At 39.1% G+C, this 72089-nt stretch overlaps 1 protein-coding gene across 2 annotated transcripts; it reads right to left on the minus strand.

The window, feature by feature from the left end:
- Nucleotides 1-3418: 3418 nt before the first annotated feature.
- MRPS9 (mitochondrial ribosomal protein S9) lies at nucleotides 3419-37615 on the minus strand. 2 transcript variants are annotated; one of them, XM_034074611.1, is made up of 12 exons: nucleotides 37466-37577; nucleotides 31826-31935; nucleotides 30524-30703; nucleotides 22239-22301; nucleotides 22118-22148; nucleotides 19699-19778; nucleotides 13429-13511; nucleotides 10696-10771; nucleotides 7836-8004; nucleotides 5936-6044; nucleotides 4948-5117; nucleotides 3419-3621 (listed from the first exon to the last, which is right to left on the minus strand). In XM_034074611.1, exons 3-12 carry the CDS (start codon nucleotides 30566-30568, stop codon nucleotides 3530-3532), a joined length of 918 nt encoding a protein of 305 aa, XP_033930502.1. In that variant the 5' UTR covers nucleotides 30569-30703; nucleotides 31826-31935; nucleotides 37466-37577; the 3' UTR covers nucleotides 3419-3529. The 2 variants fall into 2 exon arrangements, with proteins under 2 accessions (XP_033930502.1, XP_033930501.1); XM_034074610.1 differs by lacking the exon at nucleotides 31826-31935 and having other exon boundaries at nucleotides 37466-37615.
- Between the last annotated feature and the right edge of the window lie 34474 nt (nucleotides 37616-72089).

The following is a 72089-nucleotide window of genomic DNA, read 5'->3' on the forward strand; positions in this document are numbered from 1 at the left end:
CTTCCAACCCAAGCCATCCTATGATTTTAACTTTATGATGACTGGCACAATGTTACTGTACCATTTCTAAGCTTCACACATCTGCAGCTAGCATTTTCAGTGTATACACTGAAATAAGATTGCTGAAAACTAGAATTAACTGATATTTATTATTTCTCACTGAAATCTCTTTCCAAAAGGAAAAAAAAAATACAGGAAAGATAATCTGAATCTACCCTTTGGAAACCTAAAACATTTACTTTCATATTAATCTGCTGCTATAAAATCATTATAAGGAAGATTCATCATAATTTCTTTCTCAAGTTACATATCACTTCTGAAAATAGCTCGTTTCATTAGATTGCAAACTGCTCCATCTTGTGGTAACATAGCAGCATTAATGCAAAACAGCAACATCCCTACAGCTTTACCTTCTTTCTGGTTATATTCCATTTGTCTTCGAAACAATTTGGTATCTTAACTCAAAGCCAAACATCTGTGTGCTGAAGGTAAAAAAGAGGAGCCTGGATGAATCACAACACACATCAACTAAAACCACAGACAGCCTTTTCCTTTTCGAACCATGTTCAGAATATACTGATATGATTAAAGTACACCAGTCACGTTCAGGACACCTTTCCGAAATGTTGTTGGCAAGATGAATTGGACCACACAAAGTGGTTCAAAACAGAGGCCTGAGAAGCCTGTCTTAGGCACAGTTAGTAGGCTGATGTTCAGGACTGCTTCTTTCAGGAACTTTGGGAATGCAGGGGAATGAGAGGAACAGCAAGTTAAAACAGATTACTCAAACTGGTAAACAAATTCTACTACTGTGCTGCTGTCACAACCCAAAACTAACAACCCCAATGAAATTTCCATATTTGGTTCTCCCGTAAGATACTTCTGGTCTGATAAATCTGTAACAATGACTGAAAAAATGGTAGTTTCACCTATTGATCAGCTTTAACACTACAGGATCAGTCCTTCTTAACCCAATCATTTCAGCTCCTAACTCCTAAGCTGACATGTATTGCAAATAACTGAGACAGATTTCATACAAGTGAAAAATTCAGAATTAGTTGGAAGCCTGAGCAAGCAGCTATAAGAGCAAGCAAGCTGGTACATTAATAGTGTTCCTAAGGACTTCCCTAGAAATTTGTAGTAAGTTCTACAGCTTTACCCTATCTGAAAATTTTAATGGATTGAAGCAGCAAAGGACCTACAAGTACATTTCTGGACAGTAAAACATCAAGAAATCCTTTAAAGCATGATAAAAAAATCCTGTATGTTGTAAGTACTGTTACGCTGTTGCACTCTTCCACCTTTATTACCCAATACTGAGGCAGGAAGAAAAAATATGGTCAAACGGATCCATTTTCATTTGTCTTAAGATAAAAACTCTACTATTAGATTTTATTAATCTTCTTCAGCTAGCACCTTCATTTAAGTCTGTATGTTGTTACGTAAGCATGTCAAAAGAATCCTAAGGTACCTGTCCCAACATGGATATCTACTGAATGATTTTATCACAAGCCACAGCTTTTACTGAAACCTGATCTAGTATTATTTTGCTACACACAAACAATTAAGAGTAGAATTAGCAGAAATGCTAATTAAGCCACCTTGTATTTGCCTTGGTGTAAAACATGTCTCATGTAACCTGTTTGTTTTTCAAAGTGAGATGAATTGCATCAGCTGTTGAACTCGACTTAAGTCATAGCATCATAGAATTATTCAGATTGGAAAAGACCTTCAAGATCACGGAGTCCAACCATTAACCTAACACTGCCAAGTCCACGACTAAACCATGTCCCTAAGCACCACATCTACATGTCTTTTAAATACCATTTAGATACCTCATGGGATGGTGACCACCGCTTCCCTGGGCCACCTGCTCCAGTGCTTGACAACTCTTCTGGTGAAGGAAATTTTTCCTAATATGCAGTCTAAACTTTCCATGGCACAACTTGAAGCCATTTTCTCTCAACTTACTGCTTGTTTCTTGGGAAAAGAAAAAAAGAGACCAACACTCACCTTGCTACAAGCTCCTTTCAGATAGCTGCAGACACATTTTGAGTAAGACAAACTACCTTGGTTTACTGAGTATTCTCATGAAACAAGAGTTAAAAAGCTGAGTGGTTCTGGGGAGTAAGGAATCAGAAATACATCAGTCAAGGATGCATACCCAGTTTATGAACTTCCCTGTTTTACTCAGTTCAAGAGGGCTATTTACTCACTGACCTCTTCTTGAATATTGCTCGGGAAAATAATGACCCATACTGATCACTCATGCCTGTTTATGACCTGCAATTGCCCTGCCCGCACTTTTTGTTACCTCTGAGGTGTAATAGCTTTGGTATAATCTACAGCAAATAAGAAGTGGGGCAGACATTTTAGTGATTAGAAAATCTGCCTGGGAAGGAAGAAGTCCAAGTACTGTAGGCTTCTAAATTAAAAAAGTTGGAAGGTGCTCTGTTGTTAAAAACTACTGAGTTGAAAAGTTTTTCTCTGCTTTCTTTTGGTGTGATGAACCTTATACTCTTTTTTGCTGTAGTTTAGTTCCTATGGGCTATGCTCTTCCTTGGAAGCTCTATGTATCTGACCTCTGTTCCAGGGCTGGCAGTAAACCAAAACCTTGCACTTCTGGGTGAATGCTGTTAACCACTGTTCTATTTTGGAAGGATACAATTATAGACACTAGGTGGGCAGCACTGTCATCACCTCCTGCTTCTGATTTAAAAAAAGAAAAGTTAGACTGCTTTTGGCAACGAGTCCGATGCTATCTTTGTGCATTAGCCATATTCGGAACATGCCTCCTTGTTCAAGCCCCTTGAGATTTAAGGGGTGGGGGAGAGTATTCTAAAAGATTAACTTTAGTCTAATCCCTTCAAGCTCTTTCTGCATTTGGGGAAAGAAGAGAAAAACTGACTCCTCCAGAAGGTGATTCAGAGCACCTAAATTTAGGTATTGCTCTGAATCACTCTCTACTTAACCTGGGAAGGCATCCTGAAGACAACTGATTCCACAGGCAAAGGTTATGCTCCGTGACTGTTCCTCTCTCAACATCCCCTCAATTGTCAGTACCATTCTCACTGGTTTCTTGACTCCAGCACATCTTAGGTGGGAAGTTGTCACTTATCCTCAGATACGTAAGAGGCAGAAAGGGAGGCAAGTCAAAGTTGTCCGAATACCTGGTTGCGAGCTGCCTAATTCTAGAAATTAAATAGCCAAGTCATTAAACAAATAGATTGATTTTTAGAAGTTACAATCTACCAACAGTTTCATTACTGACCTCAGTGGAGCTAAGATGCAAAGCTGGCACTCACACTACTATTTTAGATGTAGCATTTTGGTAAATCACACCACTGTTTTCTGTAATTCTAAGTAAATTTAAAGAAAGTTGCTTGTTTTTTTGGAAACAAAGAGAAGGTGGTCGTTATAATGGAAAAAAAATCTTTATTACTAAATATATTTATACAACAGTTTTAAATCATAAATCAGTATGTTCTAGAATTCTGGTAGCACTCTGATGTTCTTTAAATACTCAGACTTATCGCTTTTTCCAGGTGAATTTCCGTCTGGCTCCCTCCTGACCAGGCTTTTTTCGTTCCCTCACACGTGGGTCATATGTTAGTAGTCCAGCTACAAAACACAGAGAAGCACCCATTTGTTTACTGTTACTAGTTAATATTAGATATACTACATGTGGGGGATCCAAGGAAGCCAATAGCTTCACATATGAATTGGAACATCTAGAAGGATAAGGATTCAATATAAAACACAGGGAAATTAATTTCACCAGATCCTCTAACATTTTCACTTTTCTTCAGTAACTGAAATTTCTTCACATTTTACTTTACAAACCAGTACAATCCCACACTCTCTTATATCTATACTGCTTAAGGCTTTACAGCACTGGTGTCCAAACTTTCTCGGCATGCACCCCCAATGTATGTGTATTTATTACTTTATAAATTATACAGACTACCAAAATCCTAATATTTTCTTCCTGTACTCCCATGGTGCATCTTGTACACCACCAGGATGCACAAAACCCACTTCGGAGACCACTGCTTTAAAGTGCACTTAGTGTTTCCAAAGTATATTTGGCAGTGTCCAAAACATGTTCAGAATTATGCTGATGTCGTTACAGATACCCAATTCAATTCAATGTCAGTTTACAGGAATATTCCTAGCAAGTCATACTTGTCAGGATGTCTTGTTTCAAAGATACTAGCGTGAAGATAGCTTTACTTCCATGGATGGCAACAGAGTGAAAAAAAAATCACAGCTGTTCTGCCAGTAATGCACACTGGTATGTCTCCCTGCCAGCCCAGAAAGAGCATAGTTAAAAGCTAAATGATGAGAATTCTTTATTTGCTGAAACAGTATGGCATCTAATCACTGAGAAGCACCAAATACTGCAACTACTCAAATGATCTCTGTCTTATCCCAGGTAGCTTGTAACCTCTAAATAAAGCAACAGAGGAAAGAAGCTCTTTCAGTCTGGTTAGTTGCGTGTAGTAAGTTTATGCTCATTACTATCCCTTCAAAGCTAACCCTCTAGAATAAAACTTTTTAAACATCAGTAAGATGCAACTAATCAAGTAAAACAAAATACAATCTTGATACCTTATAGCTCAATAATGCCTGATCAAGATTTGTTATAGCAAGTACACATTCATCAGTTGTAATTCTATGTTTTGGCAATATAAGATGGTTAACAGACAACAGAGGTCATGGACAGATGGAAGGAATGCTCAAGAAGTCATCCAAAATGTACACAAAGGCTGCTATGAAACAAGCAAAAACAATTTAGAAGTAAATGAAGATCCCTTCATAAAATATACAAGGTTTCACTGGGATTATTTACTCAAATCTGCACTATCTGATCCATAATGATCCTCATATTAATTCCATTAATTACCAGAGCATATTAAGAAATAACTGAGGTAATTTCAGTCCTACCTTGCCTCATGAATTCCACCTCCTTTTCTGTCACAAAGCTCCTTAAGGCTTTTGCAGAGGCTAAACGTATTGCTCCAGCCTGTGCTGATCTTCCTCCACCAGAGACTGTGCAAACCATATCATGTTTTCCAACTCTGTCAAGAAACTGGAAAGGGAACAACAACTGTTCTCTAAAAACAAAAATAAAAAGTAATAATAAAATATATACATGTATATAAAGTTTCACGCTATGTACATTTCTTATCATAATATATACAAAAACATAGTTAAATTTCAGGCAGAGAGCCAGAAAGACATTTGTATCTCTAATTTCCTACTGATATCAACTAAATCAATGGGAAATAAGCAGCTAGAAATTGACAACAGTAAGTATTTTAAGCTCAATTTTACAACTAATTAGTGAAACAAAAGTATCTGGAAATGCCAAGATCCTTCAGCTCTGGATATTAAAACTGAGCAATCTCTCGCTCTATTCTTGAGCTCAGAAACCACAATATAAAATAAAAATCACAAGAGGGATAGAAACCTCATGTGAGCCTTATGAGAAGTCTTCTCTATATTTAACTGTGCTCATCCTCCAAAATCTGAAGCTTTACATGAAGTGTCTCACCTTGTTTGCTTCCACTATGTTACTGTATGCCACGTACAATCTGCAAATCTCTCAGGAAACACTTAAAAGACATCGTGTATTATTTACTTATTTTTAAATTAAACTGCAAGTGGGGAACAAAATTTGAGGTACCCAAATACCTGTGCTCTTGGTTTTTGCATCCCTTCAGAAAGGGAGAGACAAGAAACACAGAGCAAGGCTTACCTATCAGTTCTTATGCTACTGTCTCCTGAAAACTAGGAGGAAAAGCAAGACAAAACCAAGAACAAAGCATCAACTCTGTGGTGGAACAGAGCATCAAAAATATAACTGCATGGCATGACTTTTGCTGGAATAACTTAAGTGCAGTAAGAATACAGCATTCCATAGTGCTCTCACCTGTCCTGCAGGACTGGGAAGTAATGTAAAATGTCTATTCCATTCACTGTAACTTTTCCACTCCCATTGTCATACACTATTGCAGTAGCTCTTGCAGTTTTTCTTGCACCTTAAAGGAATTAAACCAAATCTGTTATGAGGCTTCAATATTCCACAGAACTTCAAGTGCCCAGGAAGTTAAGCAAATCTCAACACTTTCATACTGTACCAGCTGTTTCTTTTTCAATGCTGAGGTAACAAAAACAACAACAATTAAGTAGAGGAAATAAATACAAGCAATACACAACTAGCTTGCAATATCTGTTCTCAATGTCTACCAAAGAGGTGGGGAGTGTGTGTTGGGAGGAGGTAAAAATAAAACTCTGCCTCCCATAACTTCAGTAGGTCAGGACATTTTCTTGACCTGGTGATGTCATGTATATGAAAATAAACAGCTAGTTGAACTCCCATGTTTACTGTAAGTACATTTTCTAGTAATATTAAAATACTTTATAAAATCATAGGAAGGTACAGAAGTTTGAGCATATTCACATGGGAGTGGTTAACATTTTAATTATACTCGTATAAGCAATGCCTATGCTTCAGTTGGCATAGCTTCCTCAGAAATTACTACTTACAGGTAGCTCTCTAAGTGCATTAGCTTTAAGTTAAAGCACAATAAACTCTCTGTTCTACAGCCTAAGACCAGTTTTCTTAAGCACAAAAGAAGGGATCGTTCTGATATAGGAATTATAAAAAAAAAAATTAGACGTTTTTCTCAATTTAGGAGGGTGATGGGACACAAGACTGTTCCTGAACTGAAATTCTTACGGCTTTTCTTAAATAAGATGGGTTGTATACTTATCAAACTTCAACAACTACTGTTCTGAAGGGACTATTGAAAACCAGTGTGGATTGAACCCCAGATTTGTGCTCTAGTCTCTCCTTGTCACATCAACTTGAAGCCAACCCAGCTCGAACAGAGCTCTCTAGCAATTTTGCCCTCAAATTCTCTGCAACCTTTTTTTCCTCTTATTCTCATCTGCTGTGTGCTGCTTAAGAATACGCATCACCTCTAAGGCTCCTCACGAACATACAGCATAAAATGTGTGTGTACACACATGCTTTGTCCATCAAGTCAGACTTTCCTACACATGTTGTCGCTACATTACTTTTTCTAAACAATCACTCATATAATATACCATTCTTCCCTCCACTAAAAACATAAGGAACCTGTGTTGAGAAGATAAAAACCTTCATGGCCTTTCTCTAACATCACCTCTGCCTTGGTGATGACAATGACTAATTCCTGTCTCCATCCCCTAGCTAGCTAGCTCTGGTCATCCAACTTGTTAAAAAAATTCAGGAATTCCTTTTTTGCATCTTCATAGGCTGTTTGTAAATATCCAGATGCCTCCTTGGCACCTTCAAAGTTTTCCTTGCGGGACTGCATACAAAAGTCATGATACAGGTTACTTACAGGCCTACGCATGCTACTTCTATACCACTGTTACATCGAGGTAATATATAGCAACAGTATAAAAACACTGTTACTTCCATTGAATTCTCCCTATGTGTTTGGACTCTCCCAGTCCCTTGCCCTTTATATTCAAGTCAACTCTTGCCAGAAATTAAAGTCCTTTTGTATCCTACAACATGTAGCACAACAGGGTCCTCTCTAGAGATGCACTGCTGCACAGAAATACAGATAAAACTAACAGTTGATAGACCCTGCTAAAAATGTCCCAGACCATGTCATAACTTAGTATGTTTAGTATAATAAACAATTATACATACAATACACACATAAGCATATAAAATGAAGTAGAGACACCTTCAGCAGCATTATACATATTATAAAGAAAGCAGTGTGAAGGGGATAAAAGTTCTTCATCATTACCAACCAACTTGAAATTATTACCTTCGCCAGTGCTGAAGGCCACTCCTCGCTCATCATACTTCAAGGGCTCAGTAACTACTTTTTGTAACTGCACAGGAACTTCTTTGGTAAACTTCTGTATATACTTCTCTTCGATGTCACCACATGGCAACGTCATCAATTTTTGCAAGAGCTGAATAAACCTTGAATACTGAGGACAACAAGGCTTCATTAAAGGATGCGAGTGTAATTGCATTTGCTAAAACTTTCTATTTTTATATAATTGATCTTTCCTACTTCACTTTTATTGATGATTTCTGACAAGATGACACTTTTGCACCTACATGCTGATTTAAGAACAGCATGCATCATTTTCTGTGTGACTAAAGATACCTACTTCTTTCTTCAGGCAACAATGAAACTTTAATTCAAAGCATAACCAACCCCTTTGTGATACAGGATTATTGTATTAGAATGAAGCTCGTGTCACTTTTGAAAAGAAAACATTGAGGGGGTCTTCATTCTTTTATTATTGTTTCATTAAAATGGCAAAAGGAAAAGATTTTCACCTCCTTTTCAGCAAGTTAGCACGTTCATTGATTTGGAAATAATTTTATTGCACTAAACTGAACCTCTTAAATGATTATATTTCATAATATATACAGGAAATACCTATCTATCTATCTTTGGCTGTTCAAGCTGAGTTACTTTAATGTTTATGATTTCCTTTAAAACCGAACAATCAAGCTATTTAAAAATTCAAGAGATACTTGACTTAAAGGGCAACCTCTTGAAATAAATTATCCTTTGCTACTGTGTGGTTCTCCTTCCCCCTTACACCCCCGCCAAAGTTCTTCAACATGTGATTAAAAGAGTAAACACCACTGTGTTAACCCATTTGTGCTAAAAGCTGGGATGTCCTGTTACGAAGTGTTACTGCAGGAGCACCGGACAGCTGCTCACTGGATATAAAGGTATGCTATAATCTAAAATGGACTTCTCATATAGATATCATAACCTTATTCTTGAAGTTGCCTTTACTTACAAGCTGCTATTAAAAGTGTTTTTTCTTCTCTCCATTACCAGAGCCTTCTGCACAAAATTAATACTTTTCTTGTAACTGAGCAATAGTCCCTAAACTCTGACATCACTTAGAAAGTTGCTTCTAATGATATGACACAGACGTGGTAAAGCCTTTGAAGAACAGAAATACAAAAATATAAACATTTAAAAATTGTAGAGGCTACAGATGCAGAAAGCTTCCAACAGTTCACTTGCAGAGCACAAAGGGGAAAAAATATAAACAGCTCTGATTTTGTTTAATCATGCAAACACCACAGAAATTTTTTTGCAATGGCAAAATATGAGAACTTGAGCAGGTAAGATCGGTAGCTCATATGGAGACATTTCAAATACATGTTTTTTTCTACAGGCTGAGGCTTTGTGGTTTTACATGTGAGAGACCAGTTTAAAAGCTCTGGGTTTGTTTTGGGAGGTTTCTGTTTGGTTTTTGTTGGTTTGATTTTGGGGGGGAGGGGGTGTTGGGGTTTGGGGTTTTTTGTTTGTTGGGGGTTTTCTGGTTTTTTGTTTTTGTTTTTTCAGTTTAGTGCAGTCTGCTTTTACAGCTGTAGAATGTACAAAAACCAAGCAGTGAAGAACTCTAAACTGGTTGTAAAACTAGATCAGTTCCTGGCACTCTAAGGGGAGAAACAGCTATTCCGAATGGAGGAGCTACTGAAAACACTGAAGTGGCTCACAGAAGAAGCAGTTACAAGACAGAGGAAGTCTCCTGGCTATCCCAGGATGGAGAATTTACAATGATGTCTAACTAATGCTTATGGAACACAATCTACTTGAGACTTTTTCACATTGCCCATAGACAAGGAAGCTATCACATGTTACTGCTCTGGATGACAAGTGAGCAAAGGGCATGTTTGCTGCTATTATGCTATTTTTGCAATGATGCTGTCCACAGGACAGAAGATACTGAATAACACTGTTTCTAGGTGAGAAAATACTTGAGATGTTCAGCCAAATAGTGTTATATTCTCTGGTACCATCATATTCAAGCTTAAAATTCCAAAAGCAAACTGAAGCTTGCCCCATAGACCGAACTTGCTGTTAAAAAATTTAATGCTATTTAGGGGACTGTAGGAAAAAGCTCTGAGTGAGAAAAAGTGTACAACTATCAGGATGTATACAGTCTTATTCCCAGAGATATATGTAAAGAAGGACTACAAATCTAGACAATGACAGAGGCTGCAGACCCTGGGAAGCTGCACAACCCTCCTCCCTCCCACCATATATTCATGTAAAGGAGAATATAATCAGATTACTGTATCATACCACAGATCTGTTTAGCTCTGTTTTTTTTTTTTTTGTATTTGATTCTGTAGCCAATCAGTAAGAAAAAGGACCCCTCATTTCTGTGCAGGTTTACCATTAGAGAAAACCACCATGTTTCCCATCTTGAACATTTACCCCTCCTCTACAATAAGCAACAGGGGTTTTAGCTCTGTCTTTCATCTGTAACTAGAATAAATGATTATTTATGTCTATTATAAAGTGTTACCATACTCCTGACTACATAATTAGATGACAAGGAAAAGTGCCCTAGGCCTCACAATGCTACCAGGAGAAAATGTGAACTATGTTAGTTAGCAATGGAAAATCCTTAATAGTTATGTGCTGTGCTAGATAAAAAAGCAACACAGCTCACTTTTCTTGAAAACACAAATGTGACAGTGCTGTGAGCATATACAGATTTTATGAGAAAAAAGAATTCTTTTGAAGAGCACCTGCTTCTGTTCTGCACAGTACCTTTTCAGCATCCAAAAACATACCCAGAGTTTATATTTTTAAGACACAAACCTCCTTAAGATTAGAAAGATTAATTACTTACATCATTATCTGACAGTTTTTCTAACAACATTTCTTCCAATTCAATCTTAGTCAGCCATCTGCTGCCAGCCAGGTTTCTGTTTAAAATATCACATATATTCTCCCTTTAATTAACCATGCAATTAGAGTTACATCACAAAGGACCACATATAAGTCAGTCTTCCTTCAGAAATACATTTTCCAGTATAAATGAATACTGATCACATTCCTATAGTAAACATCAGAAAGCCTACAGTGATTTTAAAAGATCTGTCTTTTGACAAGGAAATAACTTCATGTATTGAATTAACCACATGAAAATTAAGAGTATCAGTTATGCATTATTCATATTATTGAAGTCCAAGATTGAGCTAGAGTAATACTGTAATAGTGAACAATCTTCCCCACAACTTAAGAGTTCGTTTTAAAGGGCTGCTGCTAGGAAAACTTTGGCTTACAAGCAGCAAAGAACAAAATCAAAGGCAGAATGTTAAAAATCAGATTCTAAATTAACAGAATTTTGCCTCTGGTCTTTACTCTTCCGATCAATACAGAAAACTCCACTAGCACTAAGCATAGTCAAAGGACTACCGCAGCAGTGACACACTGTATGCTGTCTCCTGTGTAACCTTGACCTGCTCAGAAACTGCACTGATGATAGCAAAAGCAGAAATTTCTAAGAATATAGCCTCATATGGAGGTGCTAACACAAAGAAAAAACACTGCTTGACATACATCTTTATGAAATACCTGTGATACAAAGTGACCAACTGAACAGAACGCCACCATAAATATATATGCCAAGATTATCAGCTAAATCTAAGGCAAAGTTGCAAATAGTTTCTTTCCTCTCCATGTTTTTTAGAAACAATCTTAATGAATGTTTTCAGCAGCATTAAGGAAGCTGTGATTCAGAAGGCACTCCTTCTGAAGGTTGATTTTAAGTAGTACTTCTTCTTAAGTATATATTTTAATGCTTTTCTGAGTCAGGGTACAATAAACGTTTATTTAGAAATGATGCTGGGTTTAACAATAATTTTAAAAAGCTTCCAATCCTGAGAGACTCAAGTATATACTTACATTTACATATCACTACTTCCAGTGAAGTCAGTGAAATTTTTTACATGTGAAAAGCTGTAAATTTAAAGTACTTCAAGATCAGGTCCTAACCCTACAGTTAGTCTTGTAGAATGGACCCACAATAGGTCATTTTCTGGGGAAAAACAAAATAGCCCTTCCCACCAAGCCTTTACCTATACTTCAGAGATGAATTATCCAAACTAATCTCAGAGGAAGTACCATATCCAGTGTGGAAAATAAGGCTCAAAAAACCTTTAAATTCTCTGAGCTTTTACAAACCTAACAGGAAAAAACCCTTTCATCTCTGACTGGCTTTAGGTCATTTTTCACATCAGTAAATCCACTGGCTGGGCTCTGTAAGGAGTCAGGTTATTTTTCAGCAGCATACACCAAGAAACTAAATTCATTTCTTTGTCTGCTCAGAAGCTAACACAAATCTATGATAAAACGTTATGTGGGTCATAGGACACTATTTATATCATGAAGAAACATGAACTTCTGTTACTTAAGAAATTGAAATAATCTCAGCAAATTAATCCTTTCTAACATAAATAACAAATGGCTGAAATTAACAAAAGATAAGCCAACATGATGTGCAACTGGAACTGCACATAAATCCGGCTAGAAATCACACAGCAAGAACAAAGATAAGACCAACTTGAACAGTGAAAAACTAACTACACAGAAAAGCAATAAATGCCAAAATCAAAACTTTCTAGCTGTATCCATTTCTTTTAAAGACTTCCTTATTATAATACTCTAATGTCTTGCAAAATCCTTGCAAAACCCCTCAAAATAGAAAATGAAGAATATAGCCTAAGAGAAGCAAACAGTTCTTAAAGCATATGCCCAGCTCAAAGACAATGCTGACTGTATGGACTAAGAAACAATCAACTGCAGCATCTCCCATAGCTTCTTCTGGTTGACATGTATTTTTTCTGTCCATTGGCTAACTATCTAAAAAGAGTTCCTTGTGCATACCACGGAAGTTAAAGAGGAAAAAGAAGATAAACTAAATTCAATTACTAATAATGGGGGTATTTAAACAACCCCAACCAAATAAACTTTCCTAAAATTACTATAGTTTTTGATGTTTTACCTGTTCAAAGCCATTAGAAGAAAAATAGTGAGATTAAGTATTTTGATACTCTTCAAGTTAAATATTGGTAAGTAAAAACATTCAAGAGCTGTTATTAATGAAAGAGCCATAGGCCTTAGGATTTTTCCAACAGATAAACAACTTCTTAGGCATTTTTAAAGGCCTTATTTTATTACAAAGAAATTACCCCCTTTTTCAAAAAATCTTTAATAAAGAAATAATTAGAAAACATCTACTAAAAAAACCCCAGAATTCTGGATACACTAATTTTCAAATCAAACTTTTACACAGGAAAGAATATAGAAAAGAGCAGGAAGCTATTAAAGAGCAAGAGAAATGGAGGGGGGGGTGAGGGATGTGCCTATTCAAACAGTGAGAAGAAAGCACTGCACACATACATACTACAGGTAAGGCTTTTCAACCTGAAATTACCATGCAAATGTTAGGCAAGGAATAGAGAAGAAGTCTGAAAACATTCTTATGGAATAAAAGGCAGGTAGCGTGATTACCCACAAGAAGTGCCAAAACAACATATTGAAGCATTTTAACCAATATTCAGTCTAACTGAAAACTTACTTTTTTTCCTTCTGAGGAGGAAGGTCTTCAGCTGTCAGTTCATCTTCGTACTTCTGAACGTTCAGCAATTTTTCATATGTGTCCTAAAATGCATGGAAAAAGAACTTAAATGCATTTTTCCATTTACTATTTAATTTTTGTTATTTAAAACACACACTTATGTGGTTTTACTCTCCAAAGACTTAAAAATGCAGGGGTCAGAAAACAAGCAGAGCTCTTGACAAAAAAAGAATACAGCAAGTTAAAACTCAACTAATAAAAATTTACACAGTGTATATATAATATTTTCATAGGCAGGTCAAAATAATTTTTAATTCAGCTATTTTTCAACAAATGATCATATGCTTCATTAAAAAATTCTCAAGTGTATACAGACTAGATTCATATAATGGATAAACTGCACAATAATTTCATCAGTGCATCTACAGTTCAGTTTGACTTCCTTAAAATACTGACAAGGTTTAATTTAGTTAGAGTTCTGTACATTTATATACTGTGAGCTTTATTGGTGGTCTGTATCAGTCAAAACTCCCCTCTTCCCCAGGCGCGTCTACAGGGACATACAAAGTCATATATTTACCATAATCAGAATTTCTGTTCTTTCAAATATTACAGATATATTTATTTTTTTTTATATTTTGATATACTGAATTTTTACTACTTGTTTCCCCTCAAAATTCTTATCTATGCTATTTTCAAACAATGCTGTGACAGCCATTTACCACTTCAGAAAAACAAATGGAAAAAAATACTCCAGAAATTCACACTGAAAATACCACAGAAGAAACACGGTTTTAATAAGTATTTCAGAGGCTTTTCCCAGTTAAGAAACTTTCAGAGACTACCTGCTTCTGAAATACATCTAATACTCTGAACTACAACACTGATTCAAATCACAAGTTTAAAAGGAGTATTTGGAGAAATAATTTTAAGTGATATTGAAACAAAACAGGATTGCTGTACTACGAAGCACTTTTTTGACAAATAGAGGAGTTTATTATCACTACCATATACCTTATTAATATAATGATTAATAAGCAAATACTAGATAAGAACTATGGTGCAAGAATTACAAAGCACAAGAAACAACTGTTAGGGTGGGGTTTTTTTTCTTTGTATTACTTACAAAAAGCAGTTAAAGAAGAAACATTAGCTCAGAAGTTAATCAATGAAATATTAGTACTTAATATAATACTGGGATGTGCAACAGGATGTAATGAAATTCCTGCATCAGTTCGCATTTAAAAAGAAAAAGCCAAGACAAAACCCCCTTGGTAGTTATAAACACCTACTGTTCAAGCTGATTTATCCACTAATATAATAATACACCCGCACATAGACTAAAAATATTTGTACTGTAAGTGTATGAACTGAGAACAGATTGGTATCTGAGCGGCACACAAGGCATTTAAATAAGGACAACTTACTGAAGTATTTGATGCTGGTCATTGGTGACATTTTTAACAGCACAGTGGAACAAAAGCACTTTTAGAATAACTACAGTATAAAATCCTGAAGCACAAAACTGTCTACTTTTGAGACAGCCTCTCATCATAGCAGCATGCCTTTCAGAAATCTTTTATTTTTTACACAGATACCTGTATCAGATAGAAACTCCATAAATTTTTCAACTTAAAAAAAGTCCCTCTTCAAACACAGGAAACATATAAAAGAGTACAAGAAATCGTATTTTCAAATACTTCCAAAACTCATAAATAATCTGTAGATCTCTAAGATAACAAGATACTGCAGCATTACTGTGGGCAAGACGCACATCACATAACTAATAATCTTAACGTTTCCATTTGGAGCTGCAAAAATTACTGCCTATACATTAAAAGCACAAACATGATTTGGGTTAGAGGACATGAGATGTGCCTTACATCAGGCAATTTTTAGACATCTGTAGTTAGATATGAGAAAGAATCAGTATGGAAGGTTCTGCTTGGGACTGTAGAGGGAGGGAAGGGGAAAGAGTGCTGCGGCTGTCCTTCAGCTACTTGGAACAGGCTTAGATTCCTCCAAGCTCCATGAGTTTCTGCATTTGGGAGCAGTCAAACCATGCATGAAGACAACATTCTGCTGTTAAATGATCAGAAGAGGTACTGGGTTGCTAGGTCTTATGGATAAAGAAGTTTTTCACTTTGGTGCTAGTCTCCCAGCTTACCTCTTACCTTTGTAAGGCACTGAGTGTCACCTTCCTAACTGGCAAAAGCAGTCTGCCCCCTCAAATAGCCACCACAGTCACTGCACTCCAGCATATACATTTATGTACTGGAATGGTCAGCAGAAAAATACATGAACCAGGAGCTCAATAAAAACACAGCTGTTCTTTAAAAAAGAGCAGGCAGAAGGAATCAAAACTGTTAGATTGGATCAGACTGACTACAGTCAGAATTGCTTCTGAACAGCAAGTGAAGGATTTTCAGGTAAGGATTTTGTCATCATACTCAGAAACTAACAATAAACACAGGCAAATAAAATGAGATATGGGGTGCCATCCACTAGTTTTTAGTCTGAGAAATTTGTTGTTAAAATGAAAAAGCTTTACAACAGCTGGAACAAGATTTTCCTGAAGATCCTCCCTGGGTATTCCCAAAGAACACCAACACTCCACAGTCCATTTAAGTTCCAAGAATGTGCACTTCTAAGAATTACAATGATCTCTTTCAACGGTCCTTGTTAAATTACAGTAATTATGTCCATTCCTACAAAAAAACCTTTTACACAGGAAATTAAGTCAAATGACACTAAAAAGTAATATTTTAAAATACTTCCAAGTGTAAGAAAACCACTAAATATAATTTCCTGCATATTCCTGGCACTTCTGATAGTGGACTTGCATCACTTATGAAACAGAATTTTGGCCTGAAGTATTAAAACAAAATTAATGCATGTATTTAATCTCTGTATAAAGATGAAGTCAACAGACTAAAAAGGACCACTCACGTGTGAAGTAAAGTATGTTGGATGAGCCTTTGCAAAATCAGGAATCACATGTAATGCCTAATAATTTATCTGACAAATCTTCATTCCCCAATGGCTAAAGAAAGCTTCTGAAGACACACTTGCTTTTTCAAAGCTGACAGGTGAAGATTTTACTAATCACTTCAGAATTCAATAGTCCAATTCATGAATGTACACATCTGTGTGCCTTGTAAACTCAGCCATTACACAATCAAAATAGCTGATTTTACAAGATTGTCTATATACTGAAATGCTTCCATTTATAATAGAGATCAAATTTCACATACCTAGAAGGATGCTTTCTCAAAATAAAATCTTATTTTACTGTGCATAAAAAAGATTGTGAAGAAATTAGCAAATGAAACCTTAGAAGGATAGATTTTTATTATAAAAAGATAACATTTTGGTTAAAATATGCTGCAGATGATATTTTACATCAATTTGCCTTTTTCTTTTCTTACATCATTTTAACTTCAGCATATACTTTGGGGGGGTTCAGTTTTGGTGGGGTTTTTTTTGTGGGGTTGCTTGCTGGGGTTTTTTTTTAAGACTTTAAATGCTCTGCTGTTAGAGCATTTGCCTCTGATGAACCTTTGATATTTCCAAAAAAGTACAAGAAACACTGTTACATAAAATTACTACTTTGTTAGACAAAAATGGTATTAAGAAACCATTTTGCCTTGTTCTGCACATTAGAAATATATTACTCTGGAAAACTCTTAAGTGATAATCAAATACAGTATCAAACATTTGTGAAATGGTGTTTCATGCAATAAATATTATTTTGTGTATCAAAAAAAAAAAATTGTTCTTTTCCCTGCAGCTAAACTTTATTCAACAGGCAGAACAAAGACAACAATGGAGTATAAAGTAAATATTCTTTATGAAAATTCACTTAATAGTCAAGGCATAACAACACGTATCGGTGGATATAATACATGCAAATATACACAGTGTATTTTTAGTAAGTGTATAATATTATTTATTAGCATTAATTAAACAAATAATGCCGTGATCAGTTATATTACTAGCAATTCATAAAATTCAAGTTCCACATGAGTCTGTGCAGTAATTAATGGCATAAAAGTTTAAGCTAAATATTATATTTATCCGACTTATTAGGCTTAATATAGCAATTTAAAAGACATCCTCAAATGGGATTGATTACTTACACTAGACTGTATTAACATACATCCCCTTTTTTTCCTTAGCCAAATTAATTAGCTTTGAGACTTAAAAATACATTTTGTTAAATACACATTAGTCTAATAAGAGGTTAAAACAATGTTGGGCATTTCATGCAGATTTCAGCTTTCATTTGGCTGACTAAAAAAAAAACCCTGTTAGACCTCACTTAACGGGTTTAGATTTATAAAAGCCTATTTAATGAAAAGATTCAAGAAGAGTAGAACACACAAGTATCCTATACTAATGAAAAATGCATTTGTCAAACCCATTTGTTTGAAGGTGGTTGCCATACTGCTATGAACAAGATGCACACTATTTCCAAGGCAAGCTTGCATACCCTTTCTAACTGCTAGGAAGAGCTAAAAATAAACTCGTGCTCCTTGTAAAATTTGTAATTTCTTCATTATGATGGAATGCAACAAAACATCTTGCCCTTGGGTTGCTCTGTTTCAGCCAAAACAAATGCAAATGGCTTGTCAGATGACAGCTGTTTGATAAGGCTCCTCTACAAGACCTGCATGCTTTACTTTTTTTCCGTGAAACTTGGGATGAAAGGCAGAAGGCAGGAAGAGAATTAATGTAGCATACAGTCTAAAGGCAATGCTACAACCGTGATTAAGTAGAAAAGTTAAAAGGCACAGATTTTCCACAGCCTTGCTGCGTGCAACCCATCCGTGTAACAAGTTGACAGGCCTAGCGCGTCAGCTCCATCATCCTCTCCGACAGCTAAAACGCAGCATTGCATCCCTTTTCAGAGAAAATTTGCGTCTGCACCATGAAGCGTTGTACATTATTTCTTAGCACTGCAGGGGGCTCAAGTCCATATGGAACCTTCACAAATATTACCACAGATCAAACCAGCGGCGTTTCGAGGCAGATTTGACATACCTATTTAAATGAACAGCAGGGGTCCTCGGGCTGCCTCAGGCTGTGCAGGAGAAAACCTCTGTGGAAAGCCTATGCTGCAGCTCCATTACTCAGCAAAGACACACTCTACATTTATCATTCATTTCATTTCTGCCAGGGCAAGAAGCTCATTTGCCCAAGGTCAACAACAAAAAAAAAAAGGGGGGGGGGGGCAGTTGAGGGACTTGGGGGTGGGTTTTATTCTCCCAAAGAAATAAATGTACCTGACAAGTGGGGATTTTGTCCTTTGGGTAGGCAGAATGCAAATAAATATCAGATAATTCCAGTAAAAACACTACACTCAGTAAAGCTGTGTACTGAATTTGAGAACATGAAGCTTGTATTTTTGATAACAGACTCACCACAGAACTAACTTTCTAAGACTATCTAACGAGGAAACAAAATCTGACATGACTGTCCAATTAAATCTTTCTGCATACATTATAAATTCTTTTGTCTTCTCTACATACATGAAAGAAACATGCACATCTTTTTATAAACTCTTCAAAGAGAAAGAAAATGCTGGCATCATTGATGGCCACAGATATGAAATCTCTGTTCATCATCCACATTAAGACTCGGGGTCTAGTAATGTTCTATTAGTTACAGCTTTTTTCATATAGGTAAACAGATGCAGATCCTTTACTCCTGGAACCATACTAATCAGAAAAAGCCTTAAGTTTGCATGAATGGAAGAGTCTTAGAAAAATCAATTAAGCAGTTTAAATGCAAATTTTCTTCACATTGAATGTCAGCACAAATAGCATTTCCTACAGCTTTGCCCTTCAAGGGGAAAAAAAAAAAACACAAAAACAAACCCACAAACTAAACCAAACTATTTTCTATTCTATGCTGAATTTTCCTAAAACTAGGCATTTTTGTTGTCTATGCGTTCACCCATGTTAACCAGATACCGCCTACAAGAAAGCATGTGGACTATTCAAAACTAGTCCAAGCTAGAACTGTAAAATAAACCAAAACTTAATAGTGAGAAGTATTATGTAGTCTGCTCTCTTAAATGTGATATAAAAACACCACTAATAATGGATATTATGACATAAAAATATACATTTCATTTAGCTTAAGTGATGATATTAAGGCCTACTGTGAAAACACAAGTAAACTCAGGAGCACCTGATATGCATCTCTAGAATAACACATATTTGACTGGGATCTAACATTACTTATTACAGATTACAACATACTTACATGCATTAATGAATAATATGACTGCTTGCCAGTATAAAAGAGAAAGTGAAATGGTCGTCCATCTTCTCCCCACTGGATTTCTAATGAAAAGCAAGATTAGACAAGAAAGCAATACACACTCACTAAATAAAATCTTCTGTATTTAATTGCAGTTATAAACCTCTTTCATAATACGTATTACCTTTTTAAATACCAGAGAACAAAGACATTTTATGGGTGTTCAACCTGTCTGGAAATCTAATAATTTAGACTAGCTTGCTAAAAACCAATCTCCACCTGTAATTATAACCAAATATTTAATATAATGTTTCTAAATATGGTTTAACACAAGAGAATCCCTCATGTACATCCTAAATAAACTTGCAAAAACTGCATAGCTGGTATTATAGATAGAATTATCCATTTTAGGATAGGAAGAAATACAAATTAAGAGATGACTGAAATCTACATAATGACGGAAAAATTATCAGTTCTAGAAAATGGTGTTTTAAACCCAGAGCAAATTTCTTTTTAGTATAAAACTTCTAAACTAAACCAAGTATTCATACAATTGTCTTTTGCGGGTAACACAACTGTATCAGAACTGGGTGATTTTAGGACTTGTTCATGTTGATACACTTGGAATATGTAAATATGAAGACCAATCCTATAGTTTGTATAATTCATTCAGCATGAAAAAGTACATTGCATATAATTCAGCACATCCAGTTTATTTTGTTAATTTAAAAAAAAATGTTATTTAAGGAAAAAAATCAACTTGCAAGAAAAAAAAAACAAACATTAAAAGACATTTTCCTGGTAAAGTGACAAAAATAATCTGAGAGCTCTTTACAAATTGAAATGTAGAGAAAATCCAAGCCACTTGATCCACTGAAGTTCAAATGAAGCTATCTATAAGGTATAGACAAAGATAAGACCCCAAGAACCATGATATGCATTGCATTAAAATGTTAAAACATAATATGGTAGAAGCTGAATGCAAAGATGCAAACTTACTAGAATAGGAAGACTACAAGAGGCTTTTATCCACACATATTAGTAGTGGAATATGTGAATTTCCATGTATGCAGCAAAACAGACTTCCCATGAAAGTCTATTTCATTGAAATTACTGTTCAGGTAACATTCTGAAGTATAAATTTACATTTTTGTATTTTAAAGTTATCAAAGATGTAATGCATAAACAAGACAAAGCTGCCTTAAAATAAATACTTCATTGCAAGTGTTACTTTGAGATATAAATATAAATACACACATTAATACTAATTAGTCCTTACACCACTCAGGACACAGCTAGTATTTCAAAGAATTCTTTAGTCCTAAAAACATAGAGAATAGTAGTTTAGTTCTGCTGTAAAACAGCCCTCGGATTTTTGAAACTGCATAATGACTAACTCCCTCCTACCTTTTTGCTTCCTACTTTTCACTTCATAATACTATGAAATTATAAAATAATGCATGACACCATTTGAAATCTGAAATTCAAAAATTTCAGATAATTTCGCTTTCTAAAAGACAAACAAAGCCTCAAAAATGTCAAGTATCAATTAACTCCACAAACAGGAAAAGGATAGAGAATGCTAAGATATCCACTATAGATTATCCACTGATAATCAGATGTGTCCATTTTGGACTTGTAGTGAATGCAGGATTCAGTGAATGTAGAGTTTCATTTGATGAAATGAACTACGTTTCATGTAGTTCAGTGAATGTAGAATTTCACACCCATGCTACTAGTTCATACTAAAAATGAGTAGAAAGTGGCCAACAGGTTTTGACACCGCTCTACGTCAAATTAATTTGGCAGTTTCGGTGAAATTCTCACTGACCAACACACTGGCATATCACTGACAACTGGGACTTCACATGGCATGTAAGGAGCAAGATCAAAGACAGCACAGACTTCAGTTCAGAGTTAAAACTTCCAGGTCAAAACTGAGGCAAACTCTCCCTATTCTCTCAATTGGCAATTTCAAAGCTGTAATTTCTAAGCTTTTAGAGCAATGAAGTTATCAGGAAAACTTTGGTTTAAAATAGTATTAATGAATATTTTATGCCTGTGATAGACAGCTCTGACAAAAAGCTACTGAATTCAACAAAAGGTTTTCCCATGACTTCAACAAATTCTGCACTTCATCCTACCTATTGTTTATTTTTAAACAACAAAAAACATTTATCCATAGTCAAGTTAACAAGATGCCTGAAAAGAACACTACTATTCCAGAATCTAGCAGTACTTTTTATCCTGAAAACTGGAATATCAGATCAGGCTTTTGCTGCTTGTGTCCCAACAGTTATTAGGAACATTGGAAAAAAAAGTAAATCTGTGAAAATAAAAAATCATACACATGCAAAAATTCTAAATAACAATAATATCAATAACAATAAAAATAATAAAACAACAAACTATGAACACTTACTCCTCTGCTCTGGAAAAATTTCAGTAGGATGCTGTGAACAAACAAACAAACATCAGCAAAAGGGAAAAGCTACTTAAAATCATGCTACAGGTATTTAGAAATGTAACTGGAAAAATCCTACCTTCATCATGGGCCTGGCATGTTTGTCAAATAAGCCAGAAGGAAAGAGATAGGCAATAGCTCTCTAAAACAAAAAAGAGAGATCATGTATGTAATTTTTTTCCACAAAAAGCATCATGGAAATACTTCTTAGGTACCTTGCCATAGGGAAAAACCAGCATAACTTTTTTAGAGTAGGCAACAAAACCAGTAAGAAAGAACGGCATACATGTGCTGTGCTGAAAAGCACATCATTTCCATAAGAATCCTCAGGAAAAGTCAAACCTCATACTGAAGTCTGCACTCTGCCGTATGAGAATAAGTAAATTTTCTCTTTCAGTTTAGTTTTTATGGTATGCATTTATCATAACTTACCAGAACTACTCTAGTGCAAAGACCACCTTTATATACACAGTGATTTTCCCCAAAATTTCACGTGCTGCGACTTCTAGAGGAAATCACAACATTTATCTTTCTGAAAATATGTTAACAGACCAAGCATGGAAATTTTACTGTAAGCAGCCGGACAAAGCAAAGTTTTATACACTCAGAATCTCAGTTTCTACATAGTTTTCTCTAGAAGTCTAAAAGCAGTGGTTGTAGTGGCAGTCAAAGACATTTTACATATCCTAAATAACCATTTTATTAACTACTGAATTTGGAAACTGCTGTGCATCACTACAATCTTTGTTGAACTTCCACTTCTCAGACGACAGACTTACAGGACACCTTTCTTCTTAAACACCTAAGGGTTTGCCAAAACAATTCAGAAAAACATATGACATTCATTACACACTTGTTGTTTACCACTGTTTTCACAAATTATATCATTTGCTTTTACTTAACCAGTACCTACCACTATTCATGTGATGTATAAAGTTAATAGTATTTGCCTCCAACAAATAAAATAGGTATACCAATATTCCACATCCATTTCTTTTCAACATCAACTTACTCACCCTCTGCAGCATAACTAAAACATGATTTTAAAAAAGCAAAAGTATGCATTTATGAGAGATGTTTATTTCCATTTGTTTTTAAAAACAGAACAGAAAAAGCTAGCCATCAAAAAACCCCACAGGCAAGGGTCTGGCAAGAGTAGCCAGCTTCAGACAGTGAGCAGTAGTGCTTAAGATAGAAATCTTGTGCTTGTACAGTAACAGCAACTAAGTGAATAAAACCCTCTGGCAGTGCTCTTGTTTATATTTCCATTAGACAGTACAGAAAAGTAGAATTACAATAAAATCAGAGTTTAAAATCTTAAAAAGAATGGCTCTTTGTTGGTTAGGTTACCTTAGGGCTGTTGCTTGCTGATATTTTTTTCCATGGGCATGGAGTGGTTTGTCAGTGCTTCAACTGATTTAATATGCATGAAGTGTAAAAAGACCTAACCTATTACTTTCATTAATCCCCTACTGGCAATCCAAACAGAAATTTTGAGAATTCCGAAGCAAACAAAAGGCTTAACTTGATTTTATGAAATGGTAATTTTGTTTCTCTTAGTGACTGCTGTATTCCCATTTGTTAGTCAATGGGCATTTTATGCATACACACAGTAGGTGAACACCTATTTATGAACAAATGGGGATTAATTATGATGACAATAGAGAAATCAGCTGTGAGCCAAATGATGTTAAACAAACACCTTATATAATACATTAACAGAATTTATTACAGGATACTGAGACTGACTGTGTGTGTACTTAAGACATAGTCTTTATATAAGCATTTCCAGAATCTCAGTCAACCCAGCTACTGTAACTGTGACACCTTAATAAATGCCAAATATAACAATTTAAGATTTATAATGAATAGAGTGGCTGCCACTGGAGACCTTCTACTTCTAGAAAGTGTATTTTATATTGCCTGAGTGCATACTGGCGTCTTTCACACCAAAGCATAAACAAACCCTGCATCAAGAAATCTTACCATCTACTTTCCGCTCTCCAAACAACTAGCCAAAGAATAGTTCACTTTGTAAGTTCACTTTTTTGTTGTTCTGAAATAAAAAGAAAGAAAAGTCCTCCTGCCTTCTCCCTTTTTATGGGACTGTAATCAAGGATGGGGTATTTGCCTTTACCTCCCATTAGGAACTATGCTGGAACGCAACAGAACAGCTTTCTACAGAAGTTTCTCCTTAATTTTAAATAACTGTGTCCTCAGGCTGTACTTTTAGGAAATACATAGCATACCAGTCAGCCTCTCGGAAATTTCATGTATAGAAGCTGATTTTTGTCCATGCAAATGTTTGTTTTGTAGAAAAGAAGCATTTTGGAAAAACCTGTAATTCTCAACACTCATGTGTACTAGCAATAAAATAAGATGGTGAAACAATCTTAGGAATGGCATCAGAATTAGTCTCTCCAAACTGCAGCTGGAGCACATAAATAACCATGAACTATTTTCCTGAAATCTTTTGACAATGTCTTCAGATTTGGAACACAGGCTTCCTTTCAGGAATCTCCACGTCTGAAGTCAAAATTCTGCATAGAATTAACCGCACATTCTGCATTTTCTGAACACACAAGAAGCAGGTGAATGACCCCCTATATAATCAAGGTTTTAAATGGTAGCAGTAAAGTTCCCAAGAAGTCTTTAGGTTTAGCTGCATTCTTCCATTCCAGGAGTGGTTTTCAGCTTAAGGGTCATGGCCCATATCCTCCTTTTACTGCTTAATTTGACTTGAACTCTCGATAAGAACGGAAATGTCATGCTGAATATGACCAAGAACTATGTTCTTCATTTCAGCCATGCAAGGTTCATTCACCCTACTCTAGCCTCCACAGGTTCAGGACTGCTATTTCACAATTCCATTTGTTAAATCACACTGTTACCATTGTCTTTGGAAATAAAACATAACCTTTAAAAAAAGAAACATCCATAATTATTTTCAGTAGAAACCCAATTAAAAATACTAATACCTAGTGCTAAAATAGCATTGCCAAAAATCATTACACAAACTACTGGAAGAAGGTGCAAAAGGTACAGCCTGCTTCTGCAATGAGTTACTAAGAAAAAAAAATAGCCGTTTCCTTTCGGGATTTAAAAGTGTGTGTTTTTAAAACTCTAATAGTAATCTACATGAGGGGAAGGGGGACCGGAAATTCAGTCACACCTTTAAAAATAGCAGATAGTAATGAATACATGTTAGTAACAATATGGTTTACTTCAGACATTTCTTAAACTGTGCTGGTGAACTTAACGTTCCTGTAACAAACTGAAAGGAATCCTATCACATCCTCACTTGTTGAGGGATGGACTGAGTCTATATACTGCCCAGAGGACCACAATGTCTTTCACCTGCAGCTTTAGAGTTTGAATTCAAGCCAGTCTGAATAATGAGAACATGCTTCCATCCCTATTAAATAAATACATATCTGGCAGCCCTTCAAACATGCAAAGCAATTCATTAAATAATCTTTCCAGCACTGCATGTTGCACATTCTGACTTCTGATCCTCCTTCCATTCCTACCTATCTGCAAGCCAAGAAGTTTTGTTCATTCACTTCTTCAAACTGAATCAAATAAGCTCAGCTGGGTCAATAAGGGTTACTTTTATTTTTTCCTTAAGTCTTGAGAAATGAAGAATACTTTAATTCAAATAGAGTTGACTGAGTCATACTGGGATAGGGGAAGGAGACTGAAACAGTTCAGTCCTTAAATAACCTGTCATAAAGAGGAGAGGTTTGGCAAGGCAAATCAATCTTGCCCAAGTGTCTTCCCATACCTTTGTTGAATCTACAGCTCAAAACATTCCACTGATTTTCACTGCCTGAATCCTGTGCGAAGACACTTATCTAAGTAACATCCAGTGAGAACAGGTATTTTGTAGAGAACAAGGAAAGAAAGAAAAAGAAAAAAACAAAATCAAACCTCTACCCTGGGGTTCCCTTGCAAAAGCATCCTTTTTGGAAGGGGACTTAAGAATCCAGCTCATTCTTTTTTAAATATACACGAAACTTTAATCATCAAAACACTGAAGCGAGAAGTGACACTTTACACCATCAGGCTTAATGAAACACCTGAGCAATAGCTGTTTCAGCTTCTTCTACTCCTCAACTTGATCACACAAGAGCCACTTTTCTTCCTAAACCTTGCCTCTTGAATCACGTTATTTAGCCTCTGTACTTCAGCATTTCTCAGACTGAGATGTTTGCTGGAACAGCTGTTTTCCTTTCTAACCACACTAGCAGTATACTTTAAAACTTTTCAGCATCCAAAATCCAGAATATTTGAGGCAGAAACAGGAGTGAATGAAAGAATGAGACATGAAATGTTAACTCTGAAATGGTTTTATTTATTTAACAAAGGTTAAAAAAAAACACAACTCTTCTCTAACAGTTAACTACTAACAGTTACTGAAACCACCCAATTATTCATCACTTTATCTGAGTTCTGGTTTGGACAGAAAGAATTTCTGACTTCACAGTGATATATCATTTTAAACCCATCACTTGAGGAAATAAGAAATGCCAGCATTACGTGAAAAAAAACCCCACCTTTTTATTACACTATTTTTATACTATTAATTCCAAAACAAAAATTAACACCTTGTTCTGAGCTTGCAGAACACAAAAATACCAAAAACCTGTTGAAAGAAAGTCATTATTCCCATCATCATTTCAACTTTTCAAAACCCTGGTCAATATAGAAAAGGAGCTAAAAGAAAAGAATACAGCAGTCATCAATTCAGGTGGACTTTGAAACAGAAGCAAGAAAATACTAATGCAGAGTTTGGCTCCACTGGGAATCAAAAATGTTGAAAAGAGCATTCTAGCTTCAACGATTTGAAATAACCCAGCATTCCATGTAAGGACAATGCTGGACAAAATACTTCTTGCAGGCATGCATTTGCATTTTGTCCTGAATAATGTTTCTGACATTTCACATACTCCAATATTCATTCATTTCTAACACTGTGTTGCTAAAATTTGAATGTTATTTAGAAATCAGATGTGTTGAACCACTTTTAAAAGCAACTGAATACAACTTATTTTTTATTAAAATCTTCATTCATTAAACAAAACTATACCCTATGAGGAATGAAGTTTTTCCACATTTAAATTTCATAGTTACTACCCTTACTGATAGTTTTGCAACAATATATATGCTAGTGAAGATAAACACGTATTTTAGATTCAAATTGTTGTTAAGCAGATGGAATAATCTATTAGGTCACAGGGCAGGCAACAAGAGAAAATGAACACAAATCTCTCGCTTTTGAGTTTTACTAACTCTTATGTGGAAAGAGTATTGCTTTATGATGAGCTCACGTCTGGGAAAGCATTTAGTGACTGCATAAACATGAATAATAAAAATACTGGGATATAAATAGGTCATGAAGATTAAGATGCTTTTTGTGTATTAATCTTACTTCGATTTCTGGGCTTTAAAGTAGAACAGAACTGACAGTGGAAAATGAAGGTGGGCTATTTACTATAACCATAAGTTAAAGTTAAATCACAAAATAAAAGGATTACAGACTCAACCGGGGAAAAGCACCAGGTCAGGACTGTAATCTCTATTAATTAGTTATCCCAGCTGGGCAGTGGGTATGCAGCTGTTAACTTGATCAATGACTTACCTAAATGTCATCTCTACTGATTCGCTTATAAATTACCAGCAAGTGAGACTAATGTACAGGTGCTAATTTATTTAAACTGTTCTCTGCAGTTCTACATAGCTTTATAAACTGCATCTGGCACCTAATGTTAGCTGTCAGTTGTACTTAGACATGCCTGTCCTAACGACTCTGTTCATTAGAAATGAGCACAAATTATGAAATATTGTGAAAAATTATACATCAAATGGAATGGGCAAAGCAAATCAATTAGAAAAACTTCATAGCACATATTCACACATAGGAGAATAAAACATTCTAGCTTCGGAGTGAGGTCTATAATACCAATTAAAAAGCAATTGGTAGACTTCTGCAGAGTTATATATCAATTTGCTGGATTTTTTTTTCTCCTCCAGAAATATAGTTGTAATGCACAGCTTAACTTTTCATTCCTAAATAAAAGCATCTGTATGAGGTGATTCTGCTTCCACAACATCCAGAAGGATTAGCAAGTAAGTCAACTTATTTTCCTGCTTAAAACTTCACAAGGCTTAGCTTTTACTAAGCTATACCTAAAACTCCAGTGAAGAACAGAATCCTGTGATGTCTACTTTAGAAATACACTGCACAGGCTGATTAACAGTAGAAGACATGGAGGTATGTAAGCACTCATCAGAAAGAATTATTACTATAAAATGTAAAGCTTGATAATTCTCCTGCCAGTGCTTAAGCAGCTTTTATATTTTTGTAACAGAAATTTAATTATGCATAGCAGACACTATTACACACACTAATTATTTTCCAACACCTGATAGAACACGAAGAAATTAAATACCTACTACAGATACTTGGTAACACCAAACAAAACATTACTCTTTTTACTCCAATTCTCTATCTTTTCAGAAATAGAGTGCAAAGCAGTCCCATATGTGTCACCTGCACTGCATTTGTAAAAACTTGTTTCTAGAATGTATCTGCTTTTACTAATGATGAAGCTCAAGTTAATTTTTTGCAAACTAACAGTGTTGTGGATTCATAAAGAAGAAAACACTACTTAGATCAGGTCATTTTCAATTTCTTGCAGTCTTGTAAGCCATCTGTAAGCCTTCCCCCTAGACCCTATCAAGGAAGGAAGCCAGACTGCAGACTGATGCATTCTCCAGTAGGAGCTTTCAGGCAAGCAAACAGAACAACTAGCAGCAGCATTGTACTGTACTAACATGGGAGGTATTCTGGTGGCAGCTCTGTGCATGAATATGAGAAAGTAACTAAAAAAGATAAATATCATTAAAGGTAAGAGAAGAACATCTGAAAAATACAGGAAAAGAAACTTCTATTGGCTGCACAGAAATAAAAAAGCCAATGTAAATAAACAGGCTGCTATTACTGCTGACCCAGATGCCTCGATGAATACTTTCACTGCTGACAGGACCTTATCAACTCTACACCAAGATTGTAATAGTCTCTGCATTGGCACTTCTCTGTAGAAGAGCAAAGTAACATCCACAATTCTGAATGAAAGTAGTCACAGTATTACAGCAAAGCTTTGTACTCATAAACATGATTTCCTATGGATTTGTGACTTGAAGTCAAGCTTCCCTTACGGATTTTCTGGTATCTTATAAAACTCAAGTGTCATTTCAGCCTTTCTCAGCAGGCCAGTAACTGTGTGTCTCTACTGTGTATTTTTGGAGAAGTTTTCAAAACTTAGTTTTGACACCTGTCAAATGTATTTGAAATCAGCCTGTATCACCACCTACAGACTTAGTTCTTTCTTGGCACAAACATGCCGTCAAGACCTTTTGTGTGGACACAGCTATGCTGACAGAATCTTGTGACTGAGAGAGGCAAGAAACTCCTCACCCTGAAAAAGCTAAACCACACACACCTCTCATTTTGCACATACCACATTACTATGTCTACCCCCACGGTCCCTGCTGATATACTGTGCTGCCATGGCTATAGTAACAGTGCTGCTGCTGTACAGAGAAAGCTTCAGCCATGAGACTTCACACTGCTTCACCTAAGAGCGAATGTCACCAAATGGCATTTCTCCTCCGCATCTCTGATGTGTGATAAAACAAGACAGAAGTGAAGACCAGGTGGGACATAAAAAATTTAAAATGATCTGTGCAACAAAACATTTTTCTAAGTGAAAGGGAGCATATCTATACATGAGCCTAAATGACACAGAGAAAGAGGAGGCCACCCATCCATCAGTTGTCAGAGGGAATGGCAGTAAAATAGTATGTTTGGAACTACTGATACGAGTTTAAATTCATGTCTGTATTAAAACCTCTAAGCTAAACCAGAGTGTTAGCTGTAAAACATCCTATAAAATTTAATTTGCATTACCACAACTACAGTATCATACAAGAAAACCCAACCTAAATATACACAGCAGGTCAAACTGTGAGTAAATGTTTCAAAGTGCTACGTAAACCTTTACAGGGCCTCTTATAACCTCAGATCAAGGGTATTATCCATTAGTACTTTCAAAAAGAACCTACTGTGCTTTAGCAAGATATGGTATACAGCTCTATACTATGATGCCTGACGTTACATGGTAGCAGGGGTAGAATCTCTATTCACAGTCACAGTGTTTGCAATGTATAGTAGCATTCTTTCTTATTCTGACAGTTTGATTAAAATTCACAGAGAGCTGAGGGGCTCATGCTGAAGTAAAGTGCTTTCAATATCTGAAACTCTACAGTAAATTACTTCTCCAACAGAGCAACTGTACTTACATCAATATCCTCTTGGGTAAAAGTTTCTGGATCTTCTCCCATCATGTTGGCTAAATGTCTCTTTCCTAGGTTGAACTCTTCAATCTGTTTTTTAATAAATTCCTCTGTGTACTTTTCAGGTCCTGAGGCTCCTACATTTTTTCTTTGCACTGCTTTAGTGGTATAGATTAACCTTAACACCTAACACACAAAAAAAAAGAGATTTATTTTATATTTTTGGCACAGTGAGCTCTAAGTAACATGAACAGTATAACAAGCCATTCATACCTATAACAAGATTCAACACACTGTTGTAATAAGTTAGATAAAGCAGTGTTACTCATGAAACTATTTTCTTCCAATTGTTTAATACCCGTAAACAGATAAACACATTCTAAAAGTTCACATTTAGACACATTACAATTAATTCTGAAGATTTTTCTGATGGAAAGAAATGTATCATATGTCAGGAACATCCAGCAGAAGCAAAACACAGCACTGATCAAGAGATGCAGTCTTCAGATAAAAATCCATCAGTAAATACACAGGTTTTGCCTTCACCTATAGGCATCCCATAACAAAGTATGAAAATAATCTGTGGGGCAGCTCTCTAGTGGCTTTCAGAAGTGCATGGCTGTACAAATGGTGCTAAAGGCTCTGGAAAGGTTACGGAGTGCTCCTTCCTTGTTCACAGTGCCAGCATAGTTCTTAAGCTATTTTACCGTCTCGAGCAGAACAATCAAAAAACTAGTAGGTCTCACCACAGATACTACTGAGCATCACTCCAGCTCAGAAGTCATTTGATCTTTGTGGGATACAGGTTTGGCTTTTCTTCTTTCAAGACAATCAGTAGTTAAGATGACTGATTTCTATCAAGCACTCTGCCAGACAAACAGGAGCTTCACTGACACAGCTATCTATAATGTCCCAGTTCTGGCCTATTGCCAATATTATGCGCTATTTTGTCTCTCCAACATTAGTATTAAAGTCCTCTGCAGCTTAATTATTCCACAAACTGAATGAGAACTGATTATTTGTGTGGTCTTCTGTGGGCGGGAGGAGGGAAGGAATTGCAAGTGAAAAAGCTGTGTGGGACAGAAAAGCAATGACAGGAAAAGAATCACTTCTGAATCGGAAAAATGCCCAGTTGTGTTAACATAGTACTCTGAAACACCTCTCCAGCTCCCTCAACATGACACAGCCTGGCTTTGTGAGCAGGCACTGCCATTTCACAAGGCAGAGCGAGCCCACCCTATAGTCTGCCCTTACCAGCATTCTTTCCTCCATTCCCTTCACTTGCCCTGCACCATTTCTGGCACTCACTCTTTTGTAAGGCAGCTCAGGTCCCTACATGTGGCAGAATTTCTGCTCCCTCCCAGTGAGTGGCCAGTCCTCAGCTGAGCTGGTTAAGTCCAAGCAATTCAAAGAAGGCTCTGAGAAGAGACAAAGTTGACATGAGGTGACTGAATCACACACAACTCGGAGCAAGGAAGTAGAGGAGAAGTCCTCCCTTTACCTTCATTTCCATTCAGCAAATTACTAAACTGCTTCTGTGTTCCTGAAGCTGCACCCCCAGTCTGCATTTAACCAAACATGAAAACCCAAACACACACAACAAAGCAAACTAGTTAGGGTCCTCATGAGGCACAGAATAAAGCTAGTATTGGAAACAACTCAATGTTCTCCAGGTCCCAAGAATCATCTTCTCCAGGTCACAATTTAGACATGCTGACCATTTTGATGGATTTTTTCCCATTCCAAGTTGAGCTAATATGAGCAGCATAAAATACTTGCTATCTTCCTATAACTAATACAACGTAATCTTCAAACCCAGCTATAACCAAAATTATACATGTCTCATTAAAACAGGATTAGATGGATATTCTTGCAAGACAAACAAAAGTGGATCAAACTTCCACCTTCTATTAGTAATATAAGTTACCTTGCATGAACTTCTCCTGTGACTAGAAGCTTTGGGTGCCCTCTATTACCGAGTCAAGACCTACATGAGCAGGAAACGAAACAAAGCTATTCTTGTACTTTCACAGAGCCTGACTGGTATTCTGGACATCTTGCAGCCCAAGACGGACTGATCAAACACACATCTGTAAAGCTATTACAGACAAAATTACCTGTCCAGGAGTGTCTCCAGCTTTGATACACAAAAATCTAACAACCCTACTTAAAACTTCAGTTTGGAATAAAGACTACAATATCTTGCCCTAAATCTAGGTATAGTACATGCCTGTGCTGCAGGATCAGTCCTATGAATTCAATAAGGTTTGACACAGCTGGCAAAGTAATCTTGGAATAACAAGGTCATATGATATGAAAAGAACTGACCTTCTATGCTTTTACAACCTGACATAGATAAAGATATTCCCCCCAGGGTATGTTCCTCACAAAAGTAACCAATACCTCTGCCATAAAACATGTAAAAACAGCTCCAAGGCAGAATTTGGTGCTGAAGAGCCTGCTGTTGATTTGTTTCTCCACAGCTTATATGTATCATATGCAATGCCAGTCCTGGTTTGCCCCCCCCCCCCCCTTTTTTTAAGTCATGTTTTTTGTGAAGTTACGTTAACATACACAGAACTAAAATAAAAACAATCAAAATTTAAAATGTACACTTTTTTCACAGGCAAGGCTCTGGTGATTTCTTTGGAAAACAGAGGTATGCCTGCACATTCCCTATTCTTCTCTCCTAGTCACTCCTCAGGAAAGAATTCAATTCATCTTCTGTCTTACTTGTCTTAATAGTAACTAATTATTTGTAATTCTTTTTAATGAACTTATGATTCCTTATTATGTGGCCCAAAATTGCTTTCTCTCTGCTATGCTTTAAATGGAATACTTAAAAAAAGGCTGCTTTCATCTTATTCCTGTCAATTTCTATTGTAATTTTCTCATTTTTGTCCTCCTTCCCTCAAGCTATTCATACTCTTCCCTAGTTTCAATTCATCACTAATCAAAAGTCCCTGGACACACAAACTGTTCATAATTAGAAAACAGCCTCTTATGCAAATTAATATCTACTGCATTGGGTACCTCTTCTGGGATATGAGTACTATTTCATGGGTGGTACAGGCAAGAACTGCAAAGCGCAGCTAAATGCTTCTGGCATTTCAGTCAAACAAGAAAGTGTCTCCTCTGCTTTCTAGAAGCTTGTATTCAATTCTTACATGTTTCATAAAGCATTAGTGGAAATAGCAGCCTCGCAATTTTTTAAATAATAATAGTATTAACAGTAGCCCTGAAATAATAGACTCTGCCAGCAAAGGGGAGAAGGGAAAGCCTTTACTTCTGGATGCAACTCCATGGTACTAACCCTCCCAACTCCTTCCCAAGCAACCTAGCATTAAAACAGCTTGGCAAATCCTGATTTTCAAGGGAGACTATAAATATATGAAAAATCAGCTTATATAAAATTTGCCTTAGGAAAAAGAAAAGGCATTTTCTGACAACTTCAACTTCTTGAACCTATTTTTTTCCAAGAAGATAAGTAACTAGAACCTTTTACTTGTCCTGTTGATTTTGCTTCACTAGAGTTATATAGATACAACATCAACACATATCACTAACAGAGGAATCAAGCTTCCTATATTTTTGGAATGAAAGGAAAGGGGAATCAGAGACAGGAGACTTTAAGTCAAGAGAAACATAATCCATTTGACAACAACAGATAGTTAGACAAAAGATGACACTAAATGACATGGCACACATGCAGTTGCACCATTTTCATGCTGCTTCTATGCTCTAAGCTGGCACATATCAACCATAGCCTTTTCCAAAATCACAGAGTACATAAATTTGTACCAAAAAGTTATCCTTGGGAGAGAACTTCTGTAAGAGATGTGGAACTAGAGCAACAGAACCACATCAGCATGTAGGACAAAAGCTGCCCTGTGTCTACTGCTCCAATTACTGGCACAGGTAGTACTGCTGAACCCAGCAGACAAGATACTAACAGTGGTCTTCTAGTCACTTGTTGCACAAGAAAAAACATGTATTAAGTAGCAATCATACAGAATGTAAATACTCAGACTCATCCCAAGTTTCTAAAGAATTACATTTCATTCAATAGGTGACTTTCTGCTTTCTAGTGTGCTATTTTACAAAAATATGTTTTAATTTATTTATTTAAACAGTATTTACATAATCTCAGATTTCAGTCAGCCTGTGAAATAATTAGGTGAATCAGAATCAGGGTTACGTTTTAAGGAGCATTCTGAAAAACACTTCAGAAAGTATCACAAGGTGTCAGCAAATATGCATAAACAATTCTATATTACTTTTTATACCCAGTTTCACAAAGTTTTTAATCAGAAGAAACTTCCTCTCAAAGCCTCTTAACAGGTAACTGTAAAACTGCATATTAAGGTTTGCTTATACTATATACTATGGAAATAAATGACAGCTCTAAATGTATGGATACATGGCAAGTGGTCAGATGTGCATAACTGGCAACAGAATTTAGATATGGCCGTTTTGAGGCACAAGTTATTAAACACCAACAGGCTCTTCAACTCTAGCTTAGTTAACAACTGCAGAAAAAGCTACTTCATTCCAAGTACGTAGTTCTGAAAGACAGCCACCAAAGTGCTTCCATCTCTTTCTGGTAACAGTACATATACCATCTACAGAGATTTAGATAAGGTACCTGAACCAAATTAAGTAGCACATATGGTACTCTGAAACCTTCTGAGAACAGCTATTCAATCACACCAGAAGTGACTAACAGCAACTACGCTAGATTTTTCTTTTTTTCTCTTTAGAAATTGTGTTAAATCTCTGCAATTTGATTATTAGAAGAACAAGAGACTATACCTGTTGTTCAGACAGGGCTGTCTTGTCCGCTTAGGGACTTGAATTACAAAGTTTCTCTCCCACCTTCTGTAAGTGAGACACTTTCAAATAAAAAAAAAAAAAAAAACAACAAAAAATCCCCATGAAATTGAACTGTTTCCCCTAAGATAGACAGGAAGTAATGAACTAAACTCCAGCAAGAGATTTTTTAGGATCACCATCATAAAAAAGGTCCCCAACAGTAAGGGCAGGTAAGTGGTTAGTGTGAGAAATGGTTATTGCAGGTGAGAACAAGAGTACATCAACTTATTGCCCTGTACTAAACAGCAACCTGTATCAAAGGCAGAACAAGAGGACAAACAAGTACTGACCATTTTCCCAGGACTCTTCCCCATTTTCCAGCAATCTGCAGTTCAAGGACATTCTGATATCTGTTTTTTAACAGTTCTCAGTGGAATTTTCTTCCAAGTTTTCTCAAGTGTTTTTTTTGTATGCATATAAATGCTTAGTTTCCTCAACATCTTCAAAAGAGTTCCACAGGTTAACTACACCAAATGGAAGGAAGAGTTCCTACAGTCTCCTGGGCCCTGCCTCCCATTAGATCCCTTAATATTACAGAATCTTGGGTTGGACCTTAAAGACCATACAGTTCCAACTCCCCTGACATGACAAGGATACCTTCCACTAGACCAGGTTGCTCAAACCCCCTCCCCTTCCAACCTCCCTTGAACACTTGCAGGGATAGGGCAGCCACAACTTCTCTGGGCCACCTATTCAGTGCCTGCCTCACCCTCCTCACAGTGAAGAGCCTCCTCCTTACACCTAAAAAGCCATTCCCCCTCGTCCTACCACTACTTGTTCTTAGGAAAAAGTCTCTCTCTAGCTTTCTTGCTTCCTTTCATTTACAGTTAGATGATCTGCATACAACTACAGACTTAGGTACTGATACCACCCCCACCTGGGGGGTGGGGGGGAGATGAGAGAAGTAGACAAATGATCTCTCAAGGCCCCTTTGAGCCCTGCCTTCTACAGTGACTCCTCCTTTGAGATCATTTCCTTATTTACAATACAAATCCTTTTCAAACTCAAGCAGGTGCCTGCCAGGAAAACTAAGTTATTGTCATAATCATACCTTTGATACAGGATAACCAAAACAACACAAACTATTCCAACTGAGAATGGAATCAAATGTTAGAATATTTTCAGACTTATTCTGTTTCGCACTCCCTGCACAACTTAAGCACATGTATTTCTGCTGTATAAAGAGCTACCCAGATGGGCACCAGGTCTTTATCCCTAATGGATAAAGTTAATCTAGAAGTAACCAATATAAACAGGTCAAATTGCTCCCTTCAGTATTACCTTTCATTTCCTTACTGCATCTATCTTCTGTTACCCCACAGCTTGGTTCAGTTCTTTCACTGAACAGTTCTTTAGCCCTTATTATCCTAAATTACTCTGTAATTTGAAAGTGTTACCAGCATGCCTTTTCACTCACTTGCTGATGACTGGTTAAATATACATACAGGTGTATCAAATACCACTGCACAAACACAGTGGCTGTCCTCAATACTGACTGCAACCAAGCTTTTTAATTAAACATCAATCAGCTGAACACCAGTATCTCTAAAAACAAAGAGGTAACACCGTCTAATCATAAGTTAATATACTTGTGGAGTACATTCCTCTCCCTGTCACAGGAACTGAAGAGGTTCATTTCCTACTTACATGCTGAACGAACACAATTCAAGATGATAAACCTGAAGTATTATTATCTAGTCTAGTGGAAGGTGTCCCTGCCCATGGCAGGGGGCTTGGAACGAGATGTTTTAAGGTCCCTTCCAACCCCCAAACCATTCTCTGATATTTCAACTTTGTGCTGGCTTTAGTCTATGCACTGTCCTGTTAGTTCTAGATAATAAATCAGGTCTTAACCACGCTTTCCATCAAGAAAGATAAGCTCGACTCACGGCAGGGCCGACCTGAAACGCGGCGCCGGCTCTCGCCCTCCCCAGCTCCGCCGGCGCCCGCTAGGCCGCAGCCCCGCCGGCCCGGGGGCAGGGCCCGGGCCAGAGCAACACCACGTCCCGGCCCGACCGGCTCCTCCCCTCCCGCACCACCTTCCAGCCCATGAGAAGGGCCCGGGCCAGCTCTCACCTGGGCTCGCGGCCCGCCAGGCGCCGCCGCGCTCCAGCGGCCTCCCAGCCGCAGTACGCGACCAACGGCGGCCGCCATACCCACGGCTCCCCGTCCCGGCCGCCGCGGCAAGGTACGGCAGGGCGCGGGACGGAAGCTCCCCGCCGCAGGCCCCGGCGCCACCGATTGGCTAGCGGGGGTAAAGGGGCGGGGCTACGCCTGCGCGCTGGTCTCACCATCTCATCGTTGTGCCCGGCCGTTCGGCCGCCTAGCTTCAGAAGCGGGGGAGCTTCTGCCGTATGGGTGGGTTGAGAGAGGGTGGTGGACTGTATTTGAACGGTAAAACGCTTCAGCGTTATTAAAGTTAAGGCTGATGTTTAAAAGGACGGTTTATAAGTTGCATTAGTTTGGGACGAGGTCAGCAGTAGGTCCCCGCCGTGTGGCTGTCACCTAAGGTGGGCCCTGCCCCGGTGAACGTTAACACTGAAGGAAGAGACTATAATGAAGACTCCTCTTTAGCGCTGGAAATTACCGCGTGTCCCTGCAACACGGCCGCTCTAGAGTTGTAGCTAAAAGTGTATTTCACTCTAGCACTGAGGCTTTTTTTGTGGAAAAATGCCATTTTTCTAGGTATGCAGCAGTTGTCTCTTGCTGAGTAGGGGTTGGTATCAATACTGTCACCTCCCAAGGTGATGTTAATCTGGATGCTGAATTGTGAGAGCTGGAGAGTTTTTATCGAGTGTGACCAGCAGGTTGAAGGAGGTGATCCTGCCCCTCTACTCTGCTTTCGTAAGACCCCTTTGGAGTATTGTGTGCAGTTCTGGTGTCCTCAACATAAAAAGGACATGGAACTGTTAGAACAAGTCCAGAGGAGGGCCACGAGGATGATCAGGGGACTGGAGCACCTCCCATATGAAGACAGGCTGAGAAAGTTGGGGCTGTTCAGCCTGGAGAAGAGAAGGCTGTGTGGAGACCTCATAGCAGCCTTCCAGTATCTGAAGGGGGCCTACAGGGATGCTGGAAAGGGGCTCTTCATCAGGGTCTGTAGCAATAGGACAAGGGGTAAACAGGGAAATTTAGGTTAGATATAAGAAATTCTTTACTGTGAGGGTGGTGAGGTACTGGAATGGGTTGCCCAGGGAAGTTGTGAATGCTCCATCCCTGGCAGTGTTCAAGGCTGGGTTGTACACAGCCTTGGGTGATATGGTTTAGTGTGAGGTGTCCCTGCCCATGGCAGGGGGGTTGGAACTAGATGATCTTAAGGTCCTTTCCAACCCAAACTGTTCTATGATTCCACAAATTACATAGTATATACCCTTAGAGGTGATTGGATTTTGGCAGTAGTTTTTTCTACCACAGGAAAGGTGGAAAATAATTAAAAATTTAATTTAAGGTAGTTCTGCTTTAGACTTATGGGGACCTTCTCTCTAAGAGCAGTTATTGAAATGAATCTCAGCTTTTCCAGGTTTGTTTTTCTTTTCACATTCTCACAAGTGACACTTTCTTTGCCCCATGCAGACATAAGGATGATTTTCTCTCTGGGATGTAAAAGAGGGTATAAGAAAACTGTCTGTGGGTAAGGGTAGTCATCCATGTGGAGAGGTCAAGGAGAAGCTGCCTGGAAAGGTGCATTTATTCTTATGCTTACCAGCTGTGAAAATGAAAACATCAGTAGTTTTATTGACATGGATACATGTGAACACAATGAATGCTGCACTGAAGAGCAGTGGAGTGTCTCTCTCCTGTGCACACCTGGCCAAGCACTGGGAACTGCAGCTGTGCTTTCATTCATGGGATGCATAGGGATGGCATTTGGTTGCCAGCTGTTTTTCCAAAGGAGAAAAAAGGGGTCAGGTTAGGGTCACAGTCCCACTGACCCATCTCCCGCAGCAGCCACTGGAGCTGAAGGGCTGGAGAAAGCCAGAGATGGCATGGCCTCTCCAAGGTCCATGGTGAATCTCATCTGCCATCTGTCACCCCACAGCTTGGCTTTGTTCAGTGGTAGAGGAGCTCCTCAGTCCTCACAGCACTGAGCAATTGTTACCTCTCACCCCTGTCAGCTCTACAGAAACAAAGCACTGCTGGAGTGAACAATTCTTACTCGCCATATATGATTAATTGCCAGTTAAACTCCAGGAGAAGGTCCACCTATAAAATTCTATACACTTGGGAACTCGTTGATGTAAATGCAACTCCCTTGACTCCCTAAATCTATCTACTCCTATGCCCACTGTGAAATAAACCTGGATGATTTTACAGTTGGGAGAATGTTTTCAATGATGTGAGAGTTCATACAGCCTGTGGTTTCAGTCTGAGGTTACAAAGTTGTTCTCACAAATTGCTGAATGGAGACCATGGTACATATGGAGTCCAGCATTTAATTACAAGGACCATGCTGTATCCCTCTCAGATCTTTAGAGGGGTCATCCTTTTAAAGTTAATGGCTGCCCCTTAAATGGGGGGCCAAATTGTTTTGCACAGATTCCAGGTATATTTCCCAACCATCCTGCTGCTGCCCAGGAGTTTACCTGGCTTACTTCTCCCTGGAAGACACTACAGAGATGCCTGGATGACTGTTTTCTAGACTAATTATACAGCTAAATGTGGTAGTAGGTAGTTATTACTTGGGATGCTTTGAAGAAAACGTACTTTTGTGGTGGGCATGGTTAATGTGTCCCAGAAAGATTCCTTCCTGTGGGAGGACTGTCACTTCTGCTTGAACATCAGCAGTCTGGGTTTGCCACTTCAAAATCAGTTTTTAACACAAGTCAAGATAAGATAAAAATGAGCAGAAGTTATTTACAGGCTCAGCCAACCTGCATCCCCATCCCTCTGTCAAGTTCATTAAGATTTTTAAGAGCTAGAGGGAAATGCAGGGAAACCATGTTTAATCTGCTTATCCAAGATTAACTCCAAGGGGCTTCTCTTTCTATCTCTGCATTTAGTTGACAAACTGTAGATGCTTACCTAATCCATGCAAACTACCCTGATGCTTCACTAAGCCCTCTGAAGATCTTTAGTCTCTTGTGGCAGGAATGTCCTTTTTGAGCACAGCTGGGCAATGTTCAGCTCCAGGGACTTGTTCAAATTGTGAACCTGATTACCCATATACTCATGTAACTTGCCAATCATGCTCTGTGTAATCAGAACTGGGGACTGTTGCCTGCAGCATGTTACCTGCTTTGTTTTGAGATTTAGGTAATAAGGGTAAGCATATAATTTGGGATGATGGAAGCTTTGGAGTACTAACACGAAGATAATGGTGGAGCTTGTAGTTTCTGAATTTAAAAATCACTGAATGCAAGATAAGGAAACTGGACTGAGCCTGCTATGTGCATGGGTCAGGGGACAGCCTGAGGGGCACATCTGTAGTAGAGGCAAATTCTTTAGCACAAACCTAAGGCTGAGCTTCAGTCCAAATTTTTTGATTGCTTACACTACCAACCGAAATGCATACAGTTTTGCAGTGAAATTTGAGAGTTCCCTTTGTAATTAGAGTTGGGATTTGTAGATAGCATGAGGTAAGGTTACTGGTATGGATAATATGAAAAACAGTTGCTTGAGGAACAGGTATCCCAGTGACAGTGATAGAGATGTATGGATCCATCTCCAGCTGACTGCGTCGTAGTTGCAGATAAAAAGATGGCAAGGATGGCAGTACTGCATCAGACCAAAGGTACACTGGGCACAATGGCTTCACTCTTAACAGTGGCCAATTATAGATGCTTACAGAAGAGTGGAAATATACAGATATACTTCTCTAATAAAGTCTCCTGACCTGCAATGAGCTGAAGGCTGTATCTTAGACATACTCAGAAACTCATGCAGGGAAGAGGACAGGACTTAATGGAGAATGTAGCAGGCTCTGCTGCTGTGCAACAGAACAAGCTAATCTGCAGTAGAGGGGGTGCAAGAAAAGGGGTCTTCATGAAACAGAATGCAAAATAAGTAATTGTAAGAGAGTTAAAACTTTGCAGGATGCCATAATCTAAATCCACTGCTGAAGATATGCCTAAGTGTTTTTATGTTTTCCCTAAACAGAAATAAAATAGTAGAATTGCTTTTGCATTCTGAACTGAAGATATTATTTTTATAAACTATTTTCTGTTCTCTTTACCCTGTGCCTGTCTTGCTTAGGCTGTAAGTATTTTGGCTGAAGTTCTGGGACACCAATGTCAAAAGGGACAGCAGTCACCAGAGCTCATCCAGGGATCAAGTGGCTAGGTGGCAAAGTCTGAGGATGCTAGACAAAGCATCTGCATGCCGAGAACATTCCTCAGAGCCTAACCAAGTGCACTTTCTGGAGTCTCTTTAGACCCAGGGAAATTTAGAAACACCCAGGTCCGGTGTTCAACAAAAACCTTTTGAGTTTTTGGCTAGGGAGAGCTCCAGGGAAGAGTGGCTTGACAGTAAGCTTCGGGTTTCAGAAGCTTATCAGTATGTGTTTGAAAAAAAACCCAGAATGCATGTTAAAAATGCAGAGAATTCAGCAGTATTTTAGCTCTGTTCCAGTTAAGTAATTTCTAGATATTTTAGGGCATGTGTGTGCTTTTTGACATAGAAATTGGTTTGCATTGATCTTTTCCCTCACTGATAGATCAAGAAGTCATGCTTTCTTAAATGCAAACACATAAATTTTCTTTTTAAAAAGCTGGTAATAAGAACAACTATTTCATTGCACCTACTTCTCTTCAAATGTGGAGTGAGCACACTCCATTTCGTAGACTGCATACACTAGCTACCTAAGGGTTGTCAATTACGTTACGCTATAAAAGGCACAGCGCTTAGGGGGCTGTCAATCAAATCTGTTGTGAGAGAGATCTCAAGAATCATTATTCCAACAGTATTTATCAAATATAAAAATAAAACAAATTTACATGACAACACCAAATACAGAGGTACTGTATTTCATTTTATAGTGAAAGTGGTTTGGGTTGAACACAGAATCAGTAAAGGGAAATCAAAAATAGCCAGAGATCTTTGCTTGCAAAGCAGTGGCCCATGTTTGGTTCATTCCTACAGCTTTCTGTCTCCATGAAAGAAGGTGTTACCCAGATCTTCACTGCACTTTGGATCACAGCCCTGCATCTGTTTCATTTTTACTTCACAGTCTGATGGTTGTTGGTTGAGGGTTTTTTTTCCACAGCTTATGGGTATTGTTGAGCACTGCAAGACATTTTGGGGAACATTCTTTTCTGCAGTATTATGTTCCAGCTCTGCCATAATTTATGTGCTTGAGTAGCCCCCATTGATTTTACAAACAGTTCTCGAAAAAAAGAGAATTTGTATGGATGTAATTTGGAGGCATCTGAAGATAGTTTTATTCCACATGGATGCCAGAGTCAGCCCAAAGAGATCCAAATGCAGTGTCTCTGCCTATTTTTAGTTGGCAAGTGCTTTTAGACTATGTAATGTGTCTTTGTCATTTGTCTACCATACGCTTTGCCTCCATATGTTTATCACTGTTGCTATTGCTGATTCAGTATTTCAATAATAGAATCATTTGGAGCTGTTCTTTAGATTACGGTTTGCATCAGACTTTTTTGTCTCTATATAATTAGACTAATGTTATTACTGATCCCAGCAACAACTTTGTGTCAGAGCTGACATTATGTTCAGAAGCTGTGCCTATAGTGCTAAATGAAAGAGGCCAAAAGACTGGCCTAAAGAACTGACCTTGATTGAGTCACACCAGGACTGATTAGGGACACCTTTCCTGTACAGCAGAGCTGCTTTGAACAGTCCCAAACAGAACCAGAAATACAAATAATCTGCTCCATCCATAGACATGAACAGTAATAGTTTTACCTCTTCATCACACAGAAGGAAATTTATTGCTATTCCCATTAATGAACCTGTTCAGATTTATAAACTTTTCATTATTGATTTTTCTAAGTACCAGAGACATACATATATTCAGAATAAATAGAAGAAAACAGTAGTTTTTCAAATTATATATGCTTCCCAAGATTCATTTGTAGATAGAGAGTAGACACTCTTAAGTCCTGCCTACTTCACCAAATAACCAGAAAATACATCTCAGAGCATGCCCTCCTGGGACAAAGTGAGGGATTTGCCAATATACAGTTTATGGATGCTGCTGAAGGTTGTGAACTCCATCTGTATCTCTGTCAGACTACAAGCTCCATTCTGGTTTTAAGGCCAGGATGTGCCTTCCAGTGGCCTCACATCTTTCCTGCTGGATTAAAATTCATGCAGGGCACATGATGGTCAGTGACCAAGTACCATTCCATGGGATGCTGTAGTCCCAGATACAAGTTATTCCTGCTGAGGAGACCAGGTTGTTGAGGACACGGTCACCTTGACCACAAACTACTCTGGCAGAAGGCCACATTTACCTGCCGTAAGATGAATGAGAGTGGAGAAGTTATAGAATAAAAGTGATCCTCTTGGTATCTTTGGAGCTTGGGAAGTGGCAGATCCAGCACCTAACATTTCCATGCTTCTTGGAAATGCTCTGAAGGGCAAAGTGGTTATTCAGAATTACATTGCTTCTCCCCTCAAAATAAAAAATTATGACCAAAATACCAAGTGATTCAGAGCTGAAAAGGAACTTTTAACTTTATTTTAACAGGCCTTGGACCAGTCTCTGAAGTAATGAAGCACCAGAAAATATGTCTTAAAAGATTTCAGGTTTTAAAACAGATGTAGCAGCAGCAGCTTCTGAGTCATCAGGCTTCCACAGAAAGTTGAAAGGAATACATACGATGCATCTTTCACAGAAATAACAACACAAGGGAATGAAAAACTGGGTTTGGATTAAGGAAAAAGCACCAAGTACTGCTGTTACTTTCTGATCATTCAAATAGTAAAGAAAATAAAGTGTGATTTTCTGCGTAGAACTCTTTACAGAAACAAGCAATTCATGTGCCTGTATTGAATCTATGTCAGGGCTATAAACTGTCCAGCAAAACCAGGTATGTAACATAATACAGATGTCTTCCCCAAGTGTTCTGAGAAAAGACCTGATTGTTCTTTTTGGCTTCTCTCATGCTGCAGCAATGAGGTTTACCTATGGTTTACCCTGTGGGTGCCAGTATCTGAAAACCCAGTTAGTGTGGCAACTAAAAAATGTCCCTTCCTGTCATTCTGCTGCACAAGTAGAAGAATTTAGTCCACACTAATCCTGTTTGGGTATGGCTGCAGGGGGAGGTAAGCACGGGAAGCTTCTTTAGCATTTGAACATCAGTGCAAGATCTAACCCGAATGCAGCAATAGTTCTCTGCTCTCCAAGAGCTAGGCTGGTGCCTGGAAAATAGTTTTGACTCCAGATGTTTTATGCTACCCTGGAGAACCTGTCAGCCATTGCCCACTTTGGGTAAGTTCTGACTGCAGGAAATAATCCTGAGGAGAAGAGTAGGAAGCGCTATTGAATGCTTTCTGTGCTCAACCTTCTGACCTCCACATTGAAAAGCACTCTCTGTTTTGACATCTCTTGCTCTGCTGTCTTCAGCCATCAAAGAAAGCACTTAAGAGGGCAAATGATGCAGTCTGGAACTAACTCATGAAATAGCACACATAATTAAGATTATTATCCGTACCAGTAGAAACTGCCTGAATCATCACCTCCTTACATGTGAGAATCTAATACTGCATGTCAGCCTAAATCTGAACATCTGCAGCACACATCTGTATTTCTCAGATTATGATAGTTCTGTTTCAAAATGGGAGGTAAAACAGGGGAGAGAAAGTTTTCAGATTTGGAGCAGGGGAAGAGAAGAAATCTCCAACTTCTGAAAGCTTAGTCATAAACTGACTGATTTACTTACTTATTGATGGCACAAGTCATGTGTCATTTACAATGTGCTGCCAGAATCCAGCTGGACATGGTTGGCTGACAGCAAATTATCCTTAACCTTGCAGAAGTAAGTAGGCTGCAGCTTATTTTAAGGGATGCCAGACATTTTGTCTCTTTGGCCAAGCCTTCTCAGTCATTTATAAAGCTATATGGAAAGGTCAATCTGTACTTAGATATACAATATGATTAAAATAGATTACGTTAAATTATTTCATTTTACTAAATATATATATCAAAATATAAAAGCAAAGCAAAATGAAAAAGCTTGTTAAATATCTCATGGGAGAGGACTTCACTGTCCCCTGGGATACAGTAACTAGTTTTTCACTCTTCTGGATACATTAAAAAAAGAAAATCAATCAATCAAGAGTTTCAGTAAGAGTTTCTGTTGGAATCTAGAGGTTCTGAGCAAATATGGAAAGAAATATAATATTTCTCTTCTGCAAGGAACCTTCAGACTGGAGTTGTGAGGGAAAATGTGATACTATTCAAAATAAAACTCTACGGTTTCAAGCACTAAAAATAAAAGGGGGGAGGAGTCAACAACATGCAACTGTTCTGTGGGATCAATAGGATAGGTATTTTTTCTCTTTGCCTCTCCTGTGTTTCTCTGTGACCCTCCTCTCAGCACTCTTTTCTCTACCATCCAATAAATCTACCACTGAACCAGAAGGCAAGAACTTGAAGGCAAGTCTTACTTGTCCACAATAGATGACATCATTTGCTATTTTGCTCTTTCATGTACTTCAGCAACAGCTCCATACCTTACCGGTCCTGCCTATATAGACTTGACTTTACTGATCTGGTTTGCCTGAGTCTATGGAGGGTAGGACACTGATCTTGTGGCTGCTGGATCAGATCCTCTCTAGACAGCTTTTTATATGTGCTCATTTTCCCGGGATTTTTATTCTGCTAAAATAGGAGAAGAAAAGATGACCATGTGTTTAGTGGTCCTGGGACTAGAAACTGTTAAGAGCAGGACTTCAATCTCACTACAGGCAAATGTCATTGTGTTTGTGAGGACTAAACAGTAGAATTGTTAAGGTTACTTTGGTTTTTAAAAGTGCTTTCCTGAGAAACTGCCAGCATTCTTGCTCTTCATGGGTGTTTTCCATAACTAACGGAATGGTATCTGCATATTTTTTCAAAAGCTAGGAAGGCAGGGAGGGGTGGTTAATGACATTGTATTGGATAATGTGGGGCCTGAGCATCGTGTAAATGGTATGGAATAAGTGTTGAAGAATGTGCTGGTTTTGGATGGAATAAAGTTAATTTTCTTCATATTAACTGTTCTGGGGCTTGGTTTTAGACTTATTCTGGAGACAGTGTTGGTAACACAAGGAAGTTTAAATTGTTGCTGATCAGTGCTTACAGAGTCGAGGCCTCTTCTGTCTCTCACCCCAGCCCACCAGTGAGCAGGCTGGAGGTGCATAAGGAGCTGGGAGGGGAGACAGCCAGGACAGCTGACCCCAACTGAACAGAGGGACGTTGCATAACGTATGGTGTCATGCTCAGCATATACAGCTGGAGGAAGAAGAAAAAAGATGGGAGACGCTCAGGGGGATGAAGTTTATCTTCCCAAGTAACCATTATGTGTGATGAAGCCCTGCTGTCCTGGAGATGGCTGCCCACCTGCCTGCTAATGGGAAGCAGTGAGAGAATGCCTTGTTTTCCTTTGCACACACAGCTTTTGCTTTACCTCTTACACTATCTTTATCCCAACCCATGAGTTTTCTCATTTTCACTTTTTGGATCTATCCCCCATCCTGTGGGGGAAGGTGAGCAAGCAGCTGCATGGGGCTTAGTTGCTAGCTGGGGTTAAACCATGACAAGGGGGAAAATGTTGCTTTTAGATAAATTTGTCATAAAAGTTCTGATTCTGAACAAACTCAAACAAATTAGTAACTTTACTCCTGTGAAGAATATTTAAAGAGTTAGACATCTGGCTATTGTTCCTGTATTAGAAGTACTTTCTCTTGACATCTGAGTAAGTAAAGGATTAAGAGATACAGCTGGCAGAGATATTTGTTACACACCTGGATCTATCCTTTAGCCACCATTTTTCTCAATAGGGCTATTATTCTTGTCTTGATATGGATAGTTTCCCTCCTATCTTGTCAAGGATATTCCTTTATCTGACCTGATAATGATATCTCTTACTCAAGCTGATGGAGTGTTTTAAGAAATACAGATGTGGATTTCTCTTAAAAAAAAAAGAAACCTTTCTGGTGAGGGGATTGTCTTTGTGCCATTTTATCTAATGGCCAATACACTGAACATGAAATTAAATGAGAAACTGGTTTGTAAGGTAGCCTCAGTGCTCAAGTCACTAAATACTGTATTAGTGCCCGCAAACAGCTGTCCTCACAATACGGACCAGACTTCGGGAAGCAAATTTTGTTGTGCTTTTTCTGTTTTGAATTCTCTGCAAATATGTAGTTTAATTGATACTTTGAATGGTTTATTTAGGTTTATTGAAAGAGGTTTTTACACCCTGCCAGCATATGATGGTCAAGCACCTTCTAATTATTTTGACAATGTTCACAAACATGCATTGGTCTTCAGGGTTTTTTCTCAGAATATTTGATGTAAAAATTTGTAATTGTTGGAAATTCTTAACAGAAAGCAAATTTCATCTTCTGGTATTCATGTTGGAATTAGATGATAAATATTTTGCTTCTTCACACTAGCAGTAGAACAAATCTAGCAAAATGAATCAACATATCTTAGTGAGGCTTCTCTTTTCACATATTAGAGGACCATCACAAGTTTTCAAACCTTCTTCACAGTATTTGGTAAGCATCTCAGTTAGGGCTTAGTTCTAAGTGATGGTAATGTGTGTGGTTTAGCTGTTTGAATACATAGAACAGCTTGTCACTATCACTGAGTAATGGCACACTTTTACTGGTAGTGAATATGGTATTCAGAAAAATGTAAAATGTAGGAGTCTTCAGAAGTTATGTTTAAAGTCAATGAAGCAAATTAATGGAAATGTAGAGTGGAAGATCGTAACAAAATTAAACTTAAATAGCCCTGCTCTTTTTGGACCTGAAGCATCTGAATTGAGAACAGAAACTGAAGAACAGTTATCTCCTCTGGGAAAACAGATACTGTCAATGAAGGTGGATAATAGTTGAGTGAACATATTTGCAAAACTGGGGGGATTCCGTTCTCTTGAATTCCCTTTTCCTGAACCAAGGCCAGGATTCTGCTGCCATATTTCATTTAAGAGCTTCATATCTGGTGAACAAAGCTGTTACCATTAATGGCATACTATTCAATGCCATTCACCCCAAGGAGGGATTTTAAAAACAGGTTCTAAGTATTTCCAGGATCAACTAATGGATTTTTTTGAGGCCAAGGACTTTCAGCTTGCAGAAGGTGGCATCTGTGCCACATTTGAGGGACCATCCTGAGAAGCCCTGGAGATCAGCCTTTCTCCCCACAGCTGATGACTTCCTGGACAGCAGAGAGTCAACAGGTGCCTTGTTAGGGTGGTGAGAACACTAATGCTGGGATATTATGTCCTAGCCACCTTTTGTGGGTGCTGTCCAGTAAACAGTTGTTTTATGCTTCGAAGTTGCGCATACGCAGCTTGAAGCCTCTTTAACCGTACTAAAGATATAAGGATGCCTATAGGGATGCTGGGGAGGGACTGTTCATAAAGGACTGTAGTGGTAGGAGAAGAGGTAAGAGGTTCAAACTTAAACAGGGGAAGTTTAGGTTGGATATAAGTTCTTTACTGTAAGGGTGGTGAGGTACTGGGATGGGTTGCCCAGGAAAGTTGTGAATGCTCCATCCCTGGCAGTGTTCAAGGCCAGGTTGGACAGAGCCTTGGGTGATACGGTTTAGTGTGAGGTGTCCCTGCCCATGGCAGGGGGGTTGGAACTAGATGATCTTACAGTCCTTTCCAACCCTAACTATTCTATGAGTCTATGATTCTGTGAAAGATGTCTGAACGAGCTGACCCAAAAGAGGAGCTGTAAAAGGGTGTGGGCAGGGAAGTATCTTCTTTCTATTTAAAAATATGCTCATTACACTAACATATATAGTGTTTGTTTATGCTAACACAAGTAAGATTATATCCATAAATCAAACACAAGAATAAAATGAGTAATTAATATTCTCTCTTTTGTACCTATTTTGTGCTTGCTTTATAATTTGTAGCAGATGGAAGCCAAATGTTTTCAAAGAATCAAAACCAATTTTATAAGAAGATGGTTCATCTTCTCTAAATAACTTCTCCTTAGACTGCCAGTTATACTTATGATTTTAATCTGTAAAAACATTACTGTTGGTATATGATAATATTTTGAGTAGTTCCAAATGAATCTGTATTCTTGAACCTCCCTTCATATATCATGTCTCAAGATTTTTCCTTTTAATACCACTGTCTCATTATTTTACTTGTCTTTGGAAAAATCTAGAAACCTTTGTGCCACAGCAATATTCTCACTCTCTGGTAACAAGCTGTTAGGACCTATTTGTGGTAGATTTTCCTGATTTAGATCAAAATCTGTTTTTTAAATTTATTTTACTGCAATGGCATATATAGTACGTTATGAGTAATTCTAACACAAACCAGTAAAGATGCCTGCCTTTTTTCTTAGTTAAGACTTAAAGAATTTCTAAGTCAATATTTAAAGAAATGAAGGTGAAGATATGAAAATAAAAGAAGCAGAGCTGAGTGAAGTAAACAGCCAAGGATGTTGACAAAATAGGCTTTCTCTTAAGTGACAATTCCAACTACCCACTTAGGAGTAAAATTAAACAGATGATGATGGTGGGACAGAAGCTTATGGCAGAAAGGAAGGTATAGTGCATGTCCAAAACACCCAAATAAACAAGACTGAGAATAACAGCTCTTATTCTTATGAGGTTTTGCGTAATTCCCTGTCAGAAGTACAAAAAGAGTGCAAAGCTAGGGAGTAGATTAAGTTGTGTTAGAAGGCACATCACGTGTATTTTGAACTTCACATTTTGTGATGCCAGAAGTTAAATGCATGGTATAAAAATTGCAGAAGCTAAACTATGTGATAATTATGATAATTGGGGATATTCCTCTGCAGGGAGTGAGGTTCTAATAGTTAAGGAGTTAGGAAGTGAACTCTTAATAGTTAAGGAGTGACTTGATGTTAAAATAAAAATCTTCCTATGCATTGATTAATTAAATAAAAGGACTCTACTATAGCATAATAGTAAGGCACATGATTTGTACTTTCTATGGGCCACAGTACGCAACTGTATCTGTGTTTACTGGAAGTTAAGACTGCAGCAGGACATACCCTCTCATCAGCAAATTGCAGCTATGGCAAACACATGAGTGGGTACATGTATAATCCTTTTCATTTTCATATTGACTATACAGAAGCAGTCCCATGTTCTGTGGTACTTCCATATCTGTTTCTGGAAGCTACCAAATGCAATACTTACCTCACTTTCATTAACAAATGTAACTCAGGCCAACAGCAGCACATGCAGAGGAGGTACTGCTCTCCAGAGGCATGTCAGAGAGTGCCCTGGAGTTCTGAGGGCAAGTGAAGTGGGTGTCATCTTCCACCCTCTCAGTGTCTCCAGACCTTTTGGGAGCAATATATCACATCTGGTCCTAAATTTCTGCAGAGGTTGAGTATGTCTTCAGTTGGCAGGCACTTAGGTTATGTTTGGTGGTAGGCAAAGCATCCTGGGGCCCTGTTCTGTCACTGAGGCCAACTGAGGCTTGCAACTGCAGTAATAAAGTTCTTACCCTTCAGCAGAGAGCACCTACATCCAAACCACCTGCTGGAAGTGGTGCCAGGGCTGTACTAATTCTTGAACTATGCTTAGCCAGTTGTGTTTGGCACAGACCAAAGCTGTGCCTGGAACTATTCTAACAGTGTAATTTTACAGTGTATCTGATGGACTTCCTCTGCCCAGGAAATTTCCCTGACACTATTTAATTTATTAGTATATAAATTGAAAGACTGGCTCACTAACAGAGTCCCAAGAATCACTTGCACCACTGAAGCCAGTAGCAGCTTTCAGAACAGCTTGGCAGGTTTGGGGTGAACCCTTCTGTCAGAACGGCATGCAGTATAACAAAGCACCATGGCGTAATTTGACATTGCTTCAACCTAGGATGCAGCCAAAGGTGCCTACTGCTCTGCTAGAGGGTGAGTACTGGCAGAACCAAGCCCACCAAGTTCTGGTCCTGTGTCCTGCATGGCAAAGAGCCATGCTTCCTTCTCAAGTTCCCTCAGGCCTCTCTTCTCCAGCCCACCCTAGATCTTCCTTGACTTCTATTTGCTTCTCTCCTGCTCTCTGATGAAGTAGATGTAGGCCAAGGAGTGTGATTTTCTGTGCCCTGGCTTCAGGCATATTTAGGAGAAAACCTCTACTGGCTTTAAGATTCCCTTTCATAATGACACTGAGGTCCCTGTGACAGGTATTGCCTCTGCTAGGAGATGTTCTGCTAGCCACCAAAATTTTGCCCATACTAGTCTGGGCTTAGAAGTGGATGACAGTCTCCCTTGAGGTGTGGAGGTGCTTAACACTAGGTGAGGTGACATTTGCCCTTATCCGTTGGGAGCCAGGTGGCAGCACAGGCTTACAGAATTCATCCTATTCAGATGGGATCTGAGGTGTTTTCTCAGGCTACAGCTGCTGGACACTTTGGCTTTTGGGGTCAATACTTTTATCAGTGTATTTAAGTAGAATACTATAGATTTAGAATTAGATGTATTAAGCTGTTTCTTCTCAGGTACTGATGGTGTTTTGACTAGTGCTGAGCCACCACTGGTAGCAGGTCAGAGTGGCTTCCTCATGACCTTTGAACTGAGGACATTGCTAGAGTTTTTATGCTGTGGATGTAGTAGGTGTTTTTTAGAGTTTTTTAGAAAGGGTCTTTTTCAGATTCTGTTGGCCCTGGTAGAACACCCAGCTTCTGAAATCTGTGAGGGCAGACCCAAAACAAAAACAGCCTGGTCAATTGACTGGTACAGAAAACACTTTCCAGACACAGTGAAACTCCTCCAAAATTCACTCCCGGCTCATTTTAAAAGACTCCTCATTTTAAAAGCCTTTAAAACTTCTAGCACCAGTCCCTCTGCTTATTTCAGTTGATGCAGTGTGACACGAGGCAAGCAGTTTAAAGGCTTAGGCAGTTCATCCCATGTTCATAGACTGACACTGAAAAAGAAGACCCAAGTGTTTTTATTCTGAAATCATGTTCCTAATTGACTTATCAAAGTTATTTTCATTATATTAGGTTAGAGAAATATGATGATGGCATAATGATAAAGACTGTTTCTCCTAGGCAGTCTACCTGGGATACTTGTTTGTTGTCTTGTAAGTACATTCTATTAATAGCATATATTTTTACTATGTAGATGATGCAATGTTAGAAGCCACTTTCCACACGGTTTATTCTGAGATTGTATGCCATAACATTGCTTATACAGACATGAATATTATTTGAGCTTACAGTGGCAGAGAGTTAGCTATCTCACCAGGATAGTAAAACAGCTGATTACTTCCTGAAGCACCTCTTTAAATCAGGAATCCTCCCAATAAACTGCCTTTTAAAAATCCTTTTAATATTAGAGCATGCAACAGTTAACCACCTTAAAAAAACTGTAGGTATGGTGGTAAAAGGAAGAGAATGTCGTTCCTCTTTCCACTGTTACTTCATCCTTGTTTGAGTTTAAAGTGCAGCTTTGGTTTGGTAATTTTAAATGCCTTCATTTAATATTAAATTCAAAGAGGGTTTTTTCAAAATTGAGAAGAAAACAAGGATGCAGAAAGCCTCCGCTCAGTCTAGACTGCATTTTTTTTGTGTATGGAGGAAAAATGTTGGATGTCACTCCTGAATAATGTTGAACAATGTTTTATCCATCAGAGTTATCCAAATACAAACAAAGGGCAACTCCATATTTCAGTGACCTGACTGGTCCCTTTGTTGGATGGCCAGCTCTACTTAGTTGCAGACAGTCATAAGATATAAAAGACATCACAAAAAGAGGTGCTATGAGCTCTGGAAACTGGTTTTGCAGTATGTGCTCATATTTGCTACTGCACTTGATCTTGTCCTCACTAGAAAAGTTCTGAAAGTTTACATCAATTAATTGTATTTGATCTATGTAAACTAGAAGCAAATCCCTGAGGCTGACACTGAATCCAGTTCAAACTTGTTTAGATTAACTTCTCTTAATTAGCGACCCAAGTGAAAACAAAGCAAGGGTAAAATAACTTCCTGTGCACCACTGATGGATGTGTCTTCAGTGAAGAGTTAACATGAATTATCCCTGCTTGAATTACTCTGTTTGTATTAGCTCTGTTTGCATGAAAGCAACCACACTGTGAAATAACACTTGAGTTTGTTTTGTCCATGCTATGCTTGTATGTCATACTAAGAGCTGTGGATGGGCATCCTATGGATTTCTTTACTGGAGCAAGCTGCAAAACAAAACAAAATGAAACAATGCAAAACAAAACAAACAAAACACCCCCATTAATTGCTTATAAGAAAAGGCTGACCTCTTTAGATGAGCAGAAGGCACTGAAGGACTGTATATCCTTGAAGTTTTCCCACGGAGCAAACATATGTCCCTGCTACAGGGAGATCAATTGTTAGGCTGCATCCATTAGCAGGCCAGCCAATTAGCACTCCAGGCTTCACCATGCCAAGTTAGGATCCTATATACAAGTTAAACTTGGGCAACATTTAACCTAAAGTTGGCTTTGAAGAGATGCTTCTGCATTTGGGATTTGCACTCCTGCACAATAAAATGCAGATCTTCTAGTATAGCAAGTCTCCTTGTATTGCTCAGATCTGCTTAGTGACAATGATATGTCAGATTTAGGGATGAGCTTGCCCGGGTGCACTGTGTTGACACGTGCTCTTAAGGTCTAGTGTCTGCTCAGAGTGGCAGTCTGAGCTTTGTTCTATGGTATACACTGTTCTACCTATCATCTACATAGATATAAAACTTAGTAATTATGCTAAAGATGTATCTTCCCTGCCCCAACATGAGAAAACAGAAAAGAAGGTAACAGTTTGTAGGACATGTTAGTAAGCATGGCAGTTCACCATTGAAGGATATTGAAAATACTAGCCAGCCTTTCAAAATAGGAATCTATATTTGAGAATCAGAATACATATTTGCTCACTTAAATGAATGACCTGAGTTTTGGAGGTGCTGAGTTGATGAAAACTCTGCATATTTTTAATTCTCAAAAATCTGGCCAATTCCTTTCACATCTCTGTGTGGAATATAGTCACCCGAGCTTTTTTGGCTTCAAGGCTTGACTGAAAACAAACTGGCTTCAAAACTGTAGGGGAGGTTAGCAGCAGCTGCTCAAACCTATGTATCCAAGAAAGTAAATCTTAAAATGTCAAATGGATTTCTTCTCATGCAGTCAACCAGCAATAAACAGGAACAGAGACATACCTGAAAGGCTAAAACCAGACCTCAGTCTTCTGCTTCTTGCTCAGACGATGTTTCAGAGCAACCTTGCCCTGGGCCAGGGGCTCAGGTGGACTGCTGTACGGGAACCTGAGGCTTGTGACACGTTCATAACAACACCCATCATTTAGATATTGCTCTCTTCATTTCTCAGTGGAGGAGCTGTGAGCTGGCACAGTGATAACCTGTATATCATCCCTCTTCAAAATAAATGAATAATCCTGCAGGAAACAAGAGCTGCCCAGACTGTGGCAGACTGGTAGAGAACTGCTGTAAGACTGAAATGCTTTGTGCATCTGCACATAAAGTGAAATTCAAGGTGGAAAGATAGGAGTAGTTAGCAAGCTTTCCAGTTGAATTTAGTGCCGCTAAAGCTCAAAATTTGAGAGCAGAATTAGTGAACCTTTTAGATTTAAGTAGCTGAAATTCTAGCATAAAATTATCTTTCAGTAATGGAAAAAATAGAAATTAATATTGAAATGATTTTGCATTCAAGAAGTGCAAATCTGTCTTCAAGTTCATTTAGCAAAGTGACATTTAAATTACTATGAAGAATTGTGTGCGCTATATGTTATTTGTAATTTCATAAAATGTTGGGATGAGATTGTCCTGGGATCAGCATGTGATTAAACTGATTATATACCTTATATACATGGTATGTTTCTTATTCAGTCATAATCAAAATACAACCTACTTTTATTAATATAATAATTTAGATGTCATAAATGAAATCTCAGTTAAACATTTTTTAATTTCTATTCACAGCCTTTTATTCACTATTAACAAACTCATTCCTCTCACCTAAAAGAACGATTCTACTTTCCCCATCACCACGATGCCTGACATCTGCTAGGATGACCCCTTGCCCCTAGCAGCAGAGCACTGCTATGTAGAAATGGACAACAGACAGATGCTCTTCTCCTGATTCTAAAGAACCTTTAAAATATGGATGGGTGCAGAAGAGGGCACCAGATACTAACCATCAAAGCAGACACTGTTTTTCTCTCCTTAACACCCATGCTGAGTATTCTTCTTTTCCTCACTCCCAGCCCCCGTGTATGCATATGTGTCTTCATACTCAAAATAAGTCTCATTATTTTATTTTGAATCCAGGAACACATCCAATTTCCTTCAGGCCTGTTGATCTTCCTTTTCTGCTGTGAAAATAAGGGTGTGAGTAGCAGACAAAGAAAGAATATGCTACCTTAACCCATGCTGGCACTCTCTCCTGGCTCTCATCTTTATGGTTTAGCAACAGAGGTTAAAGTCACTAAGCCCAGAAGCCCACGTGTCAGCTTCTGCTGCAGTTGCTGATCCCACCCTGGGTGCTATACAAAGAGCAAGTTAATGTAATGTAAAGATTGTATGGTTAAATTTACCTCTGGAAATTCCAAAATTAGGATTTCCAGTGTGATGTGTTAATGGAACTGTATTGCATAACTGGCACCTTCTGTATTTTTTATTGCCTTTATAGTTACAGCTGTCACACATCATTCTGATCCAGTTATTCAAAGTCAGTTGCAGTCAAAATAGTCAAGGTTTCATCACAGCAGTCCAGGGATAATTAAAGAATTACACACTGATGATAAGGTGCAAGGAAAGGGCAGAAGACAGAAATAATAACTTTGCCCCATCATGGGAATCCCTGGTGTCCCTGGACCACAGAATCAGACTCCTTCATAATTGTTCTCTTTTCCTGGCCCTGTATATGTTCGTTGCACTTTTTTATACATTGTGGGTGAATATATACTTATAGCCTGGTCCATACATGACTTCCATGGAAAAAAGAGTTCCAAATTAGAATCCCTTTGAACTTGGGCAAGTTAGTTTTCTTTTGGATTAGTAGAGCACTGAATTATGTGGGAACTGACTGCCTAGCTTGTGATGTATCAAAGCAAAACTCTACGCATGAGCAGAAGAATGCTTTGTTTTGGTGTCTAGGAAACTTCATGGCTGAAAGCAAAGGTGGTGGTAGATGTTGGATTTACGAAGGGCATTTATGCTGTGCATGTTCAGAGATCAAGAAACAAGCAGATGTTGGTGTGAAAGAACTGAAAAAGTTATGAATCAGCAAAATGAAAAACATGTTATTATGGGAATGCAGGTTACTAACATGGAATATTCTGGACATAAAATATGTGTAATTTTTTTAATATGTTTTTCTATTTGTCTGTGAATCTGTCTGTTTGATAATATATGTCCCCAGAGAGACAGGGAAAAATGTATTCTCACTTTTCCATACATAGGCTAGAAATCTGTACAATACTCTTTAATCAGATCTACATGTTGTTATAGGTATGCATAATCATAACTCAAGCTTTGGGAAAACCTAGGGAACAATATGAGTGCTAGCAGCTCAAAGACAGAGCCTCTCAAAATCTAGAAAAGGTACATGACATAGACTGCTCTGTAGGTTAATGGTGATGTTCAGAGATCACCAATGCACAAAAAGTCAATAAGAAGTAGCTGTCTTTGTGTGTTAATTCCAGGTACTCCTCTATCATGTCACTGGGGGATTTCTTAGGGTCTATTCCAGATTTGAAAAGGGAAAGGGTTTTTGGATAATAGTTGTGCAAACATCACAGTCAAATCATGGAAATCTGAGTGCCATTGGAATACATTTTGACTTCTAATAAAACAAAAAAAATAAGAAGAAATTCTTTTAAACTGCAACTTAAATGTATACTTTTGCTTCTGTTTTCTGGCTCTCATCTTGGTTCCTATATTGCAACAGATATAAACTGCTTATTTCCATTTTCCTGGATCTTCACTGTCTGCTCCTACTTGACCTATCAGCACTGCCATTATTTTGAGTCTTGCATCTAATTGTCATGAAACCACAGTTACTGCCCACTTATGACTCTTCCAGATACACACTTTCACCCTTTTACTCAAGCTTGTGAGAAACTCACAGCAGAGGTCTATAAAGTTACCTCATTCATTGCTTTGGAAGCATCATGATGCCTGCAACACACACAGCAGCAATCAGGCAGCTGGCTCCTGACTACAATGCTGAACAATACCAGCTCCCTCTTACTTTGTATTTCCCTATCTATGTCTGTGTTCCTACTGATGTCTCTAGTTTCATGCTTAGACTGTTTCTGTTAGCCAAGAGCATCTTTTGTTATTTGCTGGTGCAGCACCTCATCTAGCAGTACAATGTGGGTTCCATGTGAGAGTATAAGACAACATACCAGGGCTGGATGGTCTTAGGCAATCACTGTACTCCCCTCTGTGGGAAGACTGTTTGCCAGTTCCTGGATCTCCAGGCCACTGGTAGAGAAGGAGAGGGCTGGTTCAGGTGGCCCTTCTGACCCAAACTGCTGCATGAAGAATTCTCTGGAGCAGATGGGAGTGAAGGCTGAGCAGGGTCAGGTCCCACTTTCTATTATAATGGCCCTTTGGTTTGCAAGAAAAGTTAAAGTTGCCCTCCGCCGCTTTTATTTGGAAGCTGCTGCCTGGCGATCTGCCCCATCTGCTTCATCCAGGCAGTGAATCAAGCCTGTTGTACTTAAACCATTGACCCCTACTCTGAGAAATACCAGAGAAGAATAGACTTTGACTAAATCTGTCAGTAGCACCCTCTCCCCTTATTTTTCTCCCTCCCTCCCATTGTTTTGAAGCCAAGTCACTTTTTGTTTGCTGGAGGAAGATTAAACAAAGGAACCCACCAGCGGCGCCGGGGTTTTCTGACGCACGTGTTGGCTGTATCAGTGGAGCTGCCTTCCAGCAGGTATGCCCCTACAGCTGCAGAGCCATTCACTGCCGAGCCGTAAAACTGCTGGCAGGTCTCACCATCTGTGAGGAAGACTGTGAGAACGTCGCTTCTCACTGGATGGCTTTCAAGACAAATGTCACTGCTGACCCCATTAAGATAGCCGATGTTCAGGAAACAGCATCAGGCATTGCAAGGCTGCTCTCTTTTCTGTCCTGCTTGACTGAATTGTGTAGTTTTGTAGATGTTCCTGCACCAAAAATACTTGAATATTTGTGACATTTTAACATTGTGAAACACTGATATGTTTCTCTATTGCCATTGAGTGTCTGAGATTTTGTGGCAAAGATTACGGTAGGAAATTGTGGAAGTTTTAAGCTACACAGCTATCATTACAGGAAAGAAAGCGTAATGGGAGGGGAAAGAAAAGCCAAGCCAACCCAAGAGCTAGCACTCAGAATCTTGTTTGGTAGCTTGTCACAGTCTCTGGAGAGATATAACAATGTCCCCTGTACTTAGTTCATCAGGCATAGATTTTGGTCTTGCTGTTCACAAAATCAAAATGCTTTCTCCCTCAAAGCCCTTGCCAAAGACTCTCACATCCAACAGTGTATGAATTTCATTTGTAGCTGATTCTGAAAGATACTGAATTAAAAATTGTTTAAAACAATGTCTGTGTGTTGCAATGCAAGAGTCTGTAGCTAAGCCCAGGGCTTCTGTACAAATTATTGTTACAGCTATCTCAATCATATAGAACAAAAAGATGTATTTCTTCCCTGTCTGTTCAGTATTCAGGTTACATAGCTAGCCAAATATTGTTACCCAAACATCTTTGCTTTCATGGGAAACAGTGGATTTAACTATGAAAAGCCAAGCCATTTTACCCAAAGAGACAAGTTGTCTTCTCTCTTCTTTTTCTTAACCAGTGTAACTTTCATCTGTGGCCATAACAGATGCAGATAAGAGGAAATAACCACTAGGCCCCTAGTTCAAAGGCCATAGAAAGCAGTGAAAAATCTTCCTTTGCCTTCAGTGGATCTTAGATCACGTCCCAGAAGCTGACCTCCGACATGACAAAGGTAGTTACTAGCCTTTCATTCAGTTTAATGATGTTTAATGAACATGTCTAAGGCATGTTTGAGCCATCCTAGGATGGCATGAGCAGGAAATTCACTGAGCAGTAGCAGGATTTAAAGAGATAAAAGTTAGATGGCATTTTTTAAAGATTAGCTCACACCATCCAAACTTTTTAACCCAGATGCAGCTAGCTGTTGCGGTTGTGTTAGCCATCTGGTACTATAGTCTTTGGCTGAAAACAGAAGCAGTACATATCACCACTGGTTTTTGTTTCCAGGAAAAAGGAACGCTGTTTTTATGATCATCCATTCATTTGGTATCAAGCACATTTCACACATGAGTTAACTGGAGACCTGCAGTTGATATATTCTGTGGTAAGAAGGGCTTTCTGTGGCTGATGGTAGAAGCAGAGATGCAGAGGGAAAAGTTGCATTTTAAATGTAGCTGAATATAATATCATTGGGTTTTTTTAGCTTTCCCTTCATAAAAAGAGTCTTTATTTAGTAATACATTGTCTCATATAACAAAAGGGTTTGTAGTACTTTCTGGTTTTGCAGTTCAAAGCAGATAACATCTTCAGCCATATTTTGCTAAGCACAAAAACATTTGTAATTGCTTTCCACTAATCTGCCCAGCAAAATACAAGTATTTTTATATATTTACACACTTGAAAACAGCATTTTATTTTGTTCAAGTTACAGATGTGTGCAAAAAAATTACCAGCACTAGATAGCAGAAAGGAAACTGTGAAGGTGAAGAATGTGGTGGCTGCTTTAAAATTATATTTGTGGTGTGCAACATCACCAAAGCACATCACCAAGGGAACTTCCTGGCTTCTCATTGCAGGGGGCTGGACTAGATGACCTTTAAAGGTCCCTTCCAACCCAAACCATTCTGTGATTCTATTATTGCATCCAGGGAGACACAAAGTCTTTTCAAGAAGAAAAGGAATGCTGCTGCCACACCGTGCAGTATGGGACACCAAGGTCTCAAGTAAGTCTGTAACCTCAGGTTTCTCTTTTTATGGAAAAAAAGCTAGCACCCAAAAGAATGGAAGAAGATAACAAATCCTGAGTTCATTGTTTGTGATTTTGACCAATGCAGAGAGTTAGGAAGTGTTACAGCTCAACAAGGATGCTCAGCTATTGCCTGCAGGGCAACAGCTGCAACAGCTTTTTGGAGGATAAAGTCCTGCTCCCTCACAGGTTGCCATTAAAAATGCCCTCACCCTCTATTTCAATGAAACAAACCTGTGTTTCTGTCAAGTTGGTGTGTGTGTCCCTTCTCTGCTCACAGTGAAGTTACCTCCAAGCTCACCTACAGTGCTCTCTGTTAAGAGGTTCACTGGTATGGGTCAGCTTCCAGAAAACTGACTAGCATGGAGATTTTCCCTGTGCTATGACTTCTCTACCAGCATATGGAATTTCACACTCCTGAGTTAAGGGGGCCCCTGTCAGCACTTACTACCTGACAGTTTTACGCCAGGGCTACTGCTGTCCAGGAGATGCCTAAGAGAGCCACATAGCCTTTTTCTGAGGTCTCACTCAGCTAAGAATGATCCTGCAACCCAAGGTCTTCAAACACCCATCCTTACCTTATGCATGTTATCCAGCAATTGTGTATCTTAGGTAGCTGTCACCTTAGTATCTAAATCCCAAAGGAACAACTTAAGCAACTGAGGGGAAGCTGGAACTGGGGCAGATATCAGTGGAAGCTACTCATCTAACACACCGAGGAGTCTGAAACACTTCCACTGAGGTATATATATCTAAGTAGCTGAACAGCTTAAAGGATCTGGGCTTAAGTGCTGATGTGACTATTGAAAATGGCTCCTACGTCACTTATGCTTTATTGAAAAAAAATAAGTGTTAAATACAGACAAGCTTCAGAAATGCTGCAAATACATGTATAGCTGCACGGGCTTCTCTGAGCAAGTTATACCAGCTAGTAGAGCTGCTCACATGTCTGCAAGAATGAGCAGATCAAGAGACCAAATAATCCAGATTCCAAAAAACCCACTGGAAAAGTATTCTAAGTGATAGGAGCTAACATTATGTCAATGGGAATTTACTCTTGGGATTAGGAGAGTCCACCATGTTGCAGGTAGATTAGTGGGCAGCTGCATTCACCCTGTCCATTAAGATCTAACAGGACATTTGGTTTCTTAATAGGTCACACTTGATAATTCTGGTCTTCAGAATGGTCTAGGGAAGTGTTCTGCACAAATAAGCTCTGCTACAGCTGAAATGCAGGGCTGCGCCTGTGCTTCTCAGGGGTGGTGAGCTGCAGCACAGAGAAGGGAAATCTCCGCTTTTGCTATTGGCCTGCTGCCTGCTCATGGTCCAGCTGACTGCTGCACAGGCAGGCTCTCCAGCACACCAGGGCATCCCTGGGAATATGGTTTTCCATATGATCTGAAACTCCAAGCAGCAGCCATGCCTGCAAGCCTGCAGTTGGCGCAGCAGGCAGGGCTTATCTTGAGGGCAGACTTTGGCAGGCAGGAGAGACATCCCCTGGAGGGAAACTCCATGTGTTTCATTGAGAAGGGAGCTGGCAAACACACATTTTACACGGTCCTGCTATTGCCATTTACAGATTGTGAGCAGTGAGGGTCAGGCTGCCTGTCTGTGATGTATCTGCAGTTGTAAAACATCACATCTTCTTTGTTATATTTTTATGTCTATATTCGTGTTGTGTGAATCCACTTCATGCCTGAAGAAGAATCCTTGCTAGCAGTATCAGGTCTGAAAGGAGTCCCCAGCCTGTCCTCTGTCCTACAGAGCTGAAAACTTCCACTCATAGCTGCCTCTTTTGCACTGAAGTGAAGCAACAGCTAAATCTTGTGCCTTGTCCTTGGAGTGCTGGCAGCTTTGCTAGCTCTGGAAACGGTGTCACTGACAATTAAAAAAGAGAGAAAGGGGGAAAGAAAAGAATGAGCAAATGAAATGAGCAATGTCCAATGCAAATAAGAGAAGTAATGATGTAAGGGGAGGCAGCGGGTGAGCTTCGTTGCTCTGCTCTGCTCAGGGCCTCGTCCATCCTCCCACTGCCATGGTGATGTGATGGGGAGACAGCCACGTTTCAGGGCTAATATACATCCTCCATCCTCCCCATCACAGCTGCATCTGGCCCTGCGGTGGGTTATCCTCTCTCTCCAAATGTTCAAGTCATTATCAGTTTGACAAATCCAATATATATAGAAAGATCTCCAGGCAAAATCTGTATTTCCAGAAAACGAGATTCCTATACCATCTGCAGCTAATTGTTTCATACCATATTTGTCTCAGTCCTGCTGAGCCCACTCTAGGCCTGCTGAGCCCATCACTTACCCTGGTTTTACACTGGAGGAGCTCCACTGTCTTCAGCAGATTAATGTGATTAACACTTTTGTGTGCGAGAGCAGAATCCAAGGATGAAGGAGCATCCACTGCTGCCGCTGATCGCCCTTGTCATAACCTTAATGCTGATGGGATGCGCTTTGGTGGTGAGCAATAAGTCTAGTTTTCAGGGGAGAGGGAAAGGAGGCAGCCAGCCAACACTCAGGTTGTGGTGAGGAGGAGAGAGATGTATCCCTGCCTCTGAAATCAGATCCAAACCATGGGGCAGAGAGATGCCCAGTGCAAAAGGTTGTGGCAGTAGCCCCATGCTTCCCTCTCGCCTAACGTGATTGGCAGCATTTCCCCTCATTCAAAATTAGAGAAAACAACAGAGCTCAGCAGTAATCTTGATTCTAGAGCTTGTTGAAACTCTAGACACACATATCTGACAGATACAACAGAGATTAATGAGCCATGACCAGAAGTTTGATTTTTCTGTCAAGTGCTCCCATCAGTTTTTAATAAACAGGGGAACAACATAAACTCCAGCTCCTGCTCTCCACTGTTTAAACCAGCCAGGTTGCTTTTGGTACCATGTGTGTCTGAGCTCAGTTATGACTCCAAACCACTGAAAAATGCTGGGGTTTTGTTGGGTATTTTTTTCCCCTGCTGGCCCTTTTGTGGCTGCTCTTATGAGCTTTGCTTCTTGCATATTGTTTCTTTTCTTCTCAGCAAGGACTGTCTGGTGTTTTACCACTGGAAACTGTCAAACGTAATACCATGTTTACAGCTAAATGAGTTCAATTTAGTGTCATTGGTGGATTATCTGGAGCACATAAGTGCCTAAAAAGCCCAGTGCTTTGTTTTAAACAGCGCTTTGCTTTATTTTTTTATGGGGTTTTGGAACATGGTTTCCTCATCGCTTCCAAGTACAACAGGCTGAGCCAGCTAGAGCGGAGCCTGAGGAACGTGTCATAGTCTCCTCATGCTTCTGGTTACTTACATTATGATCAGGCATTGCTCTCATGAAAAAATAATCAGTACATAGACATCTGAATGTCAGGAATTCATGGTAAAGCAGTCCCAAAGGATTTTGTGCTACAGAAATGTGTTTGAGAATTCCTCTATTTTTATTTCTCACACAGTGTAACAGAAGCCACAAACAAAACAAAAGACTATCAGAGGATGGTTTATACCCTGAGGTATTTATGGGAGGGGAAAATAGAGGGAGAGAATGCTGCCATAAATCTAACTGGCCACAGAATGTCACTCTTGCTCCATGCAAATAAAGCTGAAAGGAAATTTACCTGGTAGTATAAAACCTGAGTCTTAAGGAAGGCAGCTCAGGGAAGCTCTTGTCTGTAGAGAGATGAAGAATGGCTATGCAGACATGTACAAGTGGGTACACACACCCACTCTCACAGGGAACCAAAAGACATGCTTGAACAAAATACCTTTGCAAACCACTGGAGTTCTGATCCAGATCTGCGTCCAAAGTTGAATCCTGCAGATGACTCTTCTCTCAAAGGGTCTTGCCAATGGGGGGGCTCTGAGGGAGAAAACCCCTGCATCCTAATAAACCTCTCCACACTGACACAGGCATGCACATCAAGTGCAGCCAGTACTTAGGGCACTTCAGTCTCCCTGCTTGGAAACACTTGATTTCCAATAGGATTGTGTCTGTGAGTGGGGTCCTTTCTGAGGTGCAGGATCAGGGCCACAGAGAAACGGGCTAGGCTATATTATTTCAAACTAAAGCTGCTCTTCAACAGAAAGCACTCTCAGCTTCAAAACATGAAATAAAAGCTGCCCTGAAATTGAAGTTGTCCTTGACTTGATGCCGCCTACAACTGAAATTGCCACTAAATTTAACAGACCGATGCTTAGCATTTAATTGCCCCTGAAAAGAAGTCACCATCAGGAAGGCACAGTATCAAAAAACAGATCGTTTGGGTTTTAGTCAGGGCTTTGTTTTGAGTAGCAGGTACCTGCTTCTCCAAGCTGTGAATTTGACCAAACAAGGATGCAGAAGTCCCCCCACCATGCAAGGGAGGGACCCCACCACGGTGCCACCTCTGTGTACAGGGGAAAGGCACTAGCTGCAGGGCACCTCCGCATTGCTCTTTTGGGAAACAAAAGCATTCCCTGGCCTCCAGAATGAGACTGAGGAAGCAGATCAGGGATTATTGCAGGCCCCTTCTAGAGAAGATATTAGAGGTTGTGTGATTTGTCTCTGGTCTGCTGAAAACGTGTTTCTGCAGATCAGCAAAGGTGAAAGAAAATCCTTTTCTGTTCTTATTATATTTTACATAACTGAAAGAACTTTTTCTGTCTCAGATTGGTCCCAAAAGTGCAACTTTAAACAAAAAAAAAATTCTATATAAAGAATAAAATACAAAAGTTTAGATTGGATCAAAAATAACTTAGTTCTGAAATGTTAGCCTTTGGTAAACCTTGGAGTGTTTTGACTTTATTTTTTTACCTGTGTTTTTGGTGTACGTTTACTTAGATTTCAAAACAGAAGCTTACTCTCAGTCTATGAATTACAACTTTTCTTTGAAAGTATAGAAAAAGGTTATTTTGGTCATTTTAAAAAATGCTTTACAATTGTATTTGAATGTGGTATATTCATTAAAAAATCCCCTCTCCTCCCTAAGGCTTTGATTTTGACAAATCCACATTTTCCAGAAACATTTCCCAGAACACTCCCCAAATTTCTCTGATATTTACATCTGTTCTTCTCTAAGAATATGTCACAGCTGTAGATCAACAGGAATCACAAAGAACACAGTTGATTTATGGTCAAATATTTCTAAATCAACTTGCATTTAAGAGTAGTGAATAGTACATGTCCATATACCAGCAGTGTATCATAAGGATTTTGTACCTCTTTTACATTTTTCACATTTCTTTTGCATAATTATACATGATTCATGTGTAATTGTAATTTTTACAATTATTTTACATAATTACATGTTATTAGAGCTGAAATTTGGGCAGAGTTAAAGACTGCGAGCCAGATCCTCAATGTTTCAGGCACCCACCCCGATGGCATCATCTGTCTGCAGAGCTGGGCAAATGGGACCAAAAGGAACTACTGTCCTCAGAAATCAGGATAACTCCATAGTGACACATGGTTGTGAAGTAGCAAGGAAAAGGTAAAACTGTTTGTCTCTGACACTTTTATCCTTAGCTGCAGTTTTGTCCTTGTTAGACATGGAGCTCCCAGGGAGTCAAACGAAATCTGTGGGAAGCTGCATACCACTTGCCTGTGTTTGTCCCCACTCTGCCTTCCTCTGGCCCCCAAACCACAGGCACTTGGATGCAAGACAAGCTTACTGAGGGGCTTCCGTTTAGTCCCAGAATATTGATTCCTCTGGCAGAAAAATCAGATTTTCCATGTGCTTGGTAAATAAGGGTAGGAAGGGTCCCACACGCAGCAGCCGTAGGGCGTTTTCTTCACCTTCACTAGGCGGCTCAGGCATACTCTTCATAAGAGCGGTGGCTTAGTGGGACACACTACCCTCTGTGAAGGTGAATATTAATAACAAGCTTAGCTCCTGGGCTTTGCCACTGCCCTGGTTTTGGCAGGCTTTCTGCTTCGAGAAGGCCTCTGTAAGCTGAGGCGTGCAGGGTGTGTGGACGCCTTGCTTCCCTGCCTGGATTATCCCTCATCCCTTCTGCATTTTAAGAGATTTGGTGGGCCTGTTAACAGCCTCTACCTGTTTTAAGACCTGTGACAGCAGGCTGAATGGCTCGCTTCATGAGGTCCCATTCACCCGCCGCTCCTGCTCGCGGTGTTGACATGATTGATGTAAATCATAAAACGCGGCGGGGTGACCTCACGAGTGTCCAGCTCTCCTCACACACGTCTCCGGGCAGAAGGGCTCGTATTTATAAACAGTGGTATATTCACGTCTCAGTAACCTGCTTTATTTACACTGCTTGCGCAGGGCCGCTACTGCACAAATGAAATATTATTCCCCACCATGTGCGTTTCGGTTCTCTGTCGGCTGTGTGTTTTCTTTCATGCACTGCCCTCGCTGTCGGTGAGCTTGTCGGCAGCTCTCCCCAGCGTGGGGCTGGGGAATGGGGAGGGGGGAGAGTTACCTACACTGCTGTTTCCAGGGCAGTGCGGTGACAAACAAGTGCGGGACCCCCCAGCCTGGTTTGGGGCTGCAGCCTGCACCCTGGGTTCTGCAGGCTGGAGGGGAGCAAGTCAGTCCCCTCACATTAACACCTGGTCAGGCTGCCACAATACAACCATCATGGCCAAACCCCCATCCTTGCTCATGGCACCCCAGCCCATGGCATCCTCCACTTGCTGGTGGGATGCTAGCTCCTGGGAGATGCTGGTCTTGGCCATGCTCTAATGAGGGCAACTGAGAGTTAGTTACGCCATAATCAAGCTTCTCAAGCATCTGGATATGGCTGAACCAGCTGGAATTCTCTAGCAAAGTCATCTTTCCGCAGTCATTTTTAAGGATATCTTTTTATTACAGCCTCCAAAGAGCTCATTTCTGGCTCATGAATTAAGAGAAAAATGTGTTTTCTCCCAAAATAATCACAGCAATGAACTCAACAATAAAAGCTGCTTATCACCCTTCTGGGCTTTGCTTTGGATTTTTTTTATATTTTCTTTCTCCCACTAATTTTAAACAGGGAAGGCAGGTTTAATGCCTTTTAAAAATCTTGTTTAAAAGATATTTTTAAAAGTTGTGTCTGGTTCATTATCTCCCCAGCTTCTGCTTTGAAAATGTCTTTTTTTAATTTTCTCATCAGGATGTTTATGGCAAATATTAACTTATTAACAAGTCAAGAAAATCAATAGCTGGAACTCCGTCAATCTCCAAAGACTGTGCACATTTGAAAATGAACTCCACGGCCTGAAGCTCTGGAGGAGAAAGAGCTCTCTATTGCCTTTACTGATGGAAAGGGAAAAGTATCTCATAAAAAAGCTCCGTTTCTGTAAACTGCATATGCGTGACTCCTTCAGCAGCACTTCAACGACATCTAAATCATGGGGCCCCAGAGTGCTCACTGGCTTCTGGATCTGGATGCATGCTCTGGCCACATCCTAGCTATGAGCAGGGTGGGACCTGTGTTTAAAATGGATCCTCCTTCTCCTGTCCCTTACCGTGGTTTCCACAGGAAGAAAACAGGGAGCATGAACAGGGAGGGGACAGTCAGTGCTGTGAAATGTGATGGAGACAGGGCGCATCTCCCTGGTGTTTGTTAGAAACCAGAGCAGGGGCAGAGCTAAGGAAGGAACAGTATTTGGACAGCCTCTTATTTGCTGAGTACCTCAGGAAAGTTTAGCTGCCAACCTGGGGTCACGGGCTATGGGACGGGGGAGCAGCTCCACTGGGGCTGGCAGGCACATCTGGAAGCAGACATTTGGCTTGCGGCTGCAGCCCATGTGTCAGGTTCGGTGTGTGTCTGGAAAAGTGTGCTGCAAGGACCATCACCCCTGGGACTGGGGCAGGGAGAGCGGGAAGAGCCAGATGACTGAAAAAACTTGCTCAGGGAAAGTACTTTTCTGTTTATATGCTTGTATATCCTTTTACCTGGACTCACAGGTTCACAGCTGCATTTGCCTTCCCCTCTTAAAGGTTTCTTTTACATTTGTTGTTGTTATTCCCAGAACGCGATGGAGGAATTCCTGTTTGTTAAAGGCATCTGGCAAGGCTGTGCTAAACTTCCCTGGTTTGCTGGTTGGAATCACAAGGCAGTTCAGTTATTTGTCAAAATGCACTTGTTGAAACCTGGGCCCTTTTGCATTTCCCCATCTTTCAGAAGGCTTTTAAGAAGGGTCTGATTCTGCCCACCCTCCCTTACAGCAAATACCACTTTTTCCTCACAGCAGTGGGATTGCTGGTGCACAGCCTGCCTAAATAGAGGTAGCAGAATCTGGCTTCAGGAAATTTTCAATATTCTTGAAGTATCTAATAAATTATTTCAGAAATCTAAACGACACTGAAATGAAAAATTGCCTCATTGAACCATATGGAAATTTGGCTGAGGAACCCCCACATTTAGTGTTTGATATTTGTAAATATATCAATATTCTCTTCAGCTTCTAGTTGAGGAACTGAGACCACATTGTAATTCTTACAAGATGGATTTCCTGCTCTCACTCAAGGGGTTTTCCCCACAAAGTTTGGTAGGAAGTGTGTTGAGCCTCATTAACTCTCATCTTGTTGTTGAAACAGTGCTGGAAACTGTTGGAGGTGCATATTAGGCAAATGTAGCTTGGCTGTGTGGACAGCAGTGAAGAGCTGCTGCAAGGCAAGGTGAACCAAGGTATGGTCAAAGCAAAAGCAAATCACATATGATTGCAGAAGGAAGTTTGTCTCCAGCAACAGTTACTATATCCCACCATTCTTATGTGTCAGTACCTAATGTCAGATTTCCTGTCCAAAATCAAACAGGACTGAGTTGGGAGCAAAGGAGGCCATTTCAGAGCACTACCCTTTAAGACAGCTCTACCTTTATTCCTGTTATATTTAACTGACTTTCTACAAAATCTCCATAATGTCTCTTTATCTCAGAAAAAAATATTTTGCTTTTGCTCTCTCCATGATCTGTTTTACCCTGGCACTATTCTGTCAGCTTCTATGGAGCTGCTTCTTATTTACAGAGGGGTCCAGGAGAAGAGTGCTAGGGACTTTGCATCCAAACTTTTTACACACTGTACCTAGTCTTCCTTTACCCCTATCCCAGTCTAGCTCTCTGAAAAAGGTGGAAAGTTGCCTTGACGATCTGGCTCTGGAAACACTTCAACACCTCCTAAAGAGAAGACAACAGGAGCCAGCAGTGCTCAGGATACTGGGTCCCACAGGACTAGACTGTGATCTTCCTGCACATTCTGTCTGTTCTGCTCCCTGGGTTAGGGCTGGGATAGCCCACATACATGACTCCAGATGACAGCAATAGAGAGTACATTAAAAACAGAGTTGGGCCAAAATATTCTCTTTGGACTTCTTCAAGAGTATGTGGAAGTGCAGACTGAGAGTTGAGCTGTAAACTTCCCCAAAACGAAGACTGACACAGTCAGTGTGATTTTTATGTGGAGAGAGAAGACTGGGGAAACCCTGTTCCCCTCCAGCATATCTAATGTGAACAGCAATGTTTTCTAACCCAGCATCAGAAATTCTGCCTAGGATACCATGTACGTTGTATTGCTGAAAAGAGAGTAACACAGTATTGATGTCCAACTATGTGGGCCTTAACCTTTTAGCCCCAAGGGACCACTGGGGTTTTGTCTGAAGAGCACCTGAAAGGTCAGGGCCCAAATTTGCAGGTGCAAAATCACGTTTGCAAACACAGATCACAAAGGTGCAAATGTTATGTTCTGGTCTTTTGCTCTGCCATCCACCAGGCTGGAGGCAGAAAGCTGGGCGCTGTGCAGAGCTCCAGGAAAACCTATGATCTTAATTGTTTAATATAATGTTCCAGTCAAAGGATGCATGTTCTCCTGCTTCTTTGATGCATGTTTTCATTTTCTATCTGGGCTGGGACACTGCCTCCTTCTGACAGTTTTTCCAGTCATGACCTTCAGAGTCTGCATGTGGCTTCTCTTTCTGTCTGCACCCAGCCTAGAGATTTTACAAACCTCCCACCAAGAGGGATGGATTATTTTAGATCGCATGGACACCTGCATTCTTTTACCTTTCTGTATTCCCAAACAGCTGTAATATTTGCTAACAAGAATCTCTTCTCAATCTAATCCAGTTCACATGAATATCACATGAGGCTACCTCCTGCAAGAGGCAGCCTTAAGATGTAATGCATGTTTTATGTTCACTGTCTTCCTTCCCTTGTCCTTATTTTGCCTTCAAAGGGTCTGTCTGTGTGAGAAGGGCAAAAAGACACGGGTCTTGGAGTGCAGACCTATCTGAATTAACTTAACGGTGAGTGCAGCTGAATATTTGCTATCTGGAGAGCATGCAGTACAGTGATTGCATTTATTAAACATGTCAGGGTAATTTCCAAACTCCAGCACTGCCACAGCGCTGTGAGAGAAGGCTTGTATTGCTGTATGAGCCCAGCTTGTCTGCCAACATGTCTACCCGTTCTGCAGGTGTATGAGTTACAGCCCAAGGCAAAAATATCCATGCCTTCCCCAAAGATCTCATGGTGCTTCTGCAGGCCAGATGGTTCCAATTTGAGGCCTACGCTCAGCGATGTAGCTGTATTGAGTTTCTTCCCTGAAACCAACAAAACCTGCTTTAGCATTTTGCTTGGATTAAAATATTTGTCCCTTTTTTTCACAGGGCAGAAGAGGGACTCCTGAAGCCACTGAAGGAAGGAAATCATTACAGGGTTCTACAGAAGTAGGTCATGTGCTACAGCTGCTCATAGTTTAAGAGGAAGAAACATGGGACCTCAAACATGGAACATGACTCCTTCAAAATGCTTGAGAGCAACCCAAGAAAAACATCCTCAGAGGCTTATTTAATAAACATTATCTATAATAGTCTCAATGTGTGCTCATGTTTCCTTAGGAGTTTGCACCTACTTCCCAGAGCTAACGAGATTCCAAAATAGAGCGCAGAATAATTTAATGAAAAGGATTTAATAGTTTGTGTTAAAGCTAATACGGTCCATTAGGAGCTGTCATTTTATAAACAATGAAGGTATGTTACCCTCTCTATTGCTGTAAAGCCATTCCAAGCAAGGTTTGTAAACAGTCAGTAATGATCTATAGAACTTGCACAAAAGACAATTAGATCCACATTTGAAAAATGTGCTTTCCTTCCCATTTGATTTCTTTTTAAGTAAACCTAAGAAGAACATATATGTATGTAGATGGATAAATGCACAGCATAAATACCACATACATATATATATGTGCTCATGTATTTATATATGCATGCGTATGTGGATTTCATTAACAATCATACAATGTTCATTATCTTTAAAGCACTGCTATTTCCACAGCTCAGAAAGTACCTAAAGTGAACTGTTAAATCAACTGAAAAGTTTTTCATTATAATCAAAGTGTCACTTCACTGCAGCTTTTTTTTTCTCCCAGCAAACTTAACATGTTTGTGAAGACTCAACCTGCTTTCTTTAACAACTGTGAACACAAAAGATTATGAACCGAAATTATGCCAATTTCAATGTGCAAAGTGTTTTTCTTCACAATAAGACTTAATGTAACCACAAAACACGTCCGTAAGTTAAAAAAGGGAGTTGCCAAGGCTTGGGTTCCTTATGCTTGGTGCTGTTTTCCCCCAGTGTGATCCCAAAGGATGACAACACTGTTGTA

The sequence above is a fragment of the Melopsittacus undulatus genome, chromosome 2 (genome assembly GCF_012275295.1).
Source record: "Melopsittacus undulatus isolate bMelUnd1 chromosome 2, bMelUnd1.mat.Z, whole genome shotgun sequence".
Classification (NCBI taxonomy): Eukaryota; Metazoa; Chordata; class Aves; order Psittaciformes; family Psittaculidae; genus Melopsittacus; species Melopsittacus undulatus.

What these genes read in the sequence shown, in the direction of transcription:
- MRPS9 (XM_034074610.1), bottom strand. Translation starts at nt 37,543, where the DNA reads ATGGCGGCCGCCGTTGGTCGCGTACTGCGGCTGGGAGGCCGCTGGAGC. An exon ending in AAAAACTGTCAGATAATGAT is followed by an intron (nt 8,005 to 10,695) that starts GTAAGTAATTAA and finishes TGTTGTCCTCAG; the next exon opens with TATTCAAGGTTTATTCAGCT. An exon ending in GGTGGAATTCATGAGGCAAG is followed by an intron (nt 3,622 to 4,947) that starts GTAGGACTGAAA and finishes TGTGTTTTGTAG; the next exon opens with CTGGACTACTAACATATGAC.